Raw genomic sequence first — 58565 nt, 5'->3', positions numbered from 1 at the left:
TTGGGTGTGAGGGATCCAGAGTGATTTTCTGAGCCCTTTTCCTCACTCTGGATGTATACAGTTCTTGAAGGGTGTGCAGGGGAGTACCAATAATCCTTTCAGCACTCCGAACTGTTCTCTGTAGTCTTCTGATGTCTGATTTTGTAGCTGAACCAAACCACACAGTTATTGAAGTGCACAGGACAGACTCAATGACGGCTGAGTAGAACTGTTTCAGCAGCTCCTGTGGCAGGTTAAACTTCCTCAGCTGGCGAAGGAAGTACAACCTTTGTTGGGCCTTTTTAACAATGGAGTCAATGTGATTGTCCCACTTCAGGTCCTGAGAGATGGTGGTTCCCAGGAATCTGAATGACTCCACTGCAGCCACAGTGCTGTTCATGATGGTGAGTTGGGGGAGTGCAGGGGGGTTTCTTCTGAATCCACGATCATCTCCACTGTTTTGAGCGTGTTCAGCTCCAGGTTGTTAAGACTGCACCAGACAGCCAGCTGCTCAACCTCTTGTCTGTAAGCAGACTCGTCACCGTCCTGGATGAGACCGATGAGTGTGGTGTCGTCTGCAAACTTCATGAGCTTGACAAAGGGGTCTTTTGAGGTGCAGTCGTTGGTGTACAGCGAGAAGAGCAGTGGGGGAGAGAACACATCCCTGAGGGGCACCAGTGTTGGTGGAGCAGCTGTTGGACATGAATTTCCCCAGTCTCACTAGCTGTTGCCTATCTGTCAGAAAGCTGGTGATCCACTGACAGATATAGCTAGGAACAGCGAGCTGGGTCAGTTTGGTCTGGAGGGCTGTTGGGATGATGGTGTTGAAAGCCGAACTGAAGTCCACAAACAGGATCCTCACATAAGTCCCTGTTTTGTCCAGATGTTGCAGGATGAAGTCCAATCCCATGTTGATTGCATCATCCACGGACCTGTTTGCTCGGTAAGCAAACTGCAGGGTTCAGCATAGTTCAGCAAAATGGGTGTGCTTTCTGAAAATGGCGTTATGGTCTTGAAATTTTAGCTCAAAAGCCTGCTTATAGTGTTTAAGCAATCAAGAAAAACTGTAAGATGCGTTTGTTGCATTAACATGAATTTGTTGTTTAGACTTAGTGACAGTGTTATCAGCTCAGAATGTATTTACAGTCACTCATGGATTACATCATGGTATATCAATATCGTCCACTGCCACTTTTGTCTCCTTTGCAGATTCCTAACCGAAAAGCTTTCCCCGTGAACTGATTGACAAATATAACCAAGGAGATACACATCAGTGTCGGCATTGTACCAGCTTTCTCAGGTTCTGCAGTTTCAGCTGGTTATGAAAGAGACAGTTACCACCGGTAATTGGCACGTTTCCCCGTATCGAGGTGATCAGTTTGTGGCACTGCTGACGTGGTATGGAAGCCCAGGAATCTTTGACAGTGGCCTTCAGCTCATCTGCATTTTTTGGTCTCTTGTTTCTCATTTTCCTCTTGACAATACCCCACAGATTCTCTCTGGGGTTCAAGTCTGGTGAGTTTGCTGGTCAGTCAAGCACCATGGTCATTTAACCAACTTTTGGTGCTTTTGGCAGTGTGGGCACGTGCCAAATCCTGCTGGAAAATGAAATCAGCATCTTCAAAAGGCTGGTCAGCAAAAGGAAGCATGAAGTGCTCCAAAATTTCTTGGTAAACGGATGCAGTGACTTTAGTTTTCAAAAAACACAATGGACCAACACCAGCAGATGAAATTGCACCCCAAACCATCACAGACTGTGAAAACTTAACACTGGACTTCAAGCAACTTGGGCTATGAACTTCTCCACCCTTCCTCCAGACTCTAGGACCTTGATTTCCAAATTAAATACAAAACTTGCTCTCATCTGAAAAGAGGACTTTGGACCACTGGGTAAAGGCCCGTTCACACCAAGAACGATAACTATAAAGATAACTATAAAGATAACGATATTAGTGTCCACACCAGCGAACGATATCTTCTGTTTATTCTAAGCGCACGCTCGTCTGCCGCTTTAAATTCTTGAGCGCGTTACAGCAGGATGGATTCTGATTGGCTGTCAATTTTTTATCGTTCATCAGCTGGAAAAAAATAGTTTTGAAAGTGATTCCAACGATATCATTTTTCTTTGTTTTTATTTTTATAGTTTTTTTGTGGAGTATGGTTTTTTTTTGTATTTAAATTTTTTTTTGTTACTATATCTTTATCGTTATCTTTATAGTTATCGTCCTTGGTGTGAACAGGCCTTAACAGTCCAGTTCTTCTTCTCCTTAGCCCAGGTAAGCACCTCTGACGTTGTCTGTGGATCAGGAGTGGCTTAACAAGAGGAATACGACAACTGTAGCCAAATTCCTTGACACCACTCACGTGGTGACTCTTGATGCCTTGACCCCAGCCTCAGTCCATTCCTTGTGAAGTTCACTCAAATTCTTGAATCGATTTTGCTTGACAATCCTCATAAGGCTGCGGTCCTCCCGGTTGGTTGTGCATCTTTTTCTTCCACATTTTTTCCTTCCACTCAACTTTCTGTTAACATGCTTGGATACAGCATTCTGTGACAGACAGCTTATTTGGCAATAAATGTTTGTGGCTTACCCTTCCTGTGAAGGGTGTCAATAATTGTCTTGTGGACAACTGTCAGACCAGCAGTCTTCCCCGTGATTGTGTAGCCTGGTGAACCAAACTGACCATTTTGAAGGCTCAGGAAACCTTTGCAGGTGTTTTGAATTGATTAGCTGATTGGCATGTCACCATATTCTAGTTTTTGTTAAATGTGAGCCAAAATCATCACAATTAAAAGAACCAAAGACTTAAACTACTTCAGTCTGTGTGCATTGAATTTATTTAATACATGAGTTCCACAATTTGAGTTGAATTATTGAAATAAATGAACTTTTCCACGACATTCTTGCACCTGTATGTGTGTGTGTGTGTGTGTGTGTGTATATATATATATATATATATATATATATACATATATACACACACATTCACAGGTATATACCTGTAATATGTATGTATGTATATATATATATATATATATATATATATATATATATATATATATATATATATATATATATATATATATATATATATATATAGTAGTAGTTCTATATATATATATATATATATATATATATATATATATATATATATATAAACTACTGTTCAAACTTTTGGGGTCAGCAAACAATTTTTTATGAAAGAAATTAATAATTTTATTTAACAAGGCTGCATTAAATTTATCATAATTGACAGTAAAGACTTTTACATTATTACCACAGATTTTCATTTTAAATAAATGCTGTTTTAATTGATGAACTTTCTTTTCAATTAATCCTAAACAATAAAAAGTGTTAAGCTTTGTATCACAGGAATTTATTACATTTTAAAATTTATTGCAAGATTATTTATAATATTTCACAATATTACAGTTTTACTGTAATACTGTAATGCATGCTTGGTGAGCATTTATTTAGCACTGTTTTGTAAGCCTTCTTGCTAAAAATCAGGCAGATATTGTGTGACTTTATGGTTGACACTTTCCATAGAATCGATGCAAGCAGTTAGTCAGTCCTTCCATTTTTAGAATAATGCAGACTTCAAAATTGAATATGAAAGTTTCCCCAGATGAAAGAAAACATCCTCGCTGTGCGCTTTCCCATCGAAACAGACCCATAGTCACTTGCTGAAACTGTGGTGAAGCTCTTTCCTGTTTGAGGTGGGGGTGCAGCATTTTTTTTTTTTAATGCAAAAAATCACATTCACACTTTGGGTTGGTGCTGGAATCTTATTTATTATATCTTTTCAGTCTTTGTCTATTGCAGTTGCATAAAGCCAGCAAACATTTTATCACTTGTATTTTATATTTTACTTCATACTTAGGATTGTGGATTTGAACAAACCCTCAACCCTAATAATTAAACTTTGAGTGCAGAACATTTGACTGCATTAGTCCTGCACCATTCGATTTTGATTAGACTTGTGCCAGTAAGAAGCCACCTATTAATGTCATCCTGTAAATGGCATTTTAATGCCCATGCATTGCGCGCAACCGCAAAGCTGCAAGTCTTACTCACATTTACTTTACTTTTGTGTGTGCATTTGTTTTTTTTCAGCAGGACCTCCTCCTCTGCCAGTAAGAGAGAAGGACACAACAACCCCAGAAATCCATTCTGGAAGAGCTGTAATTGGTAAACTAGTTTTTAAAATCTGGACGTATTTAATAGCCCAGTTAAGAACAGCTATAGTCAAAGCTCAAATGGTTTAACCATGATAACCTGTGACGTCAGAGCAACTAATAATATCAGATTTGGAAATATTTGCAAACTTGACTAACAATTTCATTCTGGTTGGTTTAACACAGAAAGAATCCCATTAAGGATCAGGTACCCAACGTGGTGTTGGAGACTTCACCAAGCTAATGGACAGTTACCCAGAATTCTCTGGCTGTGGCAGAACAGTGGCTGCATTTGTCATGCTTTCGTAAGTCAGACGTACAGGATGTCAGACCACAGTTTTTCACTGTGGTATTAGTATTGAAATGTCATGTGACATTTAAGGTGTTCTTTGTCACCTAATAATCTATAGAATCTGCATCGTCAGAGCTTTCTGGTTGAAGCTCACAAAAAGGTCATATTTACTCCAAAATCAAAAGAGAAATAAATTTTGCTTAACGTATCATACTTTCTGCATTTTGGTCTTTTTCACGATTACTAAGAAATTCTCATTACTATAATGCAAGAAAGTACATTATTTAAATTGTAAAGGATTTATTAAACATGGTAGGATTATTTGTTGTTCTACCTTTAATTTATGCTGATTTATATTCAGATTATTATTTTTTAGCTACTAAAAAATATAGTGATAAGAATAATCTTTGAGAAATCATAAACAAAGCATACATAATTATGCTTATGTAAATGTTTTTAATTGTCTTGAACCATGTCACAATGAAAAAAGTTGATTTCTTTTCATTGTTCCTTATTTTATGAGTTTGATGTGAAATGTGACTCAGACATGTTGTTGTAACATTTAGTTTTCATGAGATTCCTCTCTACAATCTACAACAATGGCAATATCAAACACTTTTGAAACAGACATTATTTTGCATAAGGTGCAAATTAGTAGTAGGTCACTTCCAGAATGAAAATTCTGTCATCCTTTACGAACCCTCCACTTGTTCCAAACCTGTATGTGTTTCTTTCTTTTGTTGAACACAAAAGAATGTATTTTGAAAAATTTTGGTGTCCAAACAGTTTATGGGCACCATTGACTTCCATAGTAGAAAAAAAAAGAAAAAAAAAAATTCTGTGGAAGTCAGTTGTGCCCATCAACTGTTGGGTATTAGTATTTTTGTCTTGTACAAATATCTAAACATCCTTAAATCAAGATTCAAGTACTTGAGATGTTAAATGAAGATATTAAGTTTTGTTTTCTGTTACTGCTTAAAACAAGAACAAATACCTGTCATTCGGGAATGAAAAATTGTTTTCCCTTTAAATTAAATCGTTTTTTACTTCATTTTGATCGGTTTCTCATAAAAAAGACTATATTCTGTCATTTTGCTTTTTACAGTAAGTAGAATCTTTTGACATTTGAACTGGAAAACAAGACAAAAATACAGAGGAAGAACATGACGTGCAGTGTTATCAGAAATGTTTTTTCCATATTCTAGTGTTTGGGAGCAGTACATTTAGTAAAATTAATTGAAGTCATGGAAATTGGTTGGAAGTTGTATTTTCTCTGAAGTGTTGCTAATACAACATCATTAAGAAAACATATTAACACATTGCATTCTATTCAATTTATTCCTTAAATTTTCTTTACTTGGTCTTAAAAAGTCTTAATTTTACCTTCACAAAACCTGCAGAAACCCTGAATAAGTATAATTGTTAAATTCAATTCATTCCAGTGATTGGTACATGACATCCAAATGTAAATCTTTGCTTATCACAGTAATCCTTATCCAGTTATCATAAATTGACAGTTGGTTAAAAGTGTGGGAATCCTGCATGACAGAATTTGTAGAGAATTCAGACACAGCGATAAAAAAAAAAAAAAAAAAAAAAAAAAAACATGTCAGGCATGATGAGATCATTGGGACAGACATGATGAGCTCATTGGGAAAGACATGATGAGGTCACTGGGACAAACATGTGCACGACCAGAGCAATCGTGTGTGAAGAATGATCTCGTCTCGTTCACACTCAACCACTTCCCACTCAAAGACTTGTTGTGCATTAAGTGAACTGTTGACTGTATTTATAATTGTAAAATAGAATCTTCTATTGTTCATTTTTAGAAGTGACGTCAAAACCGGAAGTAACGCAACGAGAGGGAGTGCGGTCCTTAGGAAAACAATCGATCGCAATGACAGTTCGGACGCTGAGGAAATTTTAAGTGTTTATTTACACGTATGATGGTCCACAGATACAATTGAACCTGCTATGCGGCCAAGAGAGCAGGGACAGGCCAGGATTAGACAGAACAACGGGTTGAGTAAGACAAATTGAGTTGTGTGAGGAGAACAAGGCAGGTATCTTGGTGAGAGACCAATGTTAGCTTACAAATATACACACATTAGCTAACGATATGTAATCAGGCAATAGCAAAGCTAGTATTGGTCGTCTACGAGTATTGATACTTACAAGTAACAGAAACTAATAAGCGTTGATCAGGCGTGTCACACTCGTTAATATCCGACTCTAACGTTACGTGATATAGCGGTTTCTCATCAACGCAGGGGAGAGAGATACACACGTTTTTGTTTCATTATGTGTGGGAAATGTGAGGCCATGGTCACAGCTGAGGAAAGTCAGTGCTGCAGGGAGTTAGATGCATACTGGGTCTTAGTGGAGAATGTGACCCCCACACTTGCTCTGCAGCCAGGCTTTGAGGCTTGCTGTCTGAACCCGTATATGCTACAGACAGCCTATACTGTACATGCACTTCAGACAGGGACATGGATGTCTCCGGGCCAGCAGACACATGTATGTTTAGGGCAGAGATCATTTATTATTCTGAGCTAAATACTTGTATGTATAAATACATAGTAAATGAAAGATTCGAATATTAAAAACATCTGAATATATATTTCCCAATTACAAGCTACCTATATTTAGGTCACAACTACCTGTAAGTCACACTTTTTGATGCCATTGGTATAAGTCATTTTGACAGCATACAGGCAAGTTGTCCGCTGGGCCTATGCTATTCTGAGCAGGCGCATCAGGAAGGCCTCACCCGGATGTGTTGTGTCAGCTATTATTAGACAGTTTCCAGAGGAAGGAGGACTTTATAAGGGTTTTGTATGGCCCCATTTTGGTGACAATCAATAAAAAAATAATCACAGTCACAAATTGTTTTACTGCATAAAAACTTGCTTATGAAGTTTACATCAGATAAATATCAAGCAGATCTACATTTATGGTTAATTCAATTCAGTTTTATTTATACAGCACTAAATCAACAAATTATTTTCTTGCACTGTTAATACCTAACTCAATACACAACATTGCAACTGTTAATAATAATAATAATAATAATAATAATAATAATAATAATATATACATATACAAACGTTTAATCACATTCACTGCTGACTTGGCCTCCATCACATCTGCATCCCCATTAGGAGCAGAAGCTGCAGTCCGGTAGGGGTGGTTAATAACAGCTAGCCTTCACTGCTTCAGATCTTTACACTCCCTCATTACTTGCAATGTCTCCCAAAGCCTTGTAAACACACCACATGACAAAAAAACAAAACAATTAGATGTGCAAACAATGTCACTAAGCTGTAACTAGACTTAATGGTTATAATATTAGCAAAGAGGTTAACCTACCAGCTATGCCTTCTCATATGGTAACGTTTTTACATGGTATATAACGTTATTGCTAATGCTTACAAACTAGCTGTGGTGCTTTACAACAACCGAGCCACAGGCGAACACTGGGACCCAACGTAGGTGCTGTGTGCATCAGCTCTGAGTCTCACACGCTTCTTGCATCGGTATCAGATGTTGAACTGCATCATATCACCGGGATGATAATCCTCCGGTGTAAAGTGATTGCTAAATTACACACCACCGTGTTTCTCGAAGCAGATGCATTAGTGAAGTCCCATCTCTTCACCTGCACAAATGCACTCAGGCCCGGAAGATACCGTCCTATTTCTTGTTAGGAAACCTGTGGACTCGATGTCCTGACAGGCTGGAGTTAGTGTAACCTCCACAAACACAATGATTTACCATGACGATGATAAATTGAAATAAAAATAACTACCGAAAACACACTGACTCACGCCCACTCGAAGCAGAGCTCAGCACACGACTCCCTCTCGTGACGCAATATGACGCGATGTTAGAAAAAAAGCGGCTTTTGAGAACTGTCTTCTTCTTCTTCTTGTTGTGTTTATTGCATAGACAGTAAAAGAAATGGACACAGCAACCCCATTGGATTCAACGGAGACAAGTGAAGTCAATTAGAAGCACACACTTCCTGGGGGTCGAGCGTACTGTGCAGACTCAAACTGAGCTTGATGACGTAGATGTGACGTGAGCAACCTGTCTGACAATTGTAGGTCTTCTAATAGCTGTGCCAAGAGAAATCTGAATCACCCACCAAATCTTGCAGAGACGGCGAGCGTGAACAGGAGCAAATTTTGGTAAGTATTCTGATTAATTATTTTGTCATTTTGCATAATCACAATCCCCCGATTACCTCATAGACAGTAAAAGATTGCCTTCGAGCTTCTCCTCCTGTCCATACGGTAATTTCTCTACTGTGCGACAGAGAGTCGTGGGTTATGACGCAATCGTTAGCCTATTTTTTCAAAAACTGCTTCTACGGGGCCATAACGTAAGAAACAAGGTAATGGAGCCTTTCATACATTTTCGTGTTTCTTTAGAAATAATTAATGGACAAATAGAGTCTTTAAATGCCTCAGATGTAAAGTTATTCGCTGTCAAAGTGATGCCAAAATGAATGGGAGTCAATGGAATGCAAACAGCAAGTGGGGGTCCGCTAATCAATGGTGGTGCCCGAGGAAGCTTCAGTAAAATATGAAACCCTGCCCCCCTGGTTTATTGGCGGTGGGCAAGCCAAGTTTTGGTGCATTACCGCCACCAGCTGAACTGGAGTGTGGAGTGACAATGAGAAGCCTTTTATATTTATATATACAGGTCCTTCTCAAAAAATTAGTATATTGTGAAAAAGTTCATTATTTTCCATAATGTAATGATAAAAATTTAACTTTCATATATTTTAGATTCATTGCACACCAACTGAAATATTTCAGGTCTTTTTATTGTTTTAATACTGATGATTTTGGCATACAGCTCATGAAAACCCTCCTATCTCAAAAAATTAGCATATCATGAAAAGGTTCTTTAAACGAACTATTAACCTAATCATCTGAATCAACTAATTAACTCTAAACACCTGTAAAGATTCCTGAGGCTTTTAAAAACTCCCAGCCTGGTTCATTACTCAAAACCGCAATCATGGGTAAGACTGCCGACCTGACTGCTGTCCAGAAGGCCATCATTGACACCCTCAAGCGAGAGGGTAAGACACAGAAAGAAATTTCTGAATGTATAGGCTGTTCCCAGAGTGCTGTATCAAGGCACCTCAGTGGGAAGTCTGAGGGAAGGAAAAAGTGTGGCAAAAAACGCTGCACAACGAGAAGAGGTGACTGGACCCTGAGGAAGATTGTGGAGAAGGACTGATTCCAGACCTTGGGGGACCTGCAGAAGCAGTGGACTGAGTCTGGAGTAGAAACATCCAGAGCCACCATGCACAGGCATGTGCTTTTGAACCAGAAACAGCGGCAGAAGCGCCTGACCTGGGCTACAGAGAAGCAGCACTGGACTGTACTGTTGCTCAGTGGTCCAAAGTACTTTTTTCGGATGAAAGCAAATTTTGCATGTCATTCGGAAATCAAGGTGCCAGAGTCTGGAGGAAGACTGGGGAGAAGGAAATGCCAAAATGCCTGAAGTCCAGTGTCAAGTACCCACAGTCAGTGATGGTCTGGGGTGCCATGTCAGCTGCTGGTGTTGGTCCACTGTGTTTAATCAAGGGCAGGGTCAATGCAGCTAGCTATCAGGAGATTTTGGAGCACTTCATGCTTCCATCTGCTGAAAAGCTTTATGGAGATGAAGATTTCGTTTTCCAGCACGACCTGGCACCTGCTCACAGTGCCAAAACCACTGGTAAATGGTTTACTGACCATGGTATTACTGTGCTCAATTGGCCTGACAACTCTCCTGACCTGAACCCCATAGAGAATCTGTGGGATATTGTGAAGAGAAAGTTGAGAGACGCAAGACCCAACACTCTGGATGAGCTTAAGGCCGCTATCGAAGCATCCTGGGCCTCCATAACACCTCAGCAGTGCCACAGGCTGATTGCCTCCATGCTCACTGCTGTGTGTGCATTTGGATGGGTTAAATGCAGAGCACCAATTCCGAGTATGGGTTACCATACTTGGCAAATGTCACGACTTTCACTTTCACTTTCACTTTCATATTTTTATGGGGAGTCGTGGCCTAATGGTTAGAGAGTCGGACTCCCAATCGAAGGGTTGTGAGTTCGAGTCTCGGGCCGGCAGGAATTGTGGGTGGGGGGAGTGCATGTACAGTTCTCTCTCCACCTTCAATACCACGACTTAGGTGCCCTTGAGCAAGGCATCGAACCCCCAACTGCTCCCCGGGCGCCGCAGCATAAAATGGCTGCCTGTTCACAGTGTGTGTGTGTGTTCACTGCTCTGTGTGTGTGCACTTCGGATGGGTTAAATGCAGAGCACTAATTCTGAGTATGGGTCACCATACTTGGCTGAATGTCACGTCACTTTTATTCAACGATCTCTTAGCATGTTTATCTGCCATTTCATTTCCATCTATTCCAACATGTGCTGGAATCCATAAAAATGAAACAACCTTGTCATGAGCATGAAGTCTTTATAGCAGTTGCATGATTTCTATTATAATATCTTGTCTGCAATTTGATTGTCCCGACTGAATACTTCTTAGAGCCGCCAGTGAATCGGAGCATAAAACTGCTTTCTTAGTCTGTGCGTCTTCTAACCAATGTAAAGCTAAAACAATAGCAATCAACTCTGTAGTATATACAGATAAGTAGTCTGGTGTTCTTTTTGCAATAATTACTTCTTGTTGTGGTATGAGCATTGCTATTCCTGATCTTTTGATCCGTCTGTATAAATTTGAACGATGTCATAGTATAACCGTTTAATATACTGATTTATTTCATTGACTGCACCACTTTTAGATTTTTCCACTTCTAGTAGATACAGGTCTACTGCAGGCATATTAAATAACCACGGTGGGAGTGCAGGTATACATTGTTTGTGCCATTTCTCCTGCTATCCAACCAATGCTTTTTATATTTGTTCTCTCACGTTCCCAGCATTCTTCAAAAATCACCTTGATTGGATGTTTACTATCGTGGCCTTTTAAAGATACCCAGTAAACCATTTTTAATTGCATTCGTCTTTCTTCTAATGGCATTTCACCCATTTCTACCTGCAGGGCAGCTTTAGGTGATGTTCTAAATGCTCTGCAGCATATTCTCAAAGCTTGTGTCTGCACTTTGTCCATTTTTCCCAGTACATGCTGGCTTGCTGATCTGTATGCCATACATCCATAATCAATTGCTGACCTAACAACTGCCAGCTATATGTTTCTGAGAGAACTACAGCTAGCCCCCCATTCACTACCTGCTAAACATCTTATAACATTCAGTGCTTTCTTGGATTTAGTCAATTATTTTTCTACATGTATATTAAAGTTCAGTTTCTCATCTAGCCACACTCCAAGATACCGTACCACTGATACCTGCTCCAATTGTTTTCCATAAAGATATAACTTGATGCGAACATTCCTTTTCTTTGTGAAAAATATCACCTGTGTTTTCTCTACAGATATTCAAAATCCCCACTTCTCTGCCCACTCTTCATATTTATTTACTGCCTGCTGAACTTATATTTCTACCTCTTTTCCAAGGTGCACCATCATCTGCATATATTGACTTCCCCATTCCTTTTTCCACCTCATTAAATATATCATTGATCATTATATTAAATAAAAGGGGGCTACACACACTTCCTTGTGGAGTTCCATTTTAAACTGCATAAACTCTAGAGTATGATGTTCCCACTCTGACTTGGATTGTCTGGTCAAATACAAAGTCTAATACCCAGTTGTACAAACCCGATTCCAAAAAAGTTGGGATACTGTACAAATTGTGAATAAAAACAGAATGCAATGATGTGGAAGTTTCAAATATCAATATTTTATTCAGAATACAAGATAGATGACTTATCAAATGTTTAAACTGAGAAAATGTATCATTTTAAGGGAAAAATAAGTTGATTTTAAATTTCATGGCATCAACACATCTCAAAAAATTTGGGACAAGGCCATATTTACCACTGTGTGGCATCCCCTCTTCTTTTTATAACAGTCTGCAAACGTCTGGGGACTGAGGAGACAAGTTGCTCAAGTTTAGGAATAGGAATATTGTCCCATTCTTGTCTAATACAGGCTTCTAGTTGCTCAACTGTCTTAGGTCTTCTTTGTCGCATCTTCCTCTTTATGATGCACCAATTGTTTTCTATGGGTGAAAGATCTGGACTGCAGGCTGGCCATTTCAGTACCCGGATCCTTCTTCTATGCTGCCATGATGTTGTAATTGATGCAGTATGTGGTCTGGCATTGTCATGTTGGAAAATGCAAGGTCTTCCCTAAAAGAGACGATGTCTGGATGGGAGCATATGTTGTTCTAGAACTTGGATATACATTTCAGCATTGATGGTGCCTTTCCAGATGTGTAAGCTGCCCATGCCACACACACTCATGCAACCCCATACCATCAGAGATGCAGGCTTCTGAACTGAGTGCTGATAACAACTTGGGTTGTCCTTGTCCTCTTTAGTCCGGATGACATGGCGTCCCAGTTTTTCCAAAAAGAACTACAAATTTTGATTCGACTGACCACAGAACAGTTTTCCACTTTGCCACAGTCCATTTTAAATGAGCCTTGGCCCAGAGATAATGCCTGCACTTCTGGATCATGTTTAGATATGGCTTCTTTTTTGACCTATAGAGTTTTAGCCGGCAACGGCGAATGGCACGGTGGATTGTGTTCACCGACAAAGTTTTCCGGAAGTATTCCTGAGCCCATGTTGTGATTTCCATTACAGTAGCATTCCTGTATGTGATTCAGTCCCGTCTAAGGGCCTGAAGATTTTCCGGCCTTGACCCTTACGCACAGAGATTGTTCCAGATTCTCTGAATATTTGGATGATATTATGCACAGTAGATGATGAAAACTTCAAACTCTTTTCAATTTTTCTCTGAGAAACTCCTTTCTGATATTGCTCCACTATTTTTCGCCGCAGCATTGGGGGAATTGGTGATCCTCTGCCCATCTTCACTTCTGAGGGACACTGCCACTCTGAGAGGCTCTTTTTATACCCAATCATGTTGCCAATTGACCTAATAAGTTGCAAATTGGTCCTCCAGCTGTTCCTTATATGTACATTTAACTTTTCTGGCCTCTTATTGCTACCTGTCCCAACTTTTTTAGAACGTGTAGCTCTCATGAAATCCAAAATGAGCCAATATTTGGCATGACATTTCAAAATGTCTCACTTTCAACATTTGAAATCTATATCTGTATTCTATTGTGAATAAAAATATAAGTTTATGAGATTTGTAAATTATTCCATTCCTTTTTTACTCACAATTTGTACAGTGTCCCAACTTTTTTGGAATCAGGTTTGTACATTCTCCCTGAAATACCCATGTTTTTTATTTTTATTAGTAGTCCTTCCTTCCAAAGCATATCATATTCTTTTTCCACATCTGTAAAAACTCTTATTACATCCTCTTTATTTATCTGTGCTTTTCTTATCTCTGACTCTAGACATAATATTGAGTTCATTGTTGTTCTACCCTTTCAAAACCCACTCTGGAATGGCGAGAACAAGACTTTACTTTCTATCTCATATGTGAGTCTATTTACAATCAATCTTTCCATTATCTTACACATGTTTGACATCAATGCTATTGGTCTGTAGCTTGTTGCCTTAGATCTGTCTTTTCCTGGCTTAACAATTGGAACAATTATGGAATGTTTCCATGATTTAGGTAGTTTACCTTCTTCCCATATTTTATTATACAATTTTAATATACTTGCAATAGCAACATCCGACAATTTTCCTATCATGCTATAGCAAATCTCATCCTTTCCAGGTGATGTTTCTTTTACACTCATTATTGCTCTTTTAAGTTCATACAAAGTAAAATCTTTATCTAAACATGTTATTTTCTTCACATTTTTTAGTTATATCAGGGTTATCACCTTTAACTTTTTCCCTATTATTTCTTGCTTCTTCTGACAAATTATTATTGCTATGTATATTTTTAAACACTTTAGCTAAAAATTTCTGCCTTTTCTTCATTTGTAATTGCAACTTCTCCATTTCGTAATGCTGGCATTCTTGAAGTTTTATGTTTCCCACCCATTTTCCTAATCATGCCCCAAATACCAGAAATTTGTACATCCCATCCAATATTACTACAGTAATTCCTCCAATATTTTCTTTTTGCAGCTTTAATTGTTTTCCTTACAATAGCCTGAGCCCTTTTATATATCATAAGATCTTTATATAAAAATTATTATTTTACCTTCCTAAATGCTTTATTTCTTTCTCGAATAGCTTCTCTGCATTCTTCATTCCACCATGGAACTGCTTTCCTTATCCTTATTGTTGAATTTTTACCTATAATTTATGTTGCTGTTGCATGAATAATATTACAGACTTTTGCATTATATTCTTCCACATCATCTTGTAGATTATCCATATTAATTAACAGAGATGGGACCAAGTCACACATGTGTAAGTCTCAAGTCTTAACCTTCAAGTCTCAAGTAAGTCCCAAGTATTTTTTTCTTGGGCAAGTCAAGTCAAGTCAAGTCAAGTCAAGTCAAGTCAAGTCAAGTCAAGTCAAGTCACAAGCTATGTCAAGTCAAGTGAAGTCCTGTAGTAGGTCAAGTCAAGTCCAAGTCAAGTCACCTTATTATTGTAATTTTACCTGCAGAATCTGATCTTAATAAAGTTAAAAGACATGATATAAGTAACTGTCAGTAAATTAAAATAATTTGGATTTGCATTGTAAATACTCATGTTCAGTAAAATACATCATGGAATCAAACAAAATTGTAACTTCATAAAATTATTTATTTTTCACTTCTGCCAACAGTGTTTGAAATGTTTTAAATTTTCAACATTGAGTCCATAAAACAAATAACAGCTTAACATCCAACAGACTCCTCTCTGAACACCTCCCTCTCTCTCTCTCAAACACAGTTTACATACAACATTAAACTTTGTTACATTTCTCCTCTCTCTCACACACACACTCTCTCTCTCTCTCTCTCTCTCTCTCTCTCTCACACACACACACACACACACAGTCACTCTCTCTTTCTCTCTAAAAAAACAAAAAAAAATATATTTTTTTTTTTTTTTTTTTCTTTTATATACAATATATCACACACACACACACACAAAAAAAAAAAAAAACACACACACACACTCTCGCTCTCTCTCTCACACACACACACTCTCTCACACACTCTCTCTCTCACATACACACACACACACACACACACACACACACACACACACTCACTCTCTTTCTCTCTCTATCTCTCTCTCTCACACACACACACACATCCACTCAGAGTATATCCTTAATCATTACCACTTTTACAAGGTATTGAACTTGCAAAATATAAGATTCGAGATTGTTTATTTTTATTTAAAGGAATTAATTCATTATAAAAGCAATTTAAGGGAATAAAGAAAAAGAAAGAAAGGCTTATTGTATTACAGTATTTCACAATTGCTAAAACAAATTTCTTGAAACCTTCACCCATATTCTCAAAACTTTAAACACAAAACCCAGTCTTTAAACTGCATTCACAAAACCCCTGACTCTTCTGGCAAAATCAAACACTTGCCTCAAAACCATTTGATCTCTGCTCAAAATCAAACAATGCTTTCAAAACATAAACACAGCAAATCAATATATAAACACTCATCGGCATTCATTAGACACTACGTATTATATGGCCGAGTGTCTTGAACACCATGGTTGCTGATCAAATTGACAACAAAAAATTGCATCCAGCATCCAGGGCATGTAGTTACAGAGAAAAAATGTTTATTGCATATAGAAAATAATTTTGCCATAAATAAAAGTAAATAATTCACCAGTGTTAATTTTGGCAGACGTTTTTGATTTAGTCTTAGTCTTAGTCTTGAGACGAAAATGCTTAATGGGAAAAATGTTTATTGCAGTCATTTGTATTTGAGTGTTTTTCATAGTTTAGAGTCTAGTTTTAGTCGACGAAAAGTCATTGCATTTTAGTCAACTTTTAGTCACTACTTTTTAGTCAATAGTTTTAGCCAAACTGTAGTTACCAAAATTTATTTTGGTAGCGATTTTATATGTAGTTTTCAAATTAAGATAATCATTAATTCTTCTCTCTTTAGACCAAATCAATTAAGCTTATGAGAAATTTGAATCAAGGACTGAATTTGGAAAATCTTGAAGAAATTATGAAAATTTTCATTTTTGGGTGAACTTTCTCTTTAAGTGAAAAAAGGAGCAACTTATAAAAAATAGTATATACATATATATATATATATATATATATATATATATATATATATATATATATATATATATATATATATATATATATATATATATATATATATCAGATATATATATATATATATATATATATATTTAAAGAAGCACAATAAGACAAATACAATAGAGATACAAATTAAACTCATTTTTCAGATACTGTAGGTTTTATTTAACATGTATACATTTATTTAACATCTTTTGTTGGTTAACATTAATGACAGATAGGTATTTAATTTGGAATGCTGTCCTTTTAAGACAGAAGGCATGCATGAAATACTGACACACGTTCAGTTTTCACCCACCTGTTCACGTTCACTTAATCCATTACCTATTGTATTTACGTGAGATACTCTACACGATAAACATTTAGACTGCTGTGTGTGTATTTGAGCACTGAGAACTGATCGCGCGCTGTATATGAGAACCAGTGGTGGACAGTAACGGAGTAGCTTTACTTCGTTACTGTACTTAAGTACATTTTTCAAGTATCTGTACTTTACTGGAGTAGTTTTATTTTAAGTAACTTTTACTTTTACTTCACTACATTCACAAAGCATAAGATCGTACTTTTTGGTTCACTACATTCATAAAACATATCGTTACTCCTTATAATATATCACGTGCTCTGAGACGAAAGCGGTTGTATTTCAAGAACGAACTGATTCTTTTCAATGAAATCGGTTCGCAACTCGCACAAACGATTCGTTCACGAATTAGAATGATCTGATTGCAGCTGTTCCGAGTCTACAACTCACGATTCAAATGAACCGTTTAGTGCGAGTCTCTAGTGAACTCAATTCACAACCGGGAGATCTTGTGAGCGCGCGCGACTGATGCTGCTAAAAGTAAGTTACTAATGTCGAATTTTGAGTTTAATTATTGTAATTGAAAATCATATTTAGGTCAAAATTGTCAGTTGTTTGTGAACTAAATCTTCGGTAAAGGGTGATCTATTTAAGCCCACTGAAATGCTTGAATGCAAAACACATCAGCATCTGTGCCTCTTAGGTCAAAAAACAAAACATTAAATTAACACAGATTAAAATAAAATAACTAATGCACGTTCAAATTCCCGCTGCCATAACATTAACAGTTCTATTAAAATGTTACGCATTTATCCCTATGTGACGTCTGTATTTATATTGTTTTTCACCAGTATAAACGTTTATATTGTTTGAATTAACTAACCAAGTAGACAGATATGAATGTTTATTCATAACCATACTGAAAATAAGTAAATATTGGTAGCTGATGCTAACTGTCTAGCTAACAAGCTTGCTGGTGCTAAGTTGAGGTTATTTTTAAAAATAAAGTCTAAATATTTTTATTCAAGCACCTAGATATATTATATCTGGGGGAAAAAGAAAGGCTGTGATGTTCAGAACATGGTAACTACAGTAATTATTAAAGTGGGAAGTGATTGCCCTTGGGAGTATTTGGCCAGGAGTGTTTTTTACACCACAGACAAGGTTTCAGAAAATGTTCTTCCTAACTTCAGGCCTTATTCTCATGTCATATATAACTGTGATGTTCTGCAAAACAACAAATTTTAAAACACTTTTTTTCTTACTGGTGAAAATCTGATGATCAAATGTGACCCTGGAGCACAAAAGCAGTCTGAAGTCGCTGGGGTTTATTAGTAGCAATAGCCAAAAATACAATGTATGTGTCAAAATGTATGGCAAAAATCATTAGGATATTAAGTAAAGATCATGTTCCATGAAGATATTTTCTAAATTTCCTACTGTAAATATATAATAAATTATTTTTTGATTAGTAATATGCATTATATAAAAAATTATTTTTTGATTAGTAATATGCATTACTCAGATTTTCTCAGTGTTTTGATTTTTTTGTACCCTTGGATTCCAGATTTTCAAATAGATATCATCCTTTCCTAACAAACAAAACATCAATGGAAAGCTTATTTAATCAGCTTTCAGGTGATGCCTAAATCTCAATTTCAAAAAATTGACCCTTATGGTTTTGTGGTCCAGGGTCACAAATCTGTTTTCTCTCAGGTCGCAGTGTAAGCTTCACAGTGAACATTACTACATCACTCTTGTCAGCATAGTCCATATCAACAACAAAAATATATCTTGACTCCATGTAGTGGTTATTTTGAGAAAATTCCAGGTATTTTGAGCAGTAGGATTATAGAAAAAAATATGTGCTAATATAAAATTAAGTAGCCAGCCTATATAAAATTGCAAAATAAATCTATCTATCAGTACTTTTTTACTTAAGTACATAAAAAATCGAGTACTTTTGTACTTTCCCTCGAGTAAAATTGCAAAAGGAGTACTTTTACTTTTACTGGAGTATTATTTTATTATACGTATCTGTACTTTTACTCAAGTACTTGATTTGTGTACTTCGTCCACCACTGATGAGAACTGAGGAAGTGGAGCGTGCGCGCGCGCGACAGAGAGAACACTTCTATCAGAGTGATTCCACCTATCCCGTCTTCACTAACTTTAAGTTAATCGACGACAAATTGTGACGTGCGGTTACCTTATCCCTACCCCTTCGGGTGCTGAGGCCATTGTTTCAGATCGCTAGTTCGCGTTTTTGTAGTCTATGCATCCACTGCGGCTGCTATACTGACTAGATATTCAAACGCCCCTTAATCGATCGCAATCCAATGACAGGGACGCACATTTTGAAAGACAAAAGCCTATAGGATGCATTTTGAATGTCTGGTAGTCCTCAAATAACATTATAGTCCAGTCTCGTCTAGTTAACGAAAACGAGGCATAAATTTCGTCATAATTTCGTCATCAGATATTATTTTTAGCTCGTCAACGTCTCGTCTTCGTCACAGAAAAAATGTTCGTTAACGAATATTTTTCGTCGTCGTCTTCGTTAACGAAATTAACACTGTAATTCACAACTCAGTACAGCAAATATATTGCATACTGTAAGTACTGCAAGTAATACAGTATTGAATTTCTGTATTTTCAGCATAAAAATAAAGTAAGCCCAAAGAACAAAGACAACTCTAAATGAAAAGCGTATTACACAAAATATTGTGCAATTGCAAAATCAAAGTCAATGAGAGACTCATTCTGCCTCAGCATCCCGTCTTCGTGCTGGGTTCGGCCAGAGGACTTCGTCCACATCACATGCAATGTTGTCCCTTCCTAGGCAACGGGGGAAGAACCCTCTCGTGTGCCGGATCCAGCCTTGACAACACTCCACACCTATATCATCACAGGCCAATTCCATTGCCTGTAAAAGATTTACTCTTGTATATGGGATACGGTCATAGACTTTCCATCGCAACGCATTGTCCCAAACTGCATTGTCCCAAACCACAACATAGACAGGATGCACTGCCTGCTGATGATCCTGCTGCTCACGTTTAAACAAAACATCCCGAAGACCACCCAGAAATGTATGAAGATGGCCAGTGTTATATGGCCCCAGAGTTGCATGATGCATTTGATCTGAAATTACTATTCTTGGTCTTGCTCTTCGTTGTCCTTGTACACTTCCTCCTCGTCCACCACCTCTTACATGAACTCTTCCTCCTCTGCCTCTCACATTGTTTCCATCCATTGTGTTATCAACACTCAACGTACCTGGGCCACCTGTACTGGCTTATATTCTAGACAACTGATTTGATCACATCATTAGAAACAAGTGTGAACAATTTTGAGTTGTTGTGTGTAAACGATGACAGTTGTGTTGTAGTTGTATTTAACTTTTGCCACATGTATTTACCATTTTGCAACACAGTGCACAATGTGTTTTAGTGAGTAAGAATGTGTTTAGAGTTTTGCAAAAAGAGTGGATGAGATTTGCAAACAGTGTCTTAACTACCTGAACTTGTTTAAGGTTTTGCCTACAAAGTGACTGATTCGACAAATGGGTTTAGGCCACTGAGCATTGGGTTCAGAGAATGGGGTTTAGTGTTTTAGCAACTGTGAAATACTGTAGTGAAATAATTTTAACTATTTGCAGCTAATATTTTATTTTTAGTTATGCATGCATTGTCTCTAAATTAATAAAGGACATTATAGCATATTTCAATTCAAAAAGGCAAAATGTAATAAATAAATAAAAATGTTAAATGTTTATCTACTTACATTTTACCAGGCATTCGTTCAGTTCTTTAATCATTTTGACAATGATGAGCGAGACCGCTGAACTTTTAGTCTTCCTAACAACAGAGCGGTTCATAGTCCTAATGGAGTGCATCAGAGCAGCATCAAAAATATCAAATATTTTGCAGTGAATCTCTTATTTGCATCTTAAGTTTATTGCCAATAATAATGACAGGTTTGTGAAAATGTAGAACTCGGTGAGCTCGCGCAAAACACATCTTCAGCACAGTGACTCATTTGCACGTCTCTGATTGGTCAATGCGTTCAACAGACATGCCTGTGATTGGCTACAATGCTCAACGCTGCAAAAGCACGTCGTGAGTATCTTTAATGCAAAGGGAAAATATATAAAACTGTAATATGCACTTTTCATGATTATGTAATCGAGGTAGCTGTAGGCTTATTCACATTTGTATTTCTGATTAATTGTTTTGCTCTATGAGAAAGACAAGGTAACAAAATATTCGGGGCTTTACTATAAACATTCGGGGCTTAAGCCCCCTTAGCCCAGCCCTAGCGCCGCCCCTGCAAGAAACACGTTTATTTGACGGCCTGCTAGCGGATCGTTAGGAAAGATTAGATGAATGTGATCATTTATGTTTTGGCCTTTTTTGGGCCTTAAAATATCTGATACCACCTTTAATGGCTACTTTAGCTATTATTACATTAGCTAACTACCAACTAACCAGATAACATTAACAAATTGACAAGCACATACTGGGCAGAATGGCTCTTCAGATGACGGACGAAATTGGAGGTTGTCGTCTGGCTGTCCGAGATTTGTATGTTGCATGTCTTGCAAAGCGCTGTTCTTCTTTTGCCATCTTGCAAAAAATTCTTGAAGCCAAAAGCGATGACCCTCGGTACCCCTCCGGCTGACATGTTGATGTGATATCTGATCTAAGTGGGCGTGGTGTGTGTAAAGTGAGAGGGCATGACTGATGATAGTGTCGTGATCCAGTCATGACAACGCTATTCTCAGCCTGCGCTCCAGCTGAGTAATCAACTTTATTATTTTTAAATAATTTATATATTTTATATTCAAACTGAAAACATGATGTGATTAACACTCAAGTCATTCAAGTCATCGTGTCTCAAGTCAAGTCAAGTCCTAAGTCTTTAACTTCCAAGTCCGAGTCAAGTCTCAAGTATTTTATTTTTTGTCAAGTCACAAGTCATAAAAATAGTGACTCGAGTTGACTCGAGTCCAAGTCACCAAGTCACAAGTCCCCATGTCTGTTAATTAATCTCTGACTGCAAATATAGCTGAATCTTTCCCAGTCTGCATCTTTTAATTTCCATCTGTCTATATTCTTAGACTATATTATTATACTATAATTCCTATTCTACATCTTATTGGGTAATGATCACTCCCTATTGTAGATTTCTTTAATACCTTCCATAAACTTATATTAGCTATATTCTCTGATACAAATGTGAGGTCTAGGATTCGCAATATTTATTCTTGTACCAGAACCATCAATACACACCAACCCATTTTCATCCAATACCTCTTCAATTACTTTACCATTATAATTTGTGCTTTCACTACCCCATAGTGTACTGTGGCTATTAAAGTCTCCACACCATTGATAACTGTCAAGGAAACCGTCACTTTTTCTTCTAAATTTGTGGCCTCATATCTTGTAAAACATTTTCAAATCCTGCATTAACGGTTTATATGGTTATATATTAATTAGATTTTGTTTAACCTGCAATACGCACTTTATGATGACAGTAGGTTGGAATTTCCACAGTGAAACTGTATAGCCAGTAGGCCGTAAAATAACAATTTCCACCAATTAAGGAAACATGCCGGAATAGGAAATCGTTATATGGTCATTAAGTGATTTCATCATTTTTCTTTAGCCTGATGTAATTATGAAACTAAACTGGAAAAGTAAAAAACAGGAAATGTTAGAAGTTGGAGTATTCTTAGTGATATGGGTAACATCCACAGGATGTTTAAATGTGAGTACAGCTGACAAACTAAATGGCCAAGGAAGGTAATGAGAGGTCTTAGCTTAGTTGAAAAACTTGTTTATGGAAACATTTACAGTAAAAGGAAGGGAGCTGGGAGACATTCCCAAGTGAAATTTCTGAATAGCATGTGTTTTATGAGGGGTTTGTTTCAGAGTGGTTGGATGAAGAAAACATGTTTTTCAGTTTTAAAGTGGGTTATTTTTGGCACATTTAACTTTCCTATTTAAAAAAAAATATATTAGTATTTTATTCTGAAATTCAGCTTTGCCATCACAGGAATAGAAGACAGGTACTTTAAATTGTAATATTTCACAATATTACTCTTTTACTGTATTTGTTATCAATTAAATGAAGCTTTGGTTGTCACAAGCCGGGCTAGGACTCGGGTCTCTGGTGTGGTGGTTGAGAGATCTGCCACTAGGCAGCAGAGTCTGTAATGTTGGACCCAAACCAAATACTCAAGGCAGTACTCCTGGCAATGTTGGTTTATTAAAAAAAAAAAAATGTCCAAAAATCCAACAAAAGTTCTTCTCAGACAGAGGAATTAATAATATGAGAGATAAATTGAAAAAAAAGCCACAAGGGAAAATAAAAACTCCACGAGGGGAGAAAACAAAACTAGAGCACATAAACAATCAAATAACTAAGAACACCTTACTTGCGGTAGCTTGGAAAGACTGGGAAATACAAAGCACACAACCAAGACTCAAAAACCAAGTGTTAAACAAAGGGAAAAACTCAGCTAAAATACTCTAGGAGAAACAAGGCACGGGTGACCTGGATAATGCTAACAAGAGCAAACGAGGAAGAATTAAGGCAGGAGGGAACACAGGGGACATTTAGAGGCATGGAGACAAACTACAGGAGGTCGAATGCTGACAGGACCCCCTCCACTAGGAACGGCTCCTGACGTTCCTTCCAGAACACCCCGGCCTCCGGGTGCGAAACTCCTGGATCAAGCTTGGGTCCAGGATGTCTTTGGCTGGAACCCAGGAGTGCTCCTCTGGCTCATAGCCCTCCCAGTCCACCAGATACTGTAGTGAGTTCTGGACCCTCTGGGAGTCCAGTATCCGGCGTGATGAGACATGAAACGTGGGGTTAATTCTAAGGGAACGAGGGAGAAATAAACGATAAGAAACAGGGTTAACTTTCCTTGCTATGCGAAAAGGGCCGATGTATTTCTGGTAGAGTTTCTTGGATTCAACCCGGAGGGGCAGGTGCTTTGTAGATAGCCAAACTCTTTGACCAGCTCTGAAATTTGGAGCTGTCCGGCGGCGGTGATTAGCTTGATCTTGGTAGTTCTGGGAAGTCCGAAGGAGGGTTTGTCTGGCCTTCCTCCACGTTAGCCGACAGCGTTGGACAAAGTGTTGGGCCGAGGGAACACAAACTTGCTATTCTATTCTATTAATTCCTCTGGGAATAATGGGGGGGTATATCCAAACTGGCATTCAAAGGGGGATAGTCCAGTGGCCGAGGACTGGAGGGTGTTGTGGGCATATTCAGCCCAAATTATATAGGTGGTCCAAGACGTGGGATTGCTAGCCACCATACACCGCAGGGTGGTCTCCAGATCCTGATTAATTCGTTCCGTCTGGCCATTAGACTCTGGATGGAACCCAGATGATAGGCTGGCTGTGGCCCCAAAAAGCCTGCAGAAGGCTCCCCAGAACCGGGATGAGAACTGGAGACCTCGGTCAGAGACAATGTCCAGGGGAATACCAAATATCTGGAAGACATGGTTCATGAGGAGCTGGTTCATGAACCGGGCAGCCTTAGAGAAACAGTCTACAACCACCAGGATGACTGTATTGCCCTGGGATGGCGGAAGCCCGGTAACAAAGTCCAGAGAAAGATGTGACCATGGCCTGCGGGGGACAGGTAAGGGACAGAGCAGTCCCTGAGGTCGCTGATGTGTAGACTTTCCTTGGTTGCACACAGGACAGGCCTCCACATAAACCTTAACATCCTTTTTGATGGATGGCCACCAAAACCGCCGCTGGAGAAAATCAAGGGTGCGGGCACTTCCTGGATGGCAAGTCAAGGGAGACTCATGAGCCCACTGCAAGACCCTGGGGCCGGGCAGATTGAGCAACGAACAGGCGTCCAGGGGGACCACCACATGGATCAGGCTCATGGGCAAGGGCCTCTCGCACCACTCTTTCCAGTTCCCACTGAAGGGGCGCGATGATACTAGACCTTGGAATTATTGATGTCAAAGGCTTCTCTGGTGTCTCAGGAGAGTAGGCTCGAGACAGGGCATCTGGCTTGACGTTCTTGGTGCTGGGTCTGTAAGATAAAAGAAACTGGAATCGATTTAAAACAGTGACCATCTAGCTTGCCGAGGGTTCAAACCGCTTAGCCTACTGGAGATACTCTAGGTTTTTGTGGTCCGTGAGAACCTGGAAAGGGTGCTGGGCCCCCTCGAGCCAGTGGCGCCACTCCTCCAAGGCCAGTTTTACTGCGAGCAACTCTCGATCCCCCACATGGTAGTTGTGCTTGGCATCCGACAGGCAACGAGACATGAATGCGCAAGTGTGTAATTTTCCATCTTCACCTCTCTGTGACAGGATGGCCCCTACCCCCACCTCTAAGGCAGTCTTCCATTCGTCTCCCTGCTGGATCTACACAAGATGGTAAGCATTGCGGAGATCCAGTTTAGTGAAAACGGAAGCCCCTTGAAGCAGTTCAAAGGCTGTGGCCATGAGAGGTAGAGGGTATCGATTCCGATCCGTGATCTTGTTGAGGCCCCGGTAATCAATAGAAGAAACCGGCCCCAGCTGGGGAGGTTGAGGCACGGATGATACCGGCTGCCAAGGACTCCATAATGTAGAGATCCATAGCCAAGCGCTCTGGGGGAGACAAGGAAAATATCCGACCCCTGGGAGGGCAGGAGCCAGGGAGTAATTCAATAGCACAGTCGTAAGTGCGGTGAGGCGGTAAGGAGGTAGCCCGGGACTTGCTGAACACTGCCTTGAACTGATGATAAAGACTGGGGACTCGGGACAGGTCGACAGGCTCTTGAAACTCAGAACTAGGGTCTGGGGGACTCTGAAGTAGGCAAGTAGAACCCCAGCTTAGAATAGTGCTAGTGGGCCAGTCAATATGGGGATTATGTCTGCGCAGCCAAGGGTGACCCAGGATAACAGGGTACTCGGGGGAGTCAATAAGATAGAAGGTCTCCTCCTGCTGGTGCTGAAAGATGGTAAGTCGCAGGGACTGAGTGGCCTCTGTTACTTTGCCCGGTTCCAGAGGTCTGCCATCCAAAGCAGTAACTGCCTGGGGGTGAGGAAGACATTGGGTAGGGATCTTAAGTTTCTTAGCCAAGGTTAGATCTAAAAAGTTGCCTGCGGCCCCAGAATCGATCATAGCCTGGACCTGATGCTGGTGGCCCTCCCTGGACAAAGTGGCTGGAACTGCTAGGACGGCATTAGCAGGAGGAACTCTAATTTTCCCCAACACAGCCCTCCTGTTGCTGTACGGGGACAGGCGTTTCCCGAGAGCTCGGGGCAAGAGGAACGGAAGTGGTCAGAAGCACCGCAGTAGAGGCAACAACGCTCCCTCATGCGACGTTCCCTCTCGTTGGGAGAAAGCCTGGAACGGCCCAATTGCATTTCTTCTGGAGAATCGTGGAGCTGTTCAGGAGCTAGGGAAGTTCTGGATCAAGGAATACAAACTACAGAAACAGACCTCCTCAGAGGAACTTGGGACTGAGAATCCTTGCGACGAGCTGCCCTCCGCTCTCTCAGGCAATTGTCTAGGCGGATGGCCATTGCTATGAGGGACTCAAGATCCTCAGCTGGTTCTCGTGTGGCTAACTCATCTTGAAGGGGCTCAGTCAACCCTCCCTGAAAGCAGACCCTCAGTGCCTTATCGTTCCATCCGCTTTTTGCTGTGGTCTGCTGTGGTCTGAAACTCTATGGCGAAATCTGCAGTGCTACGGGAACCCTGACGGAGAGTGAGTAGGCACTTGGAAGCCTCCTGACCACTGACAGGATGATCAAACACTCGCTTGAATTCTTCCACGAATGCCACATAGGACTTACAACAGGCATCCTGGGATTGCCACACTGTGGAGGCCCAAGAGAGCGCCTTGTCTGAGAGAAGGGTAATAATGTAAGCAATCTTAGAGTGATCCGTGGGAAAACTTGAGGGTTGGAGCTCGAAGGTGAGAGAGCACTGGGTGAGGAAACCCTGGCAGTAACTGGGATCTCCAAAAAAGAGCTTAGGAGGAGGTAGTCAGGGCTCCGCCACAGGAGAAGGCCTAATGCCACTCGGAGGTGATACAGAGGAAGGTGAAGAACAAAAATCCAACAAAAGTTCTTCTCAGACAGAGGAATTAATAACATTAGAGATAAAAGGAAAAAAAGCCACAAGGGAAAATAAAAACTCCACAAGGGGAGAAAACAAATCTAGAGCACATAAATGATCAAATAACTAAGAGCACCTTACTTGAGGTAGCTTGGAAAGACTGGGAAATACAAAGCAGGTAGCACGCAGCCAAGACTCAAAAACCAAGTGTTAAACAAAGGGAAAAACTCAGCTAAAATACTCTAGGAGAAACAAGGCACAGGTGACCTGGATAATGCTAACAAGAGTAAACAATGAAGAATTAAGGCAGGAGGGAACACAGGGGACCTCTAGAAGCATGGAGACAAACTACAGGAGGTCGAACATTGGTGGTGAAGAAAACAGTCACATGTTAGGCCTTCACATTTTACAGTTCTATAGTGGATTGTTTTGGCTCTTTAAAATGAATGACTTTTTATGTTGATGATTGTTTGAAATTCAGGAATAATTTACATTTTAAAATATGTTTAAATAGAAAATAGTTATTTTTATTTTAATCATATTTAATATTCTATTGTATTTTTGATCAAATAAATGAAGCTTTGGTGGTGAAGAAAACAGTCACTTGTTAGACCTTCACAAAAATCTATATATATATATTTTTTTTTTAAGTTTAAAGTAGATTCTGTTGTTGCTTACACCCTAAAAACTGCTGGGTTGAAAACAACCCAATTTGGGTTATTTTGGCAACCCAGCACTGGGTCAAAAAGGGACGAACCCAAAGCTGGGTTATTTAAACTAAACAAGTTGGTTATAATGTTTAAACCTGCATGCTGGGTTGCCTCTTTATGGTTTAAAATTACTAGATTGCTAAGCTAAAATGAACCCAAATTGAGCTAGGCATTAAACCTAAAAATCTTGTTCATTTTAAAATCACTTTTACACACAAATAATAATTATCAAAAGGTAAATATTTATTAAAAACAAGAAAAAACAGCCAAAAAGTAGCATGCATGTAAGAAGAAATGCAGAAAAGTAAGGCATTAACAGCTACAGAGTTTATAAATAAAGCATTGAACATTTGTGGTATATAACCTTTAAGATCAAATTTGAGTTTTTTGGTAAATTTGATATATTGTATAAAATATACAAAAACACTATTATACAATAATTGTACAATTAGTTAAGTTCTTTACAAAATATTCTGGCATAACAGTACACAAATAAACCACAACATTATAATGTAATATTATAACATTTAACAGATGCATGCATGTGTGAAAGAATGTGAGCATGCGTATGAATGACAGAGTGTAAACTCACAACACAGAACAAGCATTTAACATTTTGTTTTTACAAATTATACACTTACAGTTTGTTTCATAGTCCATGAATACAGATCATGCTTCACTGTCAATTTTCATGAAACTCTTTAGCATAACTGATGTAGTCATGAAGAAGCCCCATCGGCACAGCAAAGGCATGTGAAATCTTTTACATCATCCAGGGTAAGCGTCCTCCTTTAAAACCACTGTTGCATTAGTTTGGGGGAAAGGACATTCTCTTCTTTGACCAGCATTCATCCCAGTCACCGCCTGTTCTTCATCAGTGGCCAAAAAAGAGAAAAACATTTGAAAAAAGAAAACATTTAATTAAACTCTATTCATTTTCAGACAGAGGTGTATTCACATCAGTAAGGATAGGTAAATAATTTGTTTTATAATTTCAAACACTTTGTGTTTAATGTCTCTGTCTACCACATCGCTCTAGAATGCTATAATGGCAGCACTAGTATGAGGCCATGTAATATTGTTTGAAAAAAGCTACTTCTTTACTGAAACATTAAAACAGACATGGCATTCACATACCATACAAATTTTCATGTACGTGGAGGGCTGCTTTTCAAAGGGTTAGTTCACCAAAAAATAAAAATAATAATAATTTACTCTCCCCCTTGTTGTTCCATACCCATACAAACTCTGCTAATATTTGGAACACAAATAAATATATTTAATATTCTCTTAATTTTTGTCCTCCATTGCTAGTCTGGGACACCAATATTTTCTTTTGAACAGACATGTTCGCTATCATATAATTTAAGATTTATTTATATATAAATATCGGAATGGATTACTTCTACAATAACTCTGTTTTTATGAGGCTTGAAAATACAGAATATCTAGACTCTCAATGGATTAACTAAAAATTATGAGAAAATTACAATTATATTCATTTGTGTTGTAAAGACAGACGAAAGTCTTATAGGTTTAGAATGACATGAGGGCAAGTAAATGATTTTTTGAACTTTTTGAACTATTCCTTTAAGAAAGGAAGACCAAGAATGATGACCCTCCAAATCAGACAACTCCAAAGTTGGTTTGAGTTCTGCAATGAAAAGCACAGATATCAATGGTTTTCATGAAATATGAGCACGTAATCACACTGTTGTTGCATCAAAATGTAAAGTAAACAATCAGGAGACAACAGAAACACTTGTTTTCTAAAAATAACTTACATAAATCTCAAAAGAATGATGCTCTCCTATGTCTCTGGCTTTCAACATCTACAAAAACAAAAACAAATATTCTTTTACTCTTAGTGAAAAAAAAAAGAGTCTGAGAAAACCGCCTCCTCCTCACACAAGCAGGCTTCTGTGTCCTTAACTCCAAAGTTAGTTTGAGTTCTGCAATGAAAAAAGGGACATCAATGGTTTAAATAAAATATGAACATGTAATCATACTGTTGTTGCATCAAAATGTGAAGTAAACAGGCAGGACGCAACAGAAAGATTTATTATTATTATTATTATTATTTTTTAAATAACTCACATCAGTCTCAAAAGAATTAAGTTATCTTGTCTCTGGCTTTCAACATCTACAAAAACAAACATTCTTTTAGGCTTAGTAAAAAAAAATGAAAAGTAAAAAATAAAAAAAACGATAACATGATGGAATTATGAAGTTTAACGTAACTTGCCTTAAACCTGTCTTTCCCTCTCTTCAGAGTACACCGCCTCCTCCTCACACAAGCAGACTTCTGTGTCCTTAACTACCGGAGCGGACACAATGAAGAGATAAGCTCAACAAGTCTGAAATATTACATGCAAAACATTACTTTTAACAATTACCACTTCAACAGCCTCAAAATAATCATGCTAGTCTTTATTACATAACGCCATTTCCTTTAGGAAACTAACGTATATTCAGTTTAACCGCGAAAAATAAGATAAATTAACATGAGTGTAACCTTAACCATAACCGTCTATTAACACCTCAAAAAGTGTAGATATTGTAAAATATTATGTAAATATGACATAAGATACTCACGGACGTTATATTAAAAGTAACGTTACCTCTGTTTCTGAGGCGAAAACCGAGTCCGCATATTTTTCAATATAAGCTTTTTTATTTTCGCCTTTCATGAAACCTCAAAATACTCCCGGACATAAACAATGAATGATAACTTTACATTTTGAATCTTTACTTACCATAATGTCCTTCACTCGCTTCTTGCTTCTTTCACGCTGAGAAAATGGCAGCTTATTCTGTTCTGATCGAGACCAATTTTCAACCCAAACTTGAGCGGTCACAACCCAGCGTTTTTTAGAGTGTATAATTCTTACCAAAGGAATGTCACCACAAGAATAAATGAGAGGTTTTAGCTTAGTTGAAGAACTTGTTTTTGGAAACATTTACAGTGAAAGGAAGGAAACTGGAGACACTCCCAAGTGGCATTTCTAAATAGCATGTGTTTGATGACGGGTTTGTTTCAGAGTGGTTGGATGAAGAAAACATGTTAGGCATTTTACAATTCTTTAGTGGATTGTTTTGGCTCTTAGAAGCATGGAGACAAACTACAGGAGGTCGAATGCTGACATTGGTGGTGAAGAAAACAGTCACATGTTAGGCCTTCACAATTTACAGTTCTATAGTGGATTGTTTTGGCTCTTGTAAAATGAATGACTTTTTATGCTGATGATTGTTTGAAATTCAGGAATAATTTACATTGTAAAATATATTTAAATAGAAAATAGTTATTTTTAATTTTAATAATATTTAATATTCTATTGTATTTTTGATCAGATAATTGAAGCTTTGGTGGTGAAGAAAACAGTCACTTGTTAGACCTTCACAAAAATCTATATATATATTTTTAAGTTTAAAGTAGATTCTATTGTTGCTTACCAATTTGGGTTATTTTGGCAACCCAGCGCTGGGTCAAAAAGGGATGAACACAACGCTGGGTTATTTTAACCCAACAAGTTGGGTTATTATGTTTAACCCAGCATGCTGGGTTGCCTTTTTATGGTTTAAAATTACTAGATTGCTAGGCTAAAATGAACCCAAATTGATCTTGTTCATTTTAAAATCACTTTTACACACAAATAATAATTATCAAAAGATAAATATTTATTAAAAACGAGAAAACATCCAAAAAGTAGCATGCATGTAAGAAGAAATGCAGAAAAGTATGTAATTAACAGCTACAGAGTTTATAAATAAAGCATTGAACATTTGTTGAATATAACTTTTAAGATCAAATTTGACTTTTTTTGGTAAATTTTATATATTGTATAAAAATATACAAAAACACTATTATACAATAATTATGTCAAATTATTTGATCAAATAAAGGAAGCTTTGGTGGTGAAGAAAACAGTCACTTGTTAGACCTTCACAAATATATATATATAAGTTTAAAGTAGATTCTATTGTTGCTTATAATTGCTTATAATAGTGCTCCTGTAGCTCAAGTGGTAGAGCATTGCGTTACAAAGCACAAGGTTGGGGGTTCGATTCCCCGGGAACACATGATAGGTAAAAATTGATAGCCTGAATGCACTGTAAGTTGCTTTGGATAAAAGCGTCTGCTAAATGCATAAATTTAATTTAATTTAATTTTAATTTAATTTAATTTTATATTTATTTTGATTTGGATGAAAGCGTAGGAATCAATTCAATTTTAAAATATATATTTAAATAGAAAACTGTTATTTTGAATTATAAAAATATTTTACAATACTGTTTTTACTGTGTTTTTTACAAAATAAAATACAGTAAATGAAGCATTAGTGATGAATACTAGGAAAATGCATGACTTTACAATTTCCAAGCATCACTTGCAGATGGATGATATCATCGGTCTAATTTTGATTTACTCATTTTGACCTGATCCATTCTGTCCTGTGTTTGGTCTGCAGCTGCTGGATGTGAGTGGCTGTTGCTCTTGGCATGGGCAGTTCTAATACCAAAGCCAGTCCAGCATCCACAGGCAAATCCTGCTAGACTCACTTGAGTCATAATGAGGTAAGTTGGATGGTGCTTATCATATCCATGTATGTGTGCATTTGGTGGCCAGTTCAGATAAGATCTGATGTTTTTTCACTGCGATCAAAGGTTTGGAAACACTTAACTGAATTTGGGTTTCCCATGATCTAAAAACCTTTTTATCTTAAGGCTTTTTTCTTAGATTTGTGTTTGGAAAAAGCTGTTTTGGGGTCAGTTAAATGTACCTTTTTGAAAGAAATTAATACTTTTATTCAGCAGGGATGCAGTAACATGATCAAAAGTGACAGTAAAGATTATTGTTGTTGCAAAAGATTTCTATTTAAAATAAATGTTCTTTTGAACTTTATAGTCATCAATTAATCCTGACAAATATCATGGTTTCTACAAAAAAATAAATAAAATGGAAACCTTTTTCATCATAATGATAATATTATATTATGTCAGAAATGTTTCTTGTGTAGCAAATCTGCATATTAGAATGATTTCTGAAGGATCATGTGACATTGAAGACTGGAGTAATGATGCTGAAAATTCAACTTTGCATCACAGTAATAAATTACATTTTAAAATGTATTACAGCTATTTTAAATTGTAATAATGTTTTGCAAAATTACTGTTTTACTGTATTTTTGATCAAATAAATGCAGTCTTAGAGACTTTCTAAAACAATTTAAAAATCTTGCCAACCCCAAACCCTTAAACACATGTGTATGCACAAAATTGCTTTACATCATGTTGTTTTACATAATATCTACTATAAATTCACCAAGATATTTGAAAGTGTTAATCCACTGACATATCTGGAAGACAAACTTCTGTTAGTCAACCGATCTCGAGATGGTTAAATATAAGATAACTAAGTAGCACAGCTGAGAGTAATTTAAATGTTTTGAATGTGCCGTAGGTTTCTGTACAGGAGCCAGTTGCTGTTTTTCAGTAAGAATAACACTGACTGAAAAGTCAGTCTTTCAGCAGGACCAGACCACCAAACTCCTCAGCCTCAAAAATCACTGCACTCTGCACCTGTACCTGAGCCAACTGCCCAAAAGAGCAGCACAGATACCATCTCAGCTGTACACACACTCACACACTGGGGTTATTTACATCATAATAAGTATGCACTTTACATTAGGCTGGAGGAAAAAACAACTCAGTTTCATTCAGAGGCCCAAACTGAGCAAAAATATGCTGTTTGTTGCATCTGCTAATAGCAGATAAAAAAAAAAAAAAAAAAAAAAAAAAATTATATAACTGTCAGTCGTCACTCTATATCTCCCCATAATACATCTTAGTAAGATGATAATTACAAATAATTTTATCAAGACATATAAGGATGATGGAGAGATAAATAAATAAACATTGCTCAAAAGCCTGATGATCATATTTGATATTCTAATTTGAACATGATTATTCAAAAAATGTCTGGATAATCAAGTAAAGCTAAGTCACTTCAGTCCAGTTATTGTTCCTCTTGAAATATTACTAACAATATAAAAGCTATTCTGACATTTACTTTAAAAATCAGATTAGATTTAACAGCAAAAAGACACTTGAACCACAAGCTGAAAGTGTGAATGTGGACGTTTGTGCAATTATACTAAAATGCCTTTTACTTGCTAAAAAATTTCTAAACTATCAATCAGTCGATAGCAAAGTTTTGATCATCATGATCATTTAGAGGCCTTAGAAACTGACGTATGAAATATGATACAGTAGGGTTTACAGGGTTAAATTCTGACAATTAATAAATGGCCCGCATCTCCTCTATAATTGGTTGGTCTTTTATTCCTAATTTGTGCATGCATGCAATATGGCCTTTATTTTGAAGAATTATAGCACAAACATACTTTTCAAGCAAGCAAGAAAGAAAGCAATTCGATTTCTTAACTTACAAATGGTATATCTGAATTTATGAAGCTAAATGACAATTGTCATTTATGTTTTCTAGCCAACTCAATCCTCTGTCCATTTCTGCATGGGAAGTGAATAAGATTGGCCTTCATGTGGTGGTGGAAGGCAAGGTCTTCTCCAAGTTCTCCAGCTCGTATGAGCAGATGGGCTCACATGTGGTCAGTATGTCGGCCACCGATAAGATCATGCAGTGTTGGGCTTCCACAGGGAGCACTACTGAGCCACTTCATTGAGCCTGCCTACGTGAGCAGCATCTTCATTGGTCAGTTGGAGTAAAGCCCAGTGTTGTTCATTGATACTTGATAAGTGTGTTGATTGTTCATTTGTAGTTTGGAGTAGTGATGCCTCCAGACGCACACCCTTCCCAGAGATCCCTCCGGTGACATTGTAGTGGTTTTTTCTTCATTGGGTGGTCAATGCTGTCAGATGGGAGCTGTAAAAAAACATCACTGAAGAGTAAGTGCACTTCAATTCATTAAGGTGTTTGAAGTAAAAAGAGGCATATTTTTAGAAACAAAACCATTAGGTGAATTTTAAACCATTAGATCTATGCATATTTCTCTCCTGATTTAGAAGAGATGATTCTTCCCTGAAGAAAGTAGTATTTTTGATAGAGGACTTTGAAGTTAGATGGATTTGTTTCTTACAAACATGCTGTTTTTCTCTTCACAAGACATTAATTGATGGACTGTCTTGTCAATGTGTGTGGATAATTTGTGAAATGTAATGTTTTTGATGGCACCCATTCGCTGCAGAGGATCCATTGGTGAGCAAGTGATGGAATGCTAAATATCTCCAAATCTGTTCTGGTGAAGAAACAAACTCATCTACAACTTGGATGGCCTGAGGATGAGTACATTTTAGAAAAAAAATATTTTTAGGTGAACTTATTTTTTAAAATATTATAACAAATACTAGTTTACAATATCATGAAGAAAAACAAGCTGTTTTTGTACAGGTAAAATAACAAAGTGTATGACACTGGAAGCTTCACACATACAAGTTAAATGGCCATACTGCGCTTATGTTAAAAATATGTTGGATACTCATGTTGCACTAATAAACTTGGCGTGTTTTCAGCCTAATTTCCATGTGTTTGTTTCAGTTCTCCATTTAAGAGCAGTCCACCCTTGGCTAGTCGACTTTGCAAGGCAGCGATGTTGAGTCGGTTTAATTCGGTAGCTAAAGAGTCCCAGAGAGAGGAGCTGCTCACCAAGGTACTGCATTCTGACTTATTTACATTCAGAAAGGGCTGCATGATTTGGGTAAAAAAAAATGTAATTGCTATTTTTCTGGCAAAAATTGCAATTTAAGATGTGTTAATAAATGTTTTTTTTATTTTGTAAAAATGCTTGGGACCTAATTTATAAAAAGCATGTATGATCAGATTTGATCCTTATTTTTCACTTTTCACTTTCACTTTCACTTTCATTACCGTGGATTTTATCCTACATGAAAAAACAGGTCAGGATTAATAAAGGCAGAAATTGAAGTGAAAATATTCTTATGCATATGCCAAATGTGCTTTTTTGGTGCTTATATACTGACAGTCACCACTGATAAGCTACTACTAAATATTGTAGAAACTTAATTTTCTGTAAAGTTGCTTTGCAATGATTTGTATCGTAAAAAGCGCTATACAAATAAACTTGAATTGAATATACTAGTTTTTCAGTTAAAGGGACAGTTCACCCAAAAATGAAAATTCTGTCATCATTTACTCACCCTCATGTCGTTCCAAACCTGTATGAGTTGGACCACCAGAGTTGGTGGTTGCCATTGACTTCTATAGTAGGGAAAAAAATTATTTTGGAGTTAATTGTTAACAACAAATTGTTTGATTACCAGCAATCTTCAAAATATCTTCTTTTATTTTCAACATAAGAAAGCAACTCATACAGGTTTTGAATGACATGAGGGTGAGTAAATGACGACAGAATTTAAATTTTTTGGGTGAACTATCCCTTTAACTCAACATTATAATTATATATGCAAATGAGAAACATTTTAACAGCTTTTTATTAATTGCATAATTAATAAAAATGACATTATAAATGGTGATTTCCAGAAAATTATAAAAATGGACATTTTAATTGTTCATAGGAACATTTTGGAAAATGTTGTACATTATGATTGCTACTTAAAAATAATAAAATAAATATTAATATTGTAATATTTTACTGTGAAATAAAAAGTGAGTATTTAGAAAAATTATAATGTAATAATAATAATAATTTTATTTTACAGCATAACTGTAAAATTACAGTCCTAATATTTCTGGCTGTCAAAACGTTAAACCATTAGGATTTTATTTCGGTGTAAAACTACTTGTGTGTATTGATGAACACAGTGCCGCACTTCACTCTGAAACACGAAACACATGTATATATGTAATTAAATCACAGTCTTTGCAATTTGATAATTGTGCTATAACACAGTTTCAGTTTTATTTTGATCAATCCCGCATTCCTAGTTTGTAATAAAGCTGACATCGTGCTAGCCAACTCAAAATGTCTTTATAACAGTATTGGAACCTAGATTACCCAAGCAACACCCTGGAAACACATACAATTACTGAAGAAAATGTAAAAATCTAGTGATTCGTGTTAGAAGAAATATTAATTTCTGCTGCTAGTTTTTCAATTCAGATTTGTATTGGATGTTTAATATTGACCATCTCGTCTTTATCAAACGTCAAGATGATGGCAAAGCCATACTAGGAAGCAAAGAGTGTGCTGAAGTCTTACCTGGACAGTAAGGGCTATGGCCAGTGGGTGGAGAAACCTCTGATCAGTGACCATTTCTCTCTGTGAGAACCATCTACAGATGCCATGAGCCACTGGGATGGCATGTTTAGTTTTTTATGTGTTGAAGTTGCATGCTAAATAATTTTTTGGTTTGCATGTTTGCTTTGTTCAGTTGTGTTGTTTCTCGATGGCAAAAAAGTGATGCACTTACAGAAAACAGATGTACATATGTGTATGGACTGGGAAAACCCACTGGATTTGGAGTTTCTTTACCCAGGTGTAAAAATATAAAACACATAAAACCAGTTCAAGACAGACCATAGTGTAAAATAAGAACAAGAGGGGGTGTTCTGTTTAGTTTTCAAGACAAATGAAAATTAAAAATTATTTTGGTCGTTCATGTGCTTTACTGTCTGAACTCTCTGAAATGCCATATTTAAAGGAGTCATATTATGAAGGAATCAACTTTTCCTTGATTTTTCTTGATTGATAAAAGATTTCATTGTAGTCTTAGATCTTTCAGTGTTCAGAATTTTTTCTGACGTCAGTAACTTGGACACATCTGTTTGGTGTTATGAATCCTGGCCGTCCATTAAAGGGATACTCCATCCCAAGATGAGAATTTTGTCATTAATCACTTACCCCCTTGTCGTTCCAAACCTGTAAAAGCTCCATTCATCTTCAGAACACAATTTAAGATATTTTGGATGAAAACAGGGAGGCCTGAGACTGTCCATTAGACTGCCAAATAAATAACAGTGTCAAGGTCCAGCAAAGTATGAAAAGCATTGTCAGAATACTCCATCTGCCATCAGTGATTCAACCGTAACGTTATGAAGCGTCTGAGAATACTTTTTGTATATGAAGAAAACAAAAATAATGACTTTATTCAACAATTCCTCTCCTCTGTGTCTCTCCAAATCAGCGTAGCACCATTTTGGCAAGTCTGAGCAGTGTGCAGGCCGTGTACGCTTTTCTGTGTCAGCCTTGCGGTGCCAATGCGCTGTTTGCTTTCAAACCAAAGGATATGTTTTTAAATACACATAAAAATATATCCTTGTGGGGCGGATGATACAGAAGAGCATACGCCGCCTGCGTACTAGTCAGATTGCACAAAATGTCTAAAAAAAAAATCTAAAAATAAAATCTGATGTAAAATATTAATCAAAACTATATCCTTGTGGGGCGGATGATACAGAAGAGCATACGCCGCCTGCGTACTAGTCAGATTTGTCAAAATGGTGCTACACTGATCTGGAGAGACACAGAGGAGAGGAATTGTTGTATAAAGTCTTTATTTTTGTTTTTTTGTTACAAAAAGTATTCTTTTTTAATTTTAGATGGCAGCATTACTCATTTTATGCAAGTCAAATGACTAAATACTGTAACAAAAATACTGCAAAATTAATCAAACTAAATATAAAATGATATAAGTAACAGTAATTTAAATGTCATAATATAAATAAATAAAAAAAATCTAAAAATAAAATCTGATGTAAAATATTAATCAAAACTATAATACATCAATGATACAAAAATAACACTGCTCTCCAGATCCTTCTGAAGAATCCCTATTTACACTGAATCATTAAAGAGTAATTCATGTGAGCAGTGTGCTGCTTGTTAGTGCGTTATGGGTCACTTTATTTAACCCTAATGAGAAACAGGCCACTGCATGGTGTGTGTTTGTTGCTGGGTGTTTGGAGGTAAACATCAGATATTAAAGTGCCCTGTTCACACTACAACACAGGAAACCTCATGGGCTTCCTGTCAAAGGTGTAACTGCATCCAATCTCTTTTAATACGTGTTTCTGTTAGTGGGGCTCATGCGAGGACCATCTGTTCAGTGCATTGGGTTATATTGTGCATCTTAATGAGAAGACCACGTTTTGCAGTGGAGAAGGTTTGTACTCTGTATGTAGATCTTGAAATGTTCTGAGGAAACGTTTCTGTATTTGGCTTGTTTTGGATTAGTGCTCTTTGTATATGAAGTTATAAAGAAGGTAGTGCTTTTTTGTCTGTCTTTGAAACAAATGCACAGATCCAACATGCATGTTTATGCATAGATTTATGTCATGCTGCAGAGACTGCTAAAAAGGCATGGCAGTTGTTCTGTTAACATGGCGGATGTATGCGCTATCAGTGCGTGAACTTGGATTGTGGTCAACCTATATGTCATTTATGTTATGTGTCGTTTATTTCTATAGCAATGCATTCAGGTCTCCAGCACAGTCATATGTTAATTTAGTTATACTCAGCACAGAATTTAACCTTAGTAAAACTTATTTAGAATAATTCGAGTTGTGGTGTCTGAAGTCAAAGGTCAAGGGTAAAATGCGCCTGAAATGGAGGTTCAGAGACAATATAAGGAGGAGTCCAAGGAAGTATCTATGCTAATGGGCACTCACAAAATTTGAGTGCCCATTAAATAAAATCTTATCTTATCATCACCTCTGCTGTGTATGATATGTGACTATGTCACAGGTAAATGAAGTGCAGTTGGCTGATGACACTGCAAGAAACTCTTCTATACTCTGATTACCGAAGCCTGATTTGTTCATGTTCATGTAGATGCACAAACAAATGGCACATGTAGAGTGCTCAAGACACTTCTGGCATTCAAAAAGACCTTTCTAAAAGGCTGGACTATCTCACTGGATAGTTGATGCTATACAGTGTCCTATTGGAGAGAGAGCCCATTCCACTAAGGGAATGGCCTCCTCCTGGGCTTGGCCAAACCGAGTTTCTATTGGTGATATCTGTGTGGCTGCCGGCTGGTCTTCGCCATCTACCTAATTCCTGTAATTCCCTCTGTAAGTTTAGAAGTTATTGTTATGTAGACCCCAGCCTAGTGGCTTGGGTCTCATAATTGGCTCATGCTTATAGAAGCCCTCATTTCGGGCGGTCCGGGGCGGGACTCGCAGAGCGGCTCCCTTATGCACTTGCTCATAGCATATACAGTATAGGAGTCGCCCAACCCCTTTTGGTGGGCTGAAGTGCCATTTGTTCGTGCAAGCTACACAAGCATGAACAAATCAGGCTTAAGTATAAGAGTAAACAGGAGTTTCCCCATAAGCATGTCAACGCAACGCTCCTTCCCTTATCTCAGGGAACCAAGGTTACATTAGCAACTGGAGAATTCTTTTTTTTCCCATGATGACATATCTGAAAAAATTACATATATGACGGAAGAGCTTTTTGAGTAGTAAATATTGAATCTTTTCCAGTGACCAGTTTGTTAGATGTAAATATATGTTATTAATGAGCCGTATGAGAACAGACTTATCATGGCACTGCGCATGTGAGCAAGGTATAATTGAATCTGATTAGGAAAATATGTAGCATTCAAGTGTTATTGTTTTATTTTGTTTTAAATCTCAGGCCTACACCATCCATTTCAATCTGACCGAAATTTATTTTGGATCGATTGAGGTGTTTACATGAAGGCTTTTTAATCTGATTGAGCTATAAGTCTGATTACTAACAGATTATTTGGTTGCATGCACTGATCTATATAATGTTATATATATAAAATATAATATATATAATTCTAGATATAGATCAGTGGTTGCATGTAAAAGTAACTAATGAAAAACAGATCTGGACATTTATTTTCCCAATACATGTTATTGAATGGCTAGATCGGAGATGTTGCAAAGATGGACACAGATGGAACTAATTTAAAGGGTGTTTGGGAGTGTGATCCCAGTCTTTTGGAATTTGGAATTTATGATGCACAAATGTATTATATCTAATTTTTTTTTTTTTTTTTTTAGAGCTTTTAACTTTACATATATGGTCACTGTGGGCGGACGATCTGTGTTCATTTTTTAAATTCTTTCAGTGTTTTCCACAGAGAAATAGCAGCATATGGATTTGGAATGACATGAGGATGAATAAATTGTGAGAAATGTTTTTTTTTTTTTTTTTTTCTTGCAATTGATCATGCACATTCTTTATGTTGAGTGCTAAACAGTAAATTACACCCTGGACAAGACCCACTTCAAATTCTGCACGAACAGTTATATTTTATTATAACAACATAAGTAAAAGAGAAAATCATATTTCTCAATTGCACAAATCCTTCAATATAACATTTGAAAAACAAACTTAAGAGAATCTAGTTATTTAACTATTGCAATTACAACAGGAAACACACTTTTTAAGGTGCACAATCTCCACCTCCAACATTGCCAAAAGACAATGAACACAATTCTGCACAAAATATGACAGTTTAAGTTATCAGAACTTAAATAAATATACACTATATATATATAAATGTGCCAAAAATATATACAATCAGATATATAAAAAAATGTAACGAGCAGAGAGCAACAATAATATAAAATATTAAGAATAATATTCAAATAAAATATAGAATAAATATTCTACATAGCACAACTCCTTCATCACACAAATGTGAAAACACACTAAAGAGAATCTAATTATTGCACTACTGCACTAAGAACAGAAAGCACAAACTAAAACTTAAACCTAACCTTTCTGCCCTTCCTTGATGCAAAATCATCAATGATGCCATCATATGAAATCTGCTCCCCTATTGAGTGATTGATACTGATGACAGCAAAAATGTGCAACAAATATAGGCCGGTATTTATAATATTATGAATGAAATATGCGTTATGTGGAAAAAAGTCGAGGTGTAACTGACTTTAGCCCACTAATTAAATTAGAGTATTGCTCTATACAGTGGATTTTCCAATTTGGCAATTCCCCGCACAGTGAAATGATAGATTCACGCTTCACGGCGTCTGCGCAGAGGATTATTTAAAAAAAAAATTTAACTGCTCGTGCCGCCCCCCCCATGTATCATGAAAAAAAACGTGCCAAAAACCACTACTGGCTGAGGTGAAATAGAGCATCTACAATAGTAGTTTAGCTTAGTTTGATGAGTTTGCAGCTGGTTGGGGCTCAGATAGTACCAGTTTATGGTTTAAAGGGCTCAACCACATATACTCTCACATGTGGGCCAAATTATTTATTTATTTTCAGTTCCTGTCCGGTTTGCTGCAACTGGCGGGCTGCCCCATTATCCCACATACCCCTCACACCTACACATTTCCTGTTGAGGAAGGTGGGTGTTAGTCTTGAGCAATCATCATTTGGTGTCAACCTTTAAACCTGCAGATAATTGAACAGACTTGCCCTGTTGTTTTAGTGCACAGTGTTGTATGTTTGGTTGTTGGGGTGATTGAGAATTAAAGCAAGGCACCTAATAGAAGTGCCCACACACTATCTACAGTGGGTATAGAAAAGAATCACCTCCCTTTAAAATAATCACATTTTGGTGCTTTGGAGCCTGAAATAAAGACGGACACAGTTTTTGTTTTATCCAGCTGTATTCACTCAGTGCAACTTATAACATGCAAGTGAAAGATATAACACCAACATAAATAATAAAATAAAAAACAGAATCACTGAGTTGGAAAAAGGATCACCACCTTGTGTCAGTATTTTGTTGGACCACCTTTTACAGCCTTTAGTCTGTTGGGATTTGTCTATATTAACTTTGCTCATCTAGACTTTGCTATATTTGCCCACTCTTCTCTGCAGAACTGCTCAAGTTCAGTTCAATTTGATTGTGAGCGTTTGTGGACTGGAGTGTTGGTGTCATTTTGTTGTTTTTCAGTGTTGTTTTAGTTTGGAATATTTTGAGTTGGTTTTAGGTTTTTAACCTTTTTCCCCTTCAACCACTGTGATCATTTTTGCTGTGTGCTTTGGGTCATTGTCATGTTGGAAGGTAAACCTTCTTCCCATTGAACACTTTCTGGCAGAGGGCAGCAGATTTTCCTCAAGAATTTGAAGGTATTTTGCCCCATCCATTTTTCCTTCTATCCTGAAGTGCTCCAGTCCCTGCTGCAGAGAAACCCCCCATAACAGGACATCACCACCTCCGTGCTTTACAGGAGGAATGCTGTTATTTAGATAGTTAGCTGTATTTGATTTCCGCCAGACATATTGTTTGGTGTTGAGGCCTCTTAGCCTCTTCTGCCTCAGAATCTTCAGGTGTGTTTTGGCAAAGCTCAGTCGTTACTGCATGTGGCCTTTCTTGAGGAGTGTCTTTTTTCTTGAAACCCTCCCATACAAACCACATTTATAGAGAATTGGTGATATTGTTGTCACATGCACACAATGACCACTCTTTGTCATAAATTCCTGATCACAGTTGAAAATAGCTTTGTGTGCCATTGAGAAGCTGATTAGCTACACCTGATTGAGTTTTTAGGAGGGGGTGACATGTTGGTGTTATATCTTTCACTTGGATGTTTTAACAGCTGGATAAAACAAAAACTGTGTCCGTCTTCATTTCAGGCTGCAAAGCAACAAAATGTGACTATTTTAAATGGGGGTGATTCTTTTCTATACTCACTGTAATCTGAAGCAGTTCCTTAATGCTGCAAAGTGCAGTTTAATCATTTCCTTTCACACTTTCAGAAAGGAAAACAGTCATGTCAGTGGTGTTCAGGTATCACTACTGCTACTATTGCTCATACTCAGGGTTAGGGATTTCAATACTTACCTTAAAATGTACATTTTGATACCTAACCTAACATGTGCTGCACTGTTTGTACTGTGGAAACTAATAATGCCTTGTTTTTTATAATTAATTTATGATTTTCTAGACTTACAGATTGTAGAGAGTAATATCTTAAGACAATCAAATAGATGTGCATTGTATGAGACCAGATCTAACTTGATGCAAACTTTGGAGATAATTTCAGCCTTAAGATTTCTATCTTAAGTGTGTATCTATCTGTGTAAACAGATATAAATATTGGAATCTCCTATTAAGTTTTCATTCATTCATTCATTCATTCATTGTATTTGTGTAAACTTGATAAGAAATATAACTATTTATTTATTTATTTATTTATACTTTTAAGAAATATAGAAATCTCCAATTGACTATTCATTCATTCATTCATTGTATTTGTGTAAACTTGATAAGAAATATAACTATTTATTTATTTATTTATTTATACTTTTAAGAAATATAGAATTCTCCAATTGACTATTCATTTATTCATTCATTCATCCATTCAATCATTTTATTTTTATAAATGTTAGAAATATAACTATTTTTTATTTAATGTAAATTGTAATAAGAATATAAGAATCTCCCACTTTCTTTCTTTCTTTCTTTACTCATTCATTCATTTTAGTTGTCTAAACTTTATAAGAAAATAACTATTTATGAATACTGTTTATTTATTGTTTACTTTAGTGAAAATATAAGAATCTCCCACTGAGCATTCATTCACTTATTCGTTCGTTCATTCTTTCATTCATTCATTTGTTTGTTTTACTCATTCATTCACTTTGTGTAAATTTTATTAAAAAAAACAAACAAATATTTTTTGTTGTTGTTGTTGTTAACTTGGTACGAATTATAAAGTTCTCACATTGACAATTTATTTATTTAAACCTTAAAGACATAAAGTTTGACACATCTCCCATTGATACTGACAGAATTTTCTAAATGTAAAATGTAACCAGCAGTGATGACATCATTGTAATACTTATTAAATGTTTACTAAATTGTCTCGCTTCTTAAATTGATTTGCATACTGAATTGTGATTCAGATTCAGATTACATTTACACAGTTCTTTTGCTGCATCGCGGGTGATGCTATTTTAAGAAATGCAAATATAGTTGGAAAGTTAATGTTACTCTGGACAGACACCTACTGCTGTCAGAGGTGAGTGTGAGTAATGGTATAAATTTGACCTCTGAGGAAAAAAAAAATGTGCATGACCGCAATGGCATTATATGAACTGAATTAGCACGTGTAGTGAAGGAACGTGCATTAACAAATAGCTCTAATTCACTGTAATGTTAAGCATCCCAGTGTGGTTTAAGTGGGTAAGACTGACCTATTAGATGTAGGAGTCAAAAATGGGTGGATCTATTTTCTAGGCATGTTTCCCATTGCTTGTCATAGAAATGTGTGATGAGGGACTTTCCCAATGAGTTCACACCCATCATGTCCACCTTAGCGATGGAAGATATCAAACACCCAAAAAAGCAAAACTTTAAAATTCCGCTGTCCCGCGGTTTACATATATAGGTCAGGTGGTCAGAATTCAAATTAGCAGCCGCATTTCCAGCCAAAACTGTAGCAGAGGTGCAAGTTCATCACCTGTGGCCTCTAGAAATTACATGATGCATGCGCTAATGAAAAGATCTCAAAATTTTAGAAGAAACCTGTTCACATTTATTTCTTAAAATGACAGACATTCATATAAATAAACAATAAATATTTTCATAAATACATAAATAAGCAGCAAAGCTTATGTAAAAAAAAAAAAAAAATCTAGTGCTTTTCTTTATAAAAAAATTCAACTTTGAGAACTGGCAACATGTCGGTCTTCATAGAAGTTACATCCACAACTATATTAAAGATACATTCCTAGCAATGCAATGTATAAAGACATAAAATTATGATTCAGTTAATATCATAAACCAAAATTATATGACCATTACATAAACAACAACCATTTAAGTTACATTTAACTTTTATCTTTTTTAGTTTCCTGATCATGAAATAGCTTGCATCCTGCATTGGTCAAGAGTGTAATCACAGGTTGGCCGTTCACATAATCACAGATTGGCCGTCGCTTTGGTCACTTTCATGGAATTGAGTTGTTGCACTTGAGGTTTGATGTTGTCTATAAACTGCTTAACATCTACTGGATCATACATTTCGCAGCTGCAGTTTGGGCTTGAGCTAGATGCAATCTAGTGAGAGTAAGAGAAGGAAAAATATGTCAAACACTTTTAAAAAAAAAATTCACAATTTTAAAAATAAAGTTTTTTTTTTTTTTGCAGCAATACCATATAAGAATCATTTTGGTTTCCCAAAGAACATTTCAGTGAACAGTTCTTCAAAATAAATAAATGAAATAATTCAATAATATTAATTAAATTAGAAAATAAACAAGCAAACACATTTTTTCTCAGTGTGAAAAATCTTAAGAACCTTTTTTCACTATAAAGAGCCTTTTCTGGAATGGATGTTGAAGGCTTTTCATGGAACAATTGATGCCAACCTTAATTTTCAAGAGTGTAACACTGATTACTCTCATTGTTAACTTCTGTACTGCCACTATACAGCCTATCGAATGAAGCATAGAAAATTGGTATGGTGAGAGAAATGTTACTTACATTCCAGTTTGTTTGACTCAGTAAATCACTGACATTGTCTACAGTTTCAATGTCAGCTTCATCAATGTCGCACTCACTTTTAAGGACCTTTAGCTCTTCAAGAGTGCAGTCCAGAGCTGAAGACATGCATTCCTTCAAAGAAACAGACAGGGTTGTATTAGGCCTGTTCTAAAGCAGCTTGTTCACAGAGTGCATCTCTTTCTCCCTGCCACTGTGTGTGTGTGTGTGTGTGTGTGTGTGAGAGAGAGAGAATTATTGTGAGAGCTGTCTCTGCTGGCTTGAGGTTTGGCTTTCACGTAGTAACCTCCTTCCTGTGCGAGTTATCTATTATGTCTCTTTAGCAAACAAAGTGATGTTAAGTATTCAAAGCTCAAAAAACTACACTTACCTTTCTGATGTTAACAGGGGAGTATAAGCTCATGTCGTCCGGCTGTAAAAAATAATAAAATGCACAAACAGTTAGTTTATGGCTTTAAAATGGATTGTGATGGCTAATATCGCTGGGTGTTTTAAAGGAAATAATACTCACACATTCAAAATTTTCAATAGCTGCTTTCAATTCTGAAACATGATACAATTGTTCGTTGGCATCCCTTTTCACAGGCTGGGAACTCAGGCAGCTGACCAGAGCAAGTGTCAAAGCACAAATCCAGTGTAGAGCAAACATGATGTCCTTCCACCTGCTGGATGGTTATCCTCAAGTTCACAGTTGTGAATGACTTATAACTAGCTTGTCTTGTCTTGTCTATTTATTGGGTATGCTTGGAAAATGAATGGGTGGGCTGAAGACCAATGCAATAAGCTGCTGGAGTTTTTTTTTTTCCTTTTGATGACTGTTGGGATTTTCTTTTTGCCCTTTCTCCCTCAGCTAGCCCCCACCCCCTGTCCTTCCACTCTCACTGTGTGTGTGTGCGTGTGTGTGTGTGTGTGTGTGTGTGTGTGCAGTGAGGTTTTATGCTGATCTGATATTCTGAATGTGGGAAGGCGATAAATAGTAAATAACTTTTGTCAATATATTTTGAAATGCCTTGTGTCACCCTTTGATGCAATACATAAATTTGACATGAGATCATACTGTAAAACACCATTACATCATTGGCACCTTCATGTTGGTTTTAAAATACTTGGTCTGTTTAATCACATATAAAACATTCAGAAACTGCTACTTTATAGACCAGAAAGAAACTGATGTTGGACTTACTTTGAAACAATGTTCACTCAGAAATTGCTTGTAAATAATTACAAAGAAACTTCAATTAACATAATGATGTAAAGAAAGATTAAAGTAATCTTTGTTTTATTTACAACTTTGAAAAATCATTGTTTACAGTGTAGGTTTTTACTCACTTCTTGTGTGTCATTTTTCTGACAGCAGTGGGCTCTTTGAAGCATTACTTAGGTGGATATGTGTTTATTGTTTTTGGGTTACTGAAGGTAATGTGTATAAAATTCTTACAAATATAGGTTCTTCACTGGTCCATAAAGAACCTTTAACAGTGATGGAACCATTCCATTCCACAAAAGGGTCTCACTCTTTTTGGTTCTCCAAAGAAAATTTCAGTGAACAGTTCTTAAAAGAGAATTTTTTTCTTAGTGTGAAGAACACTTTAATAATTTGAAACTAGCTGCTGCGATTAGTTATCATAAACTAAAATTCAGCATTATAATAAGTAATAATACTTTGTTTCAACCTAAAAAACAAGGGCCCCGATTTGATAAACAATTCCAAAAAAAGCACTGATGGGAGTGGAGGGTGAACTACTGACAATGCACAAATTAAAGAAGTCAGATGCAACATAGAGAGTCGGACTTGTAACTCAAAGGTCACGGTTTCGAGCTGGGTTCATACTGGCAGGAACCGTTATTACTCACAACTAGGGTGCTCTTGAGCAAAACACTCCCAGTGGCTCTCCAGGCACCACAGCAAAAATGGCTTAATTGCAGAGCACAAATTTTGAGTATGTGTCACCATACTTGGCTACATGTCACATCACATAATGACCAACACAATCTACCAAGAGCAGCGCAATTTAGTGTAAGGTTGTAAACAAGCAGAGAAAATTAAAATAATTTGGCTTGGCAAATATGTTCAGATAATGTCTTCCTTTGGCATTCCAAATAAATTAAAACTAGTGGAAAAATCTCTCTCCCTTCTACCACACTCTCTCTGTCCTCTGTGGCGCCTCCTTCTGGCAGCACCAATCATAGCCATGTCACAAACAAAATTTAGGCAGTAAATAATGGTGCAAATACCAGTAAATTGACTATTGTAAACCTTAGTATCATGTTGCATGATTTTTTTAAATACTCTCCTCCCAGCAATTTTGTGTCTGCATGGGAAACTCCTACAACTGCATATGCGATTAGGTCAGTCGTGAAAATGTAGCGATGAGAAGGCATGGTCACAGTCATTTTCACGACTGACCTAATCGCATATGCAGTTGTAGGAGTTTCCTACTGTCTTTAGCAAATCCTGACAGTAGCTTTTAAAGCCAAAAGAGGTTATTTATTTATTTTTATTTTTTTACTGGCACAAGCTCTCAGTAAATCTGCCCTTTAAATTTTACTTTAATCTTTAATTTACTTTAATCTTACTTTAAATTGTAAGATTAATGAACTTTAGTTAAGTTGAATATTTAAGTAATCTCAATTTTTTTTAAGTTGTCATAACTAATTCCAGCAGCATTTTTTGCAGTGAATAAAGAAACTTTATTTGAAAGAGTGTAGTAGAAAAAGGTAATTTTATATATATATATATATATATATAAACAAAAAAAGTTTAATTTAATAATCCCCTTTTTGTGGCTCCTTATTTTTCATAGTTATTTTATTTTTATTTTATTATTTATTTTTCTCCGTTTTAGGGTGGATTCTGATGTAACCAAGTAATTATTGTTCAAGAAAAAATCAGTCTCTAATCACACACGCACGCGCACACACGCACACACACGCACGCACACACACACACACAGACACACACACAGACACACAAACAGAGGGAACCCTGAGGTGCTAAAAGATACTTTTCCGTGACAACATCGCTTCCTTCCCTCCCTTTAGATGCATGTAGGACCTGTGATGCACAGTCCCTTCCGAAGCACACCAGAGGGCTTTTCCCTGACAGCTACCCTTCTCTCGCACTTTCACTAAACACTAACCACCAAGGGACAGTCATTAAATGTGATGAAAGTTCCATTGAGCACCCATTACTTCATTTCATGTTAATCTTTTCTTCACACCGATAAATAATATCCAAATCTGAAATATACTACATAAAAGTATTATTTAGCTTAACTTGATTCGCATTTGCTCACAGGGGCGCTGGACTATTCATCTTATTAGGATAAATTCATGATAAAAAAAAAAAAAGATCATGACTTTTATTTTTGATTTTAATGTTTGTATCCCCCAGCATGTGTTGCCCTTTTGAGGTATAAACAGAATGCTTGTTTGGGGATGCTTGTTAATGTAGCCACATCTTAAAAATATTTTATTCTCTCATAACTTACAGTAAATATTAATTGTAATATTCTGTTAACAATATCTATAATGTCTTTTTCTGAATATATAGATATATATATATAAATGATTATTATTATTATTAAGTTTGCATATTTGTTTTCTTATTTGATAGTTACATATACATATACACATGCCTGAAAAAAATCCTTTTATTGTTTACCTAAAACTAAATTCAAAACACCTAGCCTAACTATATGATTAATGACTAAATGATTAAATATGCTATTTATATTTAGAGTATTAAGTAGGCTACTGAATTGATTTTCTAAAAGGCCTCTATATTGGGGGAGGGGGATCTTGAATTATACCCCTAAAATACAAACATTTACAGACAGATTATATATATATAAAGAAAATTAAAACATTTTACAATTTTTATTATTTTATTATTAAATATATAATAATATATTGTAAGTATGTGAAATACACCAACTTTTATATGTGGGTGAGTATTTTCCCACTACAGGTGGTCATGAGGTTTTTAAATGCTGCCTGTGAGCTAAACAAAGAATGTAGAAAGTCACCAGATCTAAATATTCACAACAAACACCCTTTCAACATGAAATGTGACACTGCGTCTCCCCACAGCCTCTCAAATGTTTGCATCTTCCACCACATTTACTGTGGATCAACATAGATTTTGCATTTAAAAACAATCAGCTTAGTAAGGATGTTCTGCGATTCAGGATTCAGATGGGGTGTCTTCTTATACTGCCTGAAATCAGCATTTTTTTACACTAAAACACTGCGCATATATCCACTAAAAAATGACTTTCACCCCAGGTGGTCAAACAGTGTAGCAAAAATGGCAAATTATTGTAGCTATGAAAAAAGTTCTTAACATAATTTTTGATATAAACTTCATATTATATGCAGTTAAATTAAAACCTTTTTAAATGTAGCTTAAAGGGATACTCCATCCCAAAATGAAAATTTTGTCATTAATCACTTACCCCCATGTTGTTCCAAACCCGTAAAAGCTTCGTTCATCTTTAAACACAATTTAAGATATTTTGGATGAAAATTGATGCATCGGTGCATCGCAGCTGACACAGAAGAGCGTACAGCTCAGATTTGCCAAAATGGCGCTATGCTGATTTAGAGAGAGTCAGAGATTTTTGTTTTCTTCGTGTACAAAAAGTATTCTCAGTCGCTTCATAACGTTACGGTTGAATCACTGATGGCAGATGGACTATTCTGACGATGCTTTTCATACTTTCCTGGACCTTGACAGTGTAATGTACTTGGCAGTCTATGGGACAGTCATAAGTCTCCCGGTTTTCATCCAAAATATCTTAACTTGTGTTCCGAAGACGAACTGAGATTTTATGGGTTTGGAACGACATGGGGGTAAGTGAATAATGACAAACTTTTCATTTTGGGATGGAGTGTCCTTTTAACTATTCAAATATATTTCAAGGCCTCTGCATCACATCAAGCTTCATGTTACCTTAAAAACACATTTGCACGAATATCTGTCTCAATCAAACTGTCTTTGTCCCCCTAGATCAATCTACTGTTACGTAACATGGAAAAATGATCGAACTGAATCAATCCCCAACGATTCATGCTAGGTAAAGGGGAAACCTACTGAAGCCTTATCATGATTACATAAACATTAGGCTATTATAAAGCTTCCTAATCACATACAAAAGTGATTTTTTTAAGGAAAATAATAAAATATAAAATTTGGAATGTTTTCTGACTTTTTGACCACAAACCAAATCCATTTAAAGCATGTGAAATGTGCGTAAATATCAGAAACATTAAACTATGAACAGTAAATGGGGAAAACCAGTTTCTATACGAAATGTAGGCTTAGTAATTAGTAATAATGTTACAAGTACATTTTTCCATGGCAGTTTTTTAAGTTGGCAGTTTGCTGCTCCACACCAGTGGCTATTACTAAATGGTGAAAAATGACACATTTAATGACCTTTCTATACGAAGCTGTGTCATTTCACTCTCCAAAAAGTCCCATGTAACTCTGTTTTTGGACACTACTATTTAAGGTAATAAAAAATTTAATTAAATTAAAATTTATGCATTTAGCAGACGCTTTTATCCAAAGCGACTTACAGTGCATTCAGGCTATCAATTTTTACCTATCATGTGTTCCCGGGGAATCGAACCCCCAACCTTGCACTTGTTAACGCAACGCTCTACCACTTGAGCTACAGGAGCACATTCTGTAATACACATTCTGTAATAATACTGCAATATACTGTAAAATAGCTTAAAGTACTATGTTTTGAATGTGGTAATCATACAGAACTGGTATACCATGACATTACCATTGCTATACTATTGCACTGTGCTGGTAAACTTTTTGTGATGCAGTAGAATAGGAAATTGTGTCACCATTTATCCTGTTGGAGAGTTTGCTAGGAAATCCATTATCTACTTCATTGTTCTCTTAATGTGCAAGTGTAGACATTAATAGGAAGGAACAGTCTGGAGATAATATCTGCAAAGGTGACTCATGTGGTGTTCAGATGCAAAAAATGTAAAAAAAAAAAAAAAAAAACTGCTTAAAGCACTGCACTTTAACCTACAGAGAAAGCGTATGCATGTCAGGTTTGGATTGCATCCTCAGGAAGTTCTGAATCACTACAGCTGGCATAATGTTGCGTCATATCATATTGCAACACTGTACTGTCCAACTGAGGGAGATTTTCTTTTGTGTTATGATGTTTTTATGCCCCATTTACTGAAAAAAATAACACTGAATTGAACTGAAACAATTATACTGTAGCACACCAATCCGGCAGCCATGTCACCTTGTAGCCCAAGACTGGTTACCCACTGAAGCTAAGCAGGGTTGAGCCTGGTCAGTACCTGGATGGGAGACCTCCTGGGAAAACTAGGTTGCTGCTGGAAGAGGTGTTAGTGAGGCCAGCAGGGGGAGTTCACCCTGTGGTCTGTGTGGGGCCTAACTCCCCATTGTAGTAACAGGGACACTATACTGACAAAAAGCATCATCCTTTGGATGAGATGTTTAACTGAGGTCCTGACATTCTGTGGTCATTAAAAATCCCAGGATGTCTTTCGAAAAGTGTAAAGGTGTGACATCGGCATCCTGGCCAAATTCACCTATTGGGCTCTGACCATCATGGCTTCCTAACAATCCCCATTTTTACTGATTGGCTTCATCACTGTCTCCTCTCCACCAATAAGCTGGTGTGTGGTGGGCGTTCTGGCGCACTATGGCTGCCGTTGTATCATCCAGGTGGATGCTGCACACTGGTGGTGAATGAGGAGATACCCCCTGACAATGTAAAGCGCTTTGAGTGCTTAGAAAAGCGCTATATAAATGTAAGGAATTATTATTATTATGTAAGGCACGTTCAGGTCTTGTTTGATTGCGTTTCAATGTATTTGCGCTCTTTCTTTGCATGTAAAACCCACAGAAAATACTATTTTTGTAGACTGAAAAAAATTGGTTTAGGATTTACTTTGAAACCATTTTCACTCAGAAAACAGAATTTTTTACAAATAATTACATAGAAATGGCAACACATTGAATTCAACATTACATTTTGAAGTAGAAAGACTTAAATAGTATTTTCTTGTGAAACAATCTTTGTGAAAGATTGTAGTTTAAAGAGTTCTAGTGTTGAACAACTGAATTATCCATTTATATAATTATATAAAAGGTGTTTTTTTAACCACATATTTAAAAATAAATCTACAGAAATTAACCACATTTAGCAATATTTATACATTTGTAAAATCTTTTTATACCATTAAAACAGGAATTAATATTTTCGCACAGCTTTCATGTCCCTGAACAGAATTATTAATAATATATAAAAAAAGAAACAAGCTTCCCAAAACATTCTGCCAGTCTTAAGTCAGACAAACTTCCCTAAAGTCACACCAATGTTTTGAAAGCACCACAGTGTTATACTTTTTGCGGAAATTGACATTAAAAATTAATTACTGTCATTTCTGCATATTAAACCAGAACAGGGGGAAGTATTTTAACATTTAAAAACCCAATTCACTTTTAAGGAATTTTGACATGACATGTTAAATGCATAGTTGATTATTTCTGCTATAAATTTGGAGAACATCAATGGTTGGGAATAAAAACAAATGTGTTAGCAACTCCTAAATATACCAGTAGGAAGGTAGGAAGGTATTCACGATCTCATTTAAAACATAATGGTTCTGGTAAAATGTTCCTGTAAAGATGAAGGGAACCCTTTGATGTGAGTTTATAGCTGTGATTTGTTAAGTGAATCAACAGCATGTTCTCCTGTTTGGAAAAATCTGTACCCAACTCCAGAACTACTTGATTTTTGCAGATGGGAAAACAGTTTTGTTCAGTTCTCACACTCGCTGACTCTCATCATTAACAACAAAGTGCAGATATATATGATGTAAGTAAGATATTTATTTGACAGTGTAAACATCTTCATTGATAATAACGGGAATAATTAGTAGCTTATGATGTTTTATTAAAGTTCAGGAGGAGAAAGTTCAGATAATCAACCAATTTGGTGGAGCTTGTTAAGATAATCAACTCTATTAGCACGATATTGTGTGTATATTTTTATAGAAATTTTCTTTTTATTATAAAAGTTTTTTGTTTTTTTTTTTTATTTTTTTTTGTTATATTATATTGTGGGGGTGTATCTTGTGTGTTATAATAAGACATACTCATTTATCTCATTTAAATAACTACTTTAAAGTCACAATGTAACAGAAGTTAGCAACAGATCTGTTTTTTTGTGTTGTGACATATATCTGAGTAAAATGGATCATCAAAAAACTTACAATGTCAAATTAATGAATAAAATGTAGAATTAAACAAAAATTGTTTACAGTAAGATCATTTCATGTATTTAGAAAATAGGTGGACTTCTATGTTGTGACAAATTTAATAGTACATTAAGTAGCAATATTTAGACCTAGAGGCTCATTACTCAGTGATTTGAGATGATTTGAAATCATTCTTATCGACCAACTCAGGTGTTCAGAAGAACTGAGACATACTTCACTTCATTCCTTAATCTTTCACTAATTTTTGTTTTAATAAACCCAAAAATACAGTTTGAAAGTGAAAGTGACGTGACATACAGCCAAGTATGGGGACCCATACTCGGAATTCGTGCTCTGCTTTTTTAACCCATCCAAAGTGCACACACACAGCAGTGAATACACACACACCGTGAACACACACCCAGAGCAGTGGGCAGCCATTTATGCTGCGGCAACTGGGGAGCAGCTGGGGGTTCAGTGCCTTGCTCAAGGGCACCTCAGTCGTGGTATTGAGGGTGGAAAGAGCACTTTACATGCACTCCCCCCACCTACAATTCCTGCTGGCCCGAGACTCGAACTCACAACCCTTGGATTGCGAGTCCAACTCGCTAACCATTAGGCCACGACTTTGTCTTATTCGCTTTGGTGCATTTCTCAAATCATCTTTAATATTTGGAAAAAAGTATGTGCATTTCTCAGAACAATTCGTACAAAAAGCACCACACATTGGATTACCTGCAAAAGCCTGTAACTTACTCGAAATCTTTAGTTTATCTCTCAAAAGAAAGTATTTATGTCAATGAACATATCAGTGCCATCTGATATGTTCATTGTTAGTATTATCTGATATAAACTATGGCAACATTTTGGATGACAGTTACTGTATTGAACATTATGCCATATGCTTATGTATGCCATATATCCATTTCAAAAGTACACATTTACACATTACTGTATGTGGGATATTAATTGAAAGAGACTGGATATAATTCCCAGCTACACTTTTACTAGTGGTCTGACCAAAAAAAAAACACCTTACAATGTCATTGTGACATAGAAAAGGAAAAAGAAATATGGCCACAAAGATGAAAAAAAATAATAAAATAAAGTCCATTGTCAGATTTTGTAACTCTTGTGTTGTCCTCTGTCTATACAGTATATGTTTTCCAACTGAAAATTCATGAGATGAACCTTTGAGCTATTTCAGAGAAATGGTTTATCATTAGTTGATCTGCATTCTCTTCATTAGTGAAAGTCAAGATTCACAATTCATGCCAAATTTACAAAAAGTCTATAATAATGTGTAAAAAATGTGCTTGACAGTTTATGACAACTAGATGAAGAATTTTGCATTTAATGACTTATACGATAAACTAAAGATTAGATGTTTTAAGGGGTAAGACTACTGCACAGAAAACTATATAATATATTTTGAGCAATATTACATTAGCAACTGATAATGTAGGAAACCGCAGATAAATGTGCATAATTAATTGCATGAATTTACCAAAGCAATCGCAACTTGTTCAAAAGAAAGAGAAACTAGTTTCATGATGTGTACAAATGACTAGATGATGTGGAGGTTGTGCAAGTAGTTTTGAGAATTTAATTTCTGATTTGAGAAATGCACCAAAGCAACGGAGAAAAACTGTAAAAATCAAATCGTAATCAAACTGGCCATGTTATTTATTTTGTGAATGTACTCCTTGAATGAATTGCTTTGGATAGAAGTGGCTGGTAAAATGTAATGTATTGCACACATAATCTGATGTTACAGTGTTGGAAGGCAGTTTTTTTTCATATATAATAACTAAGTTGGCAGGAATTTCCCACAAGATATAACACCTGAAATGGTTTAAGCATTAAAACCGCATGTGTGGGGCTCAGGCCTGCAGGGTCAGGGGTGATCGAGATAACCACTGTGGGCTACAACATGATAATACTCATTTATATCTAAGTTCTCCTCAAAAGCCCACACACTTGCGTCAGCGCAAACTACCTGAGCTATGGAAAAATGATATGATCAGAGCAAGAGGGAGAATCAGTTTCACAAAGGTGCTGCTGAATCATAATGATGATCGAAATATGAATAATGATAAGGAGCTCTGATTTGACCCTAGATAGATAGATAGATAGATAGATAGATAGATAGATAGATAGATAGATAGATAGATAGATAGATAGATAGATAGATAGATAGATAGATAGATAGATAGATGGATGGATGGATGGATGGATGGATGGATTGGTTGATTGACGATAGAAAGACGGATGGATGGATGGATTGAAAGAATAATAGATGGATAAATTCATAGACTAATAGACTGTTAGATGGAGGTAAACAGAATAGATTGATAAACAGAATGACAGATGGATGGACAGTTGGATAGATTGATTTGACAGAATGATTAATGAATAAATTGATAGACAGATGGATGATTGATTGATTGATTGATTGATTGATTGATTGATTGATTGATAGATAGAATGACAGATAGGTAGGTAGATCGATAGATGATAGTTTGATTGACAGAGCGATAGATGGATGGCTAGATTGGTAGATAGATTTTAAACTTTTAGAGTTTGAAGGCTACACACGTTATACTGTGTATCTTATCTCATTTGAGCAAAAGTATACGGAGTGGTACATGGTGGAGAAAGCATTTGCCAAGCACTCAATGGTGCATTTATTTACTATAAATATAGACCAAGATGCCGACAGCAAATATAGACCAAGATGGCGGCATGAAATGCTCGCAGGCGGCGTCGAGATCGTAAACAAAGGTGGGGGAAGAGCGGAGGTCTAAGAGCTAAGCTAAAGCTAACACCGCTCCGGTCTCTCTTTACCCAGCATTTCCTCACTAATGTGCGGTCATTGGTGAACAAAATGGATGAGTTACGACTTCGCATCACCCACAGTAAGAGACTTTTTGACTGCAATGTCATGGTTTTCACAGAAACATGGCTACACAGCGACGTACCCAATATTGCTATTGAGCTAGCCGGACGCTACACGTTCCAGGCAGATAGAACGGCAGATGAGTCCGGCAAGACAAGAGGTGGTGGATTGTGCATTTATGTCAACAAAGCTTGGTGTACGAACACTGTCATTGTTGAGAGACACTGCTCAGCTAACCTAGAGTTTCTCATGGTTAAATGTAGACCTTTTTATCTGCCGTGGGAGTTCACTTCCACCATAATAACCACAGTCTATATTCCACCGGATGCTAATCCCAAGCTTGCTTTGAACGAACTTCATGCAGCCGTTAGTAAACAACAGACTGCTCACCCAGAGGCTGCTTTTATTGTAGCAGGTGATTTTAATCACTGCAAATTAACGACAGTGCTCCCCAAATTCCATCAGCATGTTTCCTGCCACACCAGAGGAGACAAAACTTTGGAACATGTTTACACAAACATTGATGGAGCTTACATTGCGACCCCCTCCCCACCTTGGACAGTCTGATCACCTTTCTTTGTTTCTCACCCCTAAGTATTCACCCCTCATCAACCGTGTGAAGCCATCAGTGAGGACCATCAAAGTGTGGCCAACTGGAGCAGACTCTTTACTTCAGGACAGGTTTCAACACACTGACTGGAGTATGTTTGCTTCTCAGGCTGCCTGTGGCTCTCACACGGACATTGAGATCTATACCTCCTCTGTACTGAATTACATCAACACCACCATTGACAGTGTTACAACAGAAAAACAGATAACAACATACCCTAATCAGAAGCCATGGATGAACAAGGAGGTGCGACTTCTGCTGAAAGCCAGAAACACTGCCTTCAGGTAAGATGAAGGTCAGGCCTACAGTAAATCCAGGGCTAACCTGAAAAGGGGCATCAAAAAGGCCAAGTACTGCTACAAGCTGAAGGTAGAGGAACACTTTTCCAACTCTGACCCCCGACGCATGTGGCAGGGTACCCAGATCATCAGTGACTACAAGTCAAGCAACTCCACTCCAATGGTCACCGACGTCTCCTTCCTTAACGAGCTAAATGACTTTTATGCTCACTTCAACAGCGACAGCAAGGAG

The 58565-nt window shown here is 36.9% G+C and overlaps 1 protein-coding gene and 1 pseudogene across 1 annotated transcript; one reads left to right on the top strand and one right to left on the bottom strand.

Moving 5' to 3' along the window:
• The first annotated feature begins 8507 nt into the window (after positions 1-8507).
• Positions 8508-37744, top strand: LOC109104230 (annotated as a pseudogene).
• Positions 37745-45335: 7591 nt separating this feature from the next.
• LOC122147588 lies at positions 45336-46937 on the bottom strand. Its single transcript, XM_042770693.1, has 4 exons — positions 46766-46937; positions 46625-46666; positions 46237-46368; positions 45336-45810 (listed from the first exon to the last, which is right to left on the bottom strand). Exons 1-4 carry the CDS (start codon positions 46901-46903, stop codon positions 45673-45675), a joined length of 450 nt encoding a protein of 149 aa, XP_042626627.1. The 5' UTR covers positions 46904-46937; the 3' UTR covers positions 45336-45672.
• Positions 46938-58565: the final 11628 nt, after the last annotated feature.

This window comes from Cyprinus carpio, chromosome A14 (assembly GCF_018340385.1).
Source record: "Cyprinus carpio isolate SPL01 chromosome A14, ASM1834038v1, whole genome shotgun sequence".
Classification (NCBI taxonomy): domain Eukaryota; kingdom Metazoa; phylum Chordata; class Actinopteri; order Cypriniformes; family Cyprinidae; genus Cyprinus; species Cyprinus carpio.
Note: the sequence above shows the minus strand (reverse complement) of the source record. Positions and strands in the feature narration are given on the sequence as shown.

Excerpts from the sequence above, each read along its gene's own strand:
- LOC122147588 (XM_042770693.1), bottom strand. The coding sequence starts at position 46,903 with ATGTTTGCTCTACACTGGATTTGTGCTTTGACACTTGCTCTGGTCAGC. Across the intron at positions 46,667-46,765 it reads CTATTGAAAATTTTGAATGT|CCGGACGACATGAGCTTATA; the intron begins GTGAGTATTATT and ends TATTTTTTACAG. Across the intron at positions 46,369-46,624 it reads CCCCTGTTAACATCAGAAAG|GAATGCATGTCTTCAGCTCT; the intron begins GTAAGTGTAGTT and ends GTTTCTTTGAAG.